At 42.2% G+C, this 72,089-nt stretch overlaps 1 protein-coding gene across 1 annotated transcript; it reads right to left on the bottom strand.

Moving 5' to 3' along the window:
- Positions 1-14,821: 14,821 nt before the first annotated feature.
- Positions 14,822-66,440, bottom strand: Tgfbr1 (transforming growth factor beta receptor 1). The gene is made up of 9 exons (XM_051161878.1): positions 66,276-66,440; positions 39,051-39,290; positions 35,601-35,843; positions 29,292-29,522; positions 23,142-23,309; positions 22,478-22,634; positions 20,205-20,329; positions 18,842-18,972; positions 14,822-15,264 (listed from the first exon to the last, which is right to left on the bottom strand). The coding sequence occupies exons 1-9, from the start codon at positions 66,358-66,360 to the stop codon at positions 15,139-15,141; spliced, it is 1,506 nt and encodes a 501-aa protein (XP_051017835.1). The 5' UTR covers positions 66,361-66,440; the 3' UTR covers positions 14,822-15,138.
- Between the last annotated feature and the right edge of the window lie 5,649 nt (positions 66,441-72,089).

Genomic DNA, 72,089 nt, shown 5'->3' with positions numbered 1-72,089 from the left:
ATACCCAAGCAGTTAGCCTGGGACAACCAGAGTGATGCTCATATGCTGGGCTAGTGTGATGAGAGTGTTTTGCAGTGGCATTGAAGCTAGCAGGCTCTGGGAAGGGAGTGTCTCTGAAGAGCAGAGTAGGTCTGGATCACCTTTGGGGCTTTGGGGCTTTGGAGCTGAGACTGCCCTGAAGATTTCCTTGTGGAGGAAGGCTTCCCTGTGGGAGTCGTTTCTGATTTCATCTTTCCTACGGGTTTCGAATTTTGAACTCCTGTCAGCCCCTTAATTGTATAAACCAATTCCTTGCAGCAGATCTCTTCGTGTTTATCTCGTACAGTTTCTGGTGGTTTTGCTTTTGTTTTTCCAGACAGGGTTTCTCTTGTAGTCCTGGCTGTCCTGCTTTATAGACCAGGCTGGCCTTGAACTCACATCGATCCTACTGCCTCTGCCTCCCCGAGTGCTGGGATTAAAGGCAGCACTGGTGTTCTAAGCCAGTCTATCAGACAGATTTACAGCCCCAAAGTCACTCAGGCTGGGAGGGCATTCTCTTTAGGCTTGGTTCTCGTGACAGCTGCTCTCACAAAGGAAATCTAGGCTGGCTGTCTCCCAGCTCTTAGGCCCACAGGTAAGAAAGTTTCCTTACCTCCCCGGGGTCCCACAGCCTCCTAAGCCCAGTTCTTGGTTTATGCCTCTGCCTTCACCGAGCCAGTTCCTTCCCTGGAGCCTCTCTCTCTGGAAGAGGTCATAAAATAATACATTTTTCTCTTGAAGACATAAATTACTGTGACAAGCCGAGATTGTAGCTATCCTTATTTTATTGTGAGAGGAAAAAAATGGATCTTTTGTCAACTCGAAACCCCCAGGTTGTGGTAGGAAATAATAAAGGCAGAGTATTAGATGCCTGTGTATATAAGGAGGAAAAAACAACACAACTGTGTTCATAAAGAAGGGGTGGGGAGTACATATGTAGTGGCTGCAGTCGGCAGTAGGGTGGGCTACAGTGAGGGTGAAAGCAAGACAGCTCAGTGAAGACATTGTGATTTTTAAAATTGCTGGTGAATTATCTATTCAAAAATATTTAAAGATCCTGGCTCTTGAAGAAGGTCCTGGGAGCCCCTGTGAGAGACTGTGGGGACAAAGAAATTATTTAGAAACTCTGTGTGTGTGTGTGTGTGTGTGTGTGTGTGTGTGTGTGTGTGTGTGTGTGAAAGAGAGAGAGAGAGAGAGAGAGAGACAGACAGACAGACAGACACAGACAGACAGACACAGAAGACAGACAGAGACAGAGACCCAGAGAGAGACAGAGAGACAGAGACAGAGAGACAGAGAGAGACAGAGAGACAGAGAGAGAGACAGACAGACAGACAGACAGACAGACAGACAGACAGACAGAGAAACAGGGGCGGGGTGGGGGGGGAGCAGGCAGGGAGTCAGCAGACACAAGAGAGACTTGCCAGCATGCAGCAGGAGGCTGGCTAGAGAAGATGCAGGCTTTGCAATGCCAGGCAGGATTGGAGAAAATCAGGGTGCTGCATGCTTGACCACACAGGACCCAGCCTGTGCACCTTCGGCTCTAAGGCTGCCGGCTCTTCTCTAAAGGCCCCCCGCCCCCCAGTAGACGGCGCTGGCATCTCTGCCCTTTTAAAAAGGGTCACTGTATGGAGGAGATACTGTCCATCCAGGATCAGCTCAGGAAGCTCAGTCAGCATGGGAATGTGGTTTGGGGGGAGGGGAGGAGAAAAACGAGGGTCTTGGAGTCCATGTGACACCTACTTTTAGGAGCTCCGTGGGCAGTGCCCAAGCTGAGTTGATAGTTAGTTCCGCCTAGAGTAGATGGTATACTGTCACTCAGAGATTCAAGGTGAGAAAATGTGAATTTACTACAACTCCAAGGAGAGGTCATCCTATGTGGTGAGAAGACAACAATCTCGTGGACAGGCTGATGAACCTCCTGCAGGCTCCCCTTCCTCCTCCCCAAGAAGTAGTTATATAACAAATGGCCCAGCAGGAAGTGGGGGGCTTTAAGGGAGTGGTACACACTTGGGAGGCTGAATTCATTTTGTCAGCAAGAACACAAGATGCAGAGGGCCTTGACCAGCCATCCTCCTCCGGACAGACTGCAACCGCATCGGTGATGTGGGAACAGAGGCAAAGCGGATGAATATCATTTTTTCAGAAGGGTTTAGGTCCACAAGATGGCTCACTAGGTAAAATGCTTGAAGACCTGAGTTTGATGCCCAGAAGTCATGTAGAGGTAGAAAAGGAAACGGATTCCACAGTTATCCTCTGACCTCCACAGGCCATGCGCCCTACCAATAAAACATTTTATTTTGTTTTGGTTTGGTTTTTGAGACAGGGTTTCTCTGTGTAGTCTTGGCTGTCCTGAACTCACTTTGTAGACCAGGCTGGCCTCAAACTCACAGAGATCCACCTGCTTCTGCCTCCCAATGATAAGAACATTTTAAAAGGGTCTATATGGGCTTGCAGTTTGAACAAAGAGGGCTCGGCATGGTGGGAAAAGCCTGGTGGCAGAAGTAAGGCAACAGGTCACACCACATCTGCAGTTGGGATGCAGAGCACGGGTGGAAAGTGAGGCCGTGCTATAGACTCTCAAGGCTCACTTCACTTCTCAAGCAAGACCCCACTTCCTGAAGGTTCCACAGCCTTTCCAAACAGCCCCGTGAGCTGGAGATCAAGGTTCAAGCACAGGAACTTACGCAGAATATTTCACATTCAAACCAGGAGACTATATGTATTCAGATCAAAGACAGTGAAGACAGTAAAGGGGATTAGAGCCAAGCTGGCCTCTCATTTGTATGTGGTGCTGGGAAGGCAAGCACTCCACCAACAGTCCTCGATCTACTCTATAGATGGGCATATCACCAGTCTCCTTTGTATACCTTTAGAGTTACATAATCAAATGAGAATGGCCCTCATAGGCTCATGTATTTGAACACTTGGTCCCAGATAGTGGATCAGGAGGTGTGGCCTTATTGGCGGAAGTGTGTCACTGGGGACTGGCTTTGAGGTTTCAAAAGCTCACACCCTTCCCAGCTAGTTCTTTCTCTCTGCCTCATGCTGGTGGATCAAGATGTAAGCGCTCAGCTACTGCTCCAGCATTATGCCTACCTGCCGCCGTGCTTAGCCTGGCAAGCGTGGGCAGGAGCCTGCTTGTGACATGGCCCCACCACTGTGGAACCTGAAGCCAGCCCTGCCCTTTGGGGAAACTGATCACACCAGCCATCCATAAGGATGGCGTCATTTATGAAAGTGCACACAGCCGTGAGAAGAGAAAAGACCATGCTGCAAAGAGCAAAATACAAAAAGAGAAGAAAGCTCAAATAATTAGTGTCTTTGGAGAGACTTGAGAGAAAGGGCAACCTCTGAAGGCAGAGCTGATTGCCATCAAAACAAGTAGTTTCTAGAAAATTTAAGTGATGGGTCTTTTTTTTCCCCCAATACAGCAAACGAATAAGAAAATGATATTGAAAATGGGTTATAAGCAGGCCAGGTATCAGGAAGTCTGAGAGCACAGGTAACAGGAAGCTGTAAAGAGATGGAAGAAGAATTGATGGACAAAAAAGGTGCAGATGTCTGTATCCACTCACTCAATAGAAATTAATACAAAGGGAAAGGGTTACAGGAAAGAGAGGGAATCAAACTGTAGGACAGACCGTTTCTGAGCTGGGAAAAAACACACTCTTCAAGTTTTACGATCCTACCAGGTGCCAAAGAGGGTAAATGGAAATAAAATGCCATGTGTGGACATTTTTTAAAGCAACTTCAGGGGCCCAATAAACAAACAAACAAAAACAAAACCCAGCAAGTCATCCAAGCTTCCAGAGAGAAAAATTTCATCCACAAAGGAATCTATCAGACTTCACATCAGAAACATGTTAGAACCAGGTCCAGTGGAAAGTGAGCCAGGGCCTAATTTATACTCCACATTAGACCAGCTACCAACTATATTTCTAGGACGTTTGTCCCTTGCACAGTCAAACTCAGAAATTACTCCAGGAAGCACGTAAGAAAAACAGAAGGGGGCCTAAGGATCCCATTTCAAAATGTAAAATCAGGGGCTAGGGGGTATAGCTCAGGGGTGGAGGTAGGGGGATGGGGGGATGGGGGGCAGGGAGGGGGCAAGGAGGGGGTGAGGGCAACGATGGAAATGGTGGTAGGAAAGGCACAGGGTTCCATCCCAGCAAGACAAAGCAACTGAAGGCAAATCAATGAAAAAGAGAGACAGCTGACAAGTGAGTAAAAAGTGTAAACAAAGCAAAGCTTTGAGCCCTGGCAAAGGTGAGCAGGCCTTGGGGTAGGTGGAGTTTCCCTTCCTTTATAGATTTACAGATCACATTCTGTAGCAATGCACATACATACATAGCCACACTGTGGTTAATGCTAGGTAGTCTTCTTGGGTTTAAGTGTTCAGAAGGTGGAGTGTGAAAAGACTTGACCGTGTTTCCGGAGCAGAACGGAAAGGTTATAAAGCCCACTAGTGAGGAGCGTGGGGTCTTACCTCCTGGCGTGGAACACGTGCTGTAGAGAAGCAACTAGAAATTGCAGAAAAGGAAGGATGGCGTGAGCCTGTGCATGCACATGAGGGTGTATTCATGACTGCTGCATTTAAAAAAATGTTTTATGTGGATACATTTGATATGTATGGCAGTACACCTGGGAATCTTATCTTTTTCTTCCCACACTTAACATGAAATTTTTAGAAGCATGTACACTTTTTCGTCTAGAACTGTAAAATAATAAAGTATTACAGATCTACTTAATTTGCAGTTGGCCTAGGGGATTTGCTACTCTTGGAAAGGCCGCCAGTGAGAGAAGTCAAACTGTGCAATAAAAAACTCATTTAAGGCCTCGGTAATTCTAAACCATACCAAAAAAAACCAACCAACCAAACAAACAAAAAACAAAACAAAACAAAACAAACAAAAAAAAAAAAACCCAGAAACAAGCAAAAAAACAACCCTCAACCAAATAAACAAAACAATGGAAGAGCAGCACTGCCCCCTTGTGGAGATGTGCTGGAGAGTTTGTAAATGAGTCTGTTGTTTGGGTCGTTTTGTTTTTGTTTTTGCATAGCATTATCTTTTGATACACAAGTTGAGAATCCGCCTAACCTCTGAAGTAAGCGTGCATAACAGTCCCTGTAAGCAGGGGGTGGGGGCTGCTTCCAGAGGGGAGCCTGGGAGGACATGGGAAAATGTTTAGGACAGGTTTTGCTTTTTGTTTTTGTTGTTGTTTGATTTTGTTTTGGAGACTGGGTCTCATTATGTCGTAGCTGGAAGTCTCTAAGTAGACAGACTGACCTCAAGCTCACAGAGACGTCCCTACCTCTGCTTTCCCAGTGGTAAGACTAAGAATGTGCAGCATCCTGGCCAGCAGGTGGCCACCTATGGGACATGGTGCCAAATCTCTAACTTGGTTTTGCTAGGGCAGAGGCCTGGTGGGGGCCCAGGAAGACACACAGGCAGAACTGACAGAGTAAGATATTTTGCTATAGTAGAAATAATTTTTAAATAAGCCTTACTTTCCATAAATAATGCTTCATGAAAACAGCAGCATCACCCTGGGGACTGAAGTTGAGCCTTCCACTCCATGTCATAGCACGGATGTTTGCATGTTGGAGGGGGTTTAGACTGCACGACCTCTGGGTACACGAATGTACCATTTCACAAGTATGTCTGGTGCCTATTCTGCTAGGCTAGTGCAAGGCCCCAAAGTCACACAGACTGGCTTTTGGAATGATTCAAACACAGTTATGACTGCAGAGAGTCCAGGAAGAATCAAAGCACTTACTTAACATGGCAAGGCTTCCTAAAGAAAGCCCAGACCACAACAAGCCCTGGGCTCTTATCACCCGTTCAACAAGCCCTTCAGGCCTGTTCTGAGCCCAACCTTGGGGTAGGGGAGAGGGTTGTGGAAATAGATTGGATATGATCCTTAGTGTTTTGTTTGTTCGTTTGTTGTTTGTTTGTTTTTGGGGGGTGTGTTCCCATCTTGTTGCAGCAAGATGTTTAGAGGGAAGCCTGGGACAGCAGAAACCAAGTGCTTTGTGGAGCTATCCAGAGACTCTTTAGAAGTAGTATTGTACCGAAAGAGCACTCCACACATGCTAAGCTCCCTGAGAATCCAAGGGCACAGCAGAGTTAGCTGTGCTGTTTTGCTAATTTTAAGATCTTCAGTAATTGTGAAAAGCACCCACTTCTTTCAGGGGCATGGAGGTGAAAGTAGAAGCCAAATGCGGTGAGAGTGGGCACCACATAGGGTACCCTCTTCCCACAGGCAGGCTGGGAAGTGTTGCGGAAGCAATGGCCTTGCAGAGGAGCCTTGGGATAATTAAAATCAGCAGAGCCGAGGGCAGGGGCAAGTGTGGCTCCAGAACCAAACTGAACAGAAACAGAACAGCAAACAGCAGCACGAACAAGGGTCATTCAAACATGGTGGTCACATAGAACAGCGCGTGCGAACAATGACAGGCTCTGGCTTTTAACTTATTTATAAGTTAAGCATCATACATTTTACCCATTGCATGTGCACAGTGAATAAGGCTGAGTACATTTACAGAGGTGCAAACTCACCAAAACGGTTTTAGAACATCTTTGTTATTTATAATCCTCTTGCTCTGCTTATTTCATTTATTATTGGGAGGGAATCCAGGGCTATCATCTCGTGATGGTTAAGTGTTGTCAACTGACAGACTCTTGAGTCACCTGTGGATTGGGCCTCTGCACATGCCTGTGGGGGACTAACTTGATCTTATTAACAGAGGTGAGAAGACATGCTCATTGTGGGTACTGCCATTCCTGGCTGGGAGCCTGGGGATATACAAGTGAAGTGGAAGGGAGGAGCTGACAGATCATGCCTTCATCACTCTCTGCTTCCTGACTGTGATGTGATGTGATCAGTGGCTGCTGTAAGTCCCTGCTGCCCTGACTTTCTTATCATGGTGGATGGTACCTGGAACTGTGGCCAAAATCAGCCCTTTCTCTATTAAGTATTTCATCTCTGCAATTGGAAAAGACACTAAGATCCACCCCAAAATATGCTAGTGCGGTATGCTAATTATATTAATTAAATAAATTTAGTAGAGGTGTGCTAAAAGCAGCTTTCCTGTCTTCCCCTTGTCTGCTTAAAGCCCAAAGCCACAAAGGAAGATGATTATGTGTAGTGAGAATTTTGTAATTTTGGTTTCTTTAAAAAAAAAAAAAAGCAGAAATATTGTAAGAATGTTTTTGTTTTAATCTCAATGGCTCCTTCACAGCAGGTGACCATGATTTGTCTTACGATCTAGCAGGGGTGTGGTTTTGCCAGCTGCAGGTAGTGTGTGGTGTTTGGAATCCTGGGGAACTTTTTAGAGGATATTTTAAATGCTAGGGTCCCAAGAAGTGGGGTGCTGTTGTGGTTGTTGGCTGGTTAGTGGTTGGATGCTGTTGGTTGCTGTTTGTCAAGTAGTTGTGCACAAACTAAGGAGAAGAAATTAGATATCCTGATGGCAAAGATCAAACTTGCCCCCAAGGAACCCGATGCCCCTAATCAGCAGGAAGTAGTCTAAAGATAATTTTGTCCCCTTTCCCCTCTATTTTTCTCTCCTATCCAGTGTTCCAGGATAATAAGGGTGGGGAAGGGTAGGAAAAAAGGAACCCACAAAGTAGCAAATGCCAGCTACAATTATCTCTAGCTCTTCCCTGAGCTTTCATGAAATTCAAATTGAAGGAAGACTGAAATCAGTTAGAGAGATGCCACCTTGCTGTACTCGATTTCAGTAGACATGAATAAACCTCTTTTGTTCCTTTGAGGTGAGAACTGATTTTTTTCATCAATAAGTGTAATAACACAGTTAGCATTTCATATTATTAATAATGCTGCTGTAGGTATCCACATGTAAGTGACTGTGTGAAGATGTTTTCACTTGCTAGATTTAGCAAGTGAAACTACAGGAATGGCCAGTTATTCAGTGTCAGACAAAAAACAACACACACTATATTCTATTCAATGTATCAGGATATTCTTACAATAAATACTTTTTAAAAATCTGGTATTCAAATTTAACTGGAAATATCTGACAGGCCTACTGCACATAAATACATGGAAATGGAATTGTTAGGTCATAAGACGGGGTTATGTTTAATTAAGAAATTCAATTTGTTTTTCCAACAGACACTTTATATCCTAGAAATGAGTGAGGGACTTTGCCAAGGAAGGTGCTAACACTTGTTGTATATTGTATATTGTCTTTTGTTTTGTTTTGCTTTTTCGGACAGGGTCTTGTTATGTAGCCCAGGCAGGCCTTGAACTTACTTTCTTTTAAAGAATTATGTATTTTATGTGCATCTGTGTTTTGCCTGCATGCATGTCTGTGTGACAGTGTTGGATCCCCTGGAACTGGAGTGCCGGGAATTGAAACAGGGTCCTCTGGAAGAACAGTCAGTGCTCTTAACTGCTTAACCATCCTTCCAGCCAGAGGCCTTGAACTTTCAATCTTCCTTTCTCAGGCACCCTAGTGCTGGGATTACAAGCATGTGTCACCACATCTTTCATCAGTAGTCTCTGTAACGAATCAATAGACATTCAGCTGTCTTCTTAGGAAAATACCTACCAAGCTCTCAGCCATTTGTAAAACTAGGTTATCTTACTGATTTTTGAGTTCTTCATACATTTAACCATGATATGCCTAAAGGGTGTTTGCTACCAACCTGACGTTGACAACTCCCCGCAAGACTACATAGTGGAAAGAACCTAATCCCCCAAGTTGCTGTATGCACTAAGATGCCCAAGTGCAGGAGCCCCCACACACAAATGTAGTCTAATATTCTTTTTTATATATCCCAAACACAAATCTTTTCAGGTATGTAAGTTCCAAATGTTTTCAGTCTGGTTTGTCTCTTAACTTTTTTTTTTTTTTTAATTAATTTATTCTTGTTACATCTCAATGGTTATCCCATCCCTTGTATCCTCCCATTCTTCCCTCCCTCCCATTTTCCCCTTACTCCCCTCCCCTATGACTGTGCCTAAGGGGGACTTCTTCCCCCTTTATATGCTCATAGGGTGTCAAGTATCTTCTTGGTAGCCTGCTATCCTTCCTCTGAGTGCCACCAGGTCTCCCCCTCCAGGGGACATGGTCAAATATGAGGCACCAGAGTTTGTGTGAAAGTCATACTCCACTCTCCACTCAACTGTGGAGAATGTCCTGTCCATTGGCTAGATCTGGGTAGGGGTTTAAAGTTTACGGCCTGTATTGTATTGGGACTCTAGATGAGAGAAGCATGGGGGAATAGCAAAGTAGAAGGATCCAGAGGGTCCTAGAAACCTACAAGAAGAACATTATGATAGGTAGATTTGGGGCCAGGGGTCCCGCTCAAACTATGGCACCGGTCTCTTTACTCTAATGGTGTTTTGTTTTCCCTAAAAGATATTTTTAATTTTGACAAAGTCCAATTTATCAGTTGTTCTCTTAGTGGGTTTTGTTGAAGTCTTTCACTTTGCTTCTCATATTTCCTTCTAGAAACTGTTTAGCAGAACCGTGAAGTCTGTAAGAGTGGGTCATTTTAGTATGCTATGGTCTAAGTGTTTATTTCTTGAACTTCTGTTTCACAGCTCTGTATCTCTACCTATATGCCAATACACCAGAAGTGGGGGGGGGTCTAATCCTTTGGAGGTAAGAGTTACAGGCAGTTGTGAGCCCCCCAGTATGGGTGTCGAGAAATGAACTCAGGTCCTGTGCAAAAGCAGTGCCCTTTTAACTGCTGGGACATCTCTCCCGCCCTGGCCCTCTCCCTTTGGCGGCACTGTGGGCCTCACACTACCTAGGTGAGCAGTCCCACTGAGCTCTGTCCCAGAACTTCCCTGTTATCATGACAGCAGCTTAGCCTGCTCCGCTCATTTCTAGTTTTACCTTAAAGCCCATTTTGATATTAACAGAGGATTCGCTATCTTTATCGTTACTATGTGTTTTCCCCCTTTCACCTTCAAACTATTTACACCTGAATCGAAAAGAGTGCCCCTGTGGGTACTTTAGTTGATAGTCTCTGACAGCTCCACCACTTAAGGCTTTTGGATTGGGTGTAGAGACAAGTGCTATGTAGCCCAGGCTGGCGTGAGGCATGCAGGCCCAGGCTCTTTCCAAACTTGGGATTGTTAGACCTCTACCTCCTGTGTGCTGAAATTATTGGTATGCAACAGCATAACCGGCTGAGTGAATGAAATCACTGGTTAGTTCATGCCTGCTATTTTGCAAATGCCTCTAAAGTCTGGAGCCCTTTTGTTTCTGTTCCATCTTTTATGTTAAATATTTTTACAGTATTATTCTTATTTTTGCCTTTACTCCAACCAAATTTGAGCGATGTTTTAGTGGTTGCTCTAGGCTGCAATAATATGCATATCAGTGATAATTTTTGGATTGAGTTTCCTGCAATTACAATAAAATGCAGGTTATTCCGCTACTGTTCCACTTCCTAATCTCTCATTTGCTGCTGTATGGGTGCTGAAAACTGAATCAGGTCTTGTGCAAAGGCAATGGGCCCTTTGAACTGTTAGGACATCTCTAGGTCTATCTAGATGATGTAGACCCAACAGTCCAACAGTACAGTGCTGTAACTATTGCTTTACACAATGTAAAATGTACTTAATGGAAAGAAAATACATACTGATTGTGGTATCTGAGTGTCTCCCACACTTGCCATCTGGTTACTGAACCCAGCATGAACCTTGGTGCTGAAGTGGAAGAAGCCCTGTGATGAAGTGGAGATTACTAACGAGGAAGAGCATCCTAATTTGCCTCAGGAAGCCCAGGAGCAAAGCAGAAGAAACAGATGCTAGGTAACAGAACAAAGGTGACAGAGGCAGAGAAGGAAGTGTGGGGAGGATCTGCAGCTGTGGCTGGCTGGGGAAATGGAAAGGGGGTACCACGAAGGAGGAGAGGGTAGCTTCTACACACACGCACTCCCAGCACCTCATCAAACAGTAGATTCTTATGACAACTTGACTGAACTTGGGAGCTTACTCAATTTTGCTTTTCAGAAAAGAATGCAGCCACTGGCACTGGTGGGAAAAAGTAGTTTATTTGCATTGCTTCCATTTTCTACTGTAGTGTTAGGATGTAACTTAAGCATCTCCCGAGATCCTATTTACAGTTCCTCTGGAATATTACTACACATACAATGTACAATTTTAAAAACTTATGGGGAAATGCAGTTTATGCTTTTCTCTCTTCTTCACAGGCTTCTCAAAATCATTCAACTTACATGAAAATTACTATGGACATCTGTACATATCTGAAAGAGCTGAGATCACACCAACAGAGTCAAAAGACTTTGCACAAATACAATAAAATACAGAAAACAAAGTATAGATGATGTTATTTGGGGTACAAATATAAACAATACAGTACCATCTGAGTAACTTAGCAACATAATACTCACACTTTATAGAAATAAAACTGCAAACCTGGAGGATGCTGACAAATATTAAACATTATATACACAATGAGGTAAATGTACCTTGGTCTCTTGAGAGGTAATTTAAGTTTAAAGCAAATGACATTTTGAAGCATCTCCTTGACATATGAAGAAATATCAAATACTCCATTCCATTGGCACAATGTGAAAAAGGGATTATCAAAACACAGTTCATGATATTCAACTCACAAATCTTATTGAGAATTAATGCAAACCCACTTTAAGTTTTAAGAAAGAAGTTGAATGTTACTGACAATATTTTTAAAATGTTTACAAGTAAGAGTGTACAACAAGGGTTGAAAACAATGTACTGACAGCCTTCAGCTTTCCTCGAGAGAGCCCACAGACGCTTTAATATCCAACATGCGAAGCTGTGCTGCATTCCAGAACTATTCTTCAGAATCTCAACATGTCAACATGTTCTGCTGGGCTGTGATAGAACAACATCTGGAATCTCCACACTGTGGAGCCAGAACATTCCCGTGACCAAGGAACAAAGAAATGATTTACAGTCATTCTCTCAGGGCATGGAGTGAAAACACCAGCTTTTGCTCAGTCTACTGGGCAGATTTTGGTGTGCATGTTAATTAGTACTTTGTTATTAGTTTCACATATCTGACAATTTGCATGGGGAAGAGTCAAATATGGATAGACGGTCAAAAGACGACGTAAGTCTGCAGTGAGAACCAAGTCTGGAATTCTTGATGGCCATGGCACCACACGGCCTCAAGGCACTTCTTGAGTACTGCTGAAGCAGCAGGACTACAGGCTCAGTGCTTCACACCTTACTGTCCTACTGGGGACACAGTTTGAGGCCAACTCCCACTGCCCCTTGGCTGTCACCTTTGCTGACTCTTTGCCCAGATCGGACTCAAAGCAGGGCTACCAGCAAGAGCACCCCCAGCCCCACATTCACAGACCACCCAGTGACTCAAGGAAGCGGGAGAATGTTGCACAGCTTCCATCAACCACTTCATTGTAGGTCTCAAAAACAGCTCTCAGGTCCAAAGGCTGGAGGTGGGGAGGGGGACAATAGTCTCTGAGCCAGGAACCAGCAGAAAGGCAGACTGGGAAAAGCAGGGCTGAGGACTTAAGGGAGCCAAGCTGTCTAAGCCTCAGTAGCCACACTTCCCTCAGTCTTGCTGAGCCAGGGTTTTGACAAGATGACATGTATTTGTCAGCAGATGTGTTTCAGCCATACTACATCTTGGAGAGGGGGAGGGGATCTTTGATAAGCAATATAAATGACAGACTGTATTACAAAATGACAAATGTATTTTTCTAATAAGATCTATCTATAGTCATAGCCACACTAACCATGACCTGTCTCAGCTTTTAAGTTATTTTCAAACTCAGTATTGGCCACCTGGGGATTATCAAACAATCCCTAGACAAAAAATTAGCTGCAAACATGTAAACTCAATTGAGAACTAAATTCCAACTTTAAAAAAGTTCCCTGATTCATCAAAAGCACATTTTATCTAGTTAGACAAGAACAGCATAATAATTCTTCAACCTCTGATGTGATGGAAAATGTTCTCAGCAAAAACCCACTTCCTTGTATGCAAGCGAGAAATGTATTACAACTTTAGCTCAGACAACTTTTGGTATGGTCTTAAAATTATATAAAAAGTTTTACTGATAAAATGCATTGGTCCCCTGGATTTCCATAAAGCATATCTCAAAGGGTTAGAAATGGAAAAAACAGAAAACAAAGGCCCCAAAATACCTGACCATAGCACTAGTGCTTATTAAGCAGGTGATACAACACAACTGCAGCAACACACCCTCACTTCTTACACTGATAACACCATGATAATTACAGGGGGAAAAAACCTCAAATTTATATTTAGAAAAACACTAAATGCTAAGCACTTTTTCCCATGATGTTTTTAAATGCACAAAACTGACACTAATGCCAAGGTAACATGTCATTCATTCTACAGTTACTTTGGTTTAAGACCAAATAGTCTTCAAATTTATGCTAGGTTTGAGATAAGACATTAACAGAGTGCAGCTGCCTCAGACCAACAGTTACAATCGCTCCTTGGCTAAACACTAATGGTTATTTTGACCTTTTTATCTGGGAATTGGTATCACTATGTTCAACATCTTGTCTCAAATGATGACAACATTTCCCATAGAATATGATCACAGTGATAAAAAGGACGTTGAAAGCCATATGAGCCCCGCAAAGACTTGACAGCACTGAAGTGAAACCCAAGGCATAACCAGCTAACTCCACTGGTGAGAAGACCCATTTTATATGACCAAGAATATGAAGAGAGCCTCTACTTAGAATGGCTGTTAGCTGCTACTTTCTCCTAGTATCAAGGGTGCACTAAACACAGCGCCACCATGTAAATAAAGCAGTTGCAAGATCTGCACATATGATTTTTTTTAAAGGCTGAATTAAAAGCTGCCTTTCTCAAAGTGTAGTGAGACCTCAAAATTCCACTAACTCTACCCTTCCCACGATAGAATCCACAAGTACTTACAGCTACATAACATGTGAAAGTCACCTATACCTGTTGTATATTCAAATTAGCTATCTCTGTCTTCCTAGAAAAAGGCCTATTACTTAACATTAACCACATTTGATTTTTAAGTGCAATTCCTTTCCAAAAAAGAAAGAACAAAACAAAACAAAAAACCAAACACTGTCTTTGATCAGAGAAAGAAAAAGAAATGGCTTACAGAAGAGCACACTTTTCACAGGGCAGTGGACCAGCCTCTCCTTTCAGAAGGACTCTATACGCCACAATGATTGAACCCACAAAGCCCTGTGCATGTCTGGAGTGCCACTTAACTTTAAAGATGATCTCAGGAAACACATCTCAACTGCAAAGCCCAATGTGGGAGGTTCCCACATGGCCAGTCACTGCTTATTTATGCTACTGCATTGCCTCAGTGGTTCAAGTACATTTAGGTAGGAGAAAGGCATAAATACTGAATGACATCTACCACAAAAACAAACTCAGACAAGGTTTAGGTTACCCAGACAAATAAACTTCTTGAATGAAAATGATACAGGACTTAACACAGATGTTAAGCAGTTCTGAAAGACACAGAAGTGGCACTTACTGGTGTAGCACACACCCACTGGGAAGGTGTGTTGTGTTCCAAGTGTGCAGGAGCAGGAGCAGTACACAAATAAACGGATCAAGTGTGCCCCCCCACGCCTACACGAGGTCATATTTTTTTAGACTATAGAGTTTTAAGTGTTAGCTTAAGATCCTGAAAACTTATAGAACAGTACATTCAAAGTGAATGAAGGAAACTCTAGTGGTTTGGAATCCTCTGAGAATGTACTACCAGGAGTGAAAATCAGAAGCGCTTCATCTAACTCAACACTCCAGCTCCTTCCCCTTACAGGTGGTCAACGGCACAGCATCTTCCTAAGGGCTGGCAGTCGTCTTTTAAAAACAAGCTTTGTCAATAGAAACAAAAGTAGACTACACAACATTCTGTAACTGTCCGGGAAGAAGCATCCATCGATAGTGCACAGAAAGGATGCCTGTGGCTGCTCTGGGCCCAGAGAGACCCGGGACACTTTCAATTGACCACATTCCACTGCGGCAAGAGGAAGTAGAGTCCACCGTTCTCAGTGAGGTAGAACAACCGACCTCCAAACACACCCAGGAGCAGATATGAAAAGAGCAGAGTTCCCACGCAGCTTCAGTTACATTTTGATTCCTTCCTGTTGGCTGAGTTGTGACAATGTTTTTTTAATTCGCAAAGCTGTCAGTCTAGCTGCTCCATTGGCATACCAGCATTCTCTCATAATTTTAGCCATCACTCTCAAGGCCTACAAGAAAATATAAGAAAAATAATTAACGCATACAGACCACTTGCTATTAATCTGGTAAACACTGACTTTTTAAATGATTTGTGCGAGGTTCCTAGTCTAGTATTGTTTGCAGTAGCAAATGAGGGCTGTAGCTTCCATCAAGATCCTGGTGCCAGATGCTGAAAGAGCTGTGGGCAGGGGCGCTTTCTCAGGAGACACCAGAAAGCTGGAGCCAGAATCAGCACCAAAAGAGAGGACCCACTATGGCACCTGGGACAGCGAGTGAGAACTTTGCTGCACTGTGAAGTACTTCAGAGCAGTGCTCAGGGTGCAAAGTAGGGAGAAGAGCTCAAAGTGCTGGGACCAGATACTGCCCACTCGAACTTTCCACAGCTAAGAACCCAGCCACCTCTTCATCCCAGCAGAAGGCCTGAGGGGCTTGTCTGAGGAGGAACACATCACTGGCTGCAGAACAGAAGGGCAGGAATCTCACACTGGAAGCATGCTGGACTCTCAGACTGGAGATCTGGGCAGCCCAAGAGATGACCAACAGTGCCTTTATAAGAAAACAACCCAGAGAGATCACCTAAAGAGGACACACATAGGCCCCACTCACATGCACAGGGATTTCATCAGCACCCAGACCCTCATTAAACGTGAGAAGGGTCTGATCATACATTTGAAAAAAGTTACTGTGAGATGGAGAAACTGAAACTAACAGAAGATCAGACAGAGAACAGGGGATCAAAGCTCTCCTGTTAGTGGGCAGGGTGTAGCTCCTTCGCACAGTATGTTCAGGCCCCAGCACCACCACCACCACCAAAACACTGGGATTCCTCATTGGTTTGTGTTTTGTTTAAGTTTACTCTCTCTGTGTAGTATTCATACTCAAAGTTACTTTACTCTCTCCCAGTGTTCCCTTCAGCCCTGTGCTTCATATTACAGCACTCCTCAAATGTCTAGTGACAGGCTAATAAAGTTCTGTGGGTGGTGAAGAGGAGGAACATTCAGAGAACAAATAATTACTTCTGGAAATTAAAAATACAAGAAAGGTAAGGTGGGGGAAAAGGGAGGGAGAATGAGAATATACATAGAAAAACTGAATTGAAACATGAAGCTTATCTTCCACTAAGTGGGAGGGCAGGCAGTGTTATAGAAGATAATCAAAGGTGAAGAAAAACAGGAAAAGGAAATGGGAGACTACGCAAGACGGCTTCAGGAGTATTTCCTAGAAAATACGCTTCTAGATTTAAAAGGCATGTGCCAGTGCATGTGCACACATTCACTTAAACAGCTATTTTTGAATGCCTACCATTTAACAAACGGTTCTGCAGGTGTGTTAGACACAGCAGTGATCAAACTTAGGAAATCCCTGTTCTCAAAGAGCTTGCACTCTAGAGATAAAGCAGCACGTTACTGTGAACTACGGACCTTTAGAGTGGCAAATGCCAAGAAGAACAATTTAGAGGAGAGGGAGAAAAGCACTACTCTCAGTAGGAAGGGAGACACCTGGCTTGAACAGAGCCCTGACAGAGGGCTAACAGACAGACAGGAAAGTGGAGGCCCAGGAAGGAAACCAGCAAACAAACAAAGCAGAAGGACATCCAGGACAACAGCCACAGGAGCCGAGAGCAACCAGTCCAGCCTGGAAACAGCAGGGGCCCTGGAAGAGACATGTATGTACTGAGCAGTTTGGGGTATGTGTGTACACCTATGCATGTTTACTGCAGACTGAACCTAGGGCCTCACACACTAGTGGGCACTTTAGTGCATAAAGCTATATGTTGAACCATTTAGCGTATTTTTCAGTTTTTACTTAGATAGTCTCACCATATTACTAACGCTGGCCCTATGCTCTGGCTATACTCTGTAGCCAGGCAGGACACAAGCTTGTGACATTCCTGCCTCAGCATTCTGAGCAGCTGGGATCACAGGCCTCTGCCAGCAAGCTTAGTCAGTTCCATACTTATGTGTTTCAACTAAGATTTTCAAACCCTAGAAAAGCAGAAACTTGAAACAGTCATAAATATACAGAAAACTAATAACCAAACTGAGAAAATATCATGGTAGCTATGGCATTAATCAACATGCCATAACAGTGGCTACAGAACGCACATGTTCTCAACGTTAACTGAGAAAATAACAATGGAGGCAATGGCATTAGTAAGCATCCCATAATAGTAACTGTGAGCTGCACATGTTTTAATGTTAACCCACAGCTTCCTGCTTAAAAGACATCTGTCTTTAAACTGCTTCAGCTATTAAATGTGTGTGTGAGTACTTCAAGTCTGTGCTCTCAAACCCAGAGACAACTTTAAATTAGCACACCCTTTGTCTCACACTCTGGGCACATAGAGTTGTCTCCTCTGGGTCTGTACATTTTGTTTGCTTAAGGTGTCATACTTTTTTTTTTTTTTTTAACTTTAACAAAATTCTTAAGAAAAACATCTTTTCTCTTTAAGTTCACTTTCCCCCATGTAATCTGTTATTAACATTCAGGTATGTGTTCCACCTGGGCTTTCTTTTTTTTTTTTTTTTTTTTAAACTAGGAATGCATGTTTGGTAATTTTCTAACAATGCACAATAGACCTTTGTAGAAATGACCATTCTACAAGAAGGACATTCCCAAAATCACAAAATACCACCTTAGAACAATTCTTTGGGGCCCCATTAAGAAATCTAACTTTGTTGTTATTTTGAGATAGGGTCTCATGTTGCCCAGGAACTCCTGAAGGTGAGTTTGAACTCTGGAGTCTCCTGCTTTTACCTTTGGAGTACTGAAACGACAGGCCTATGTACCACCACCTTTGGCTTAAAGTGGTGCTGGGGAGCAATCCCCAGCCTCTGGTGTACTAAGGCTGAAATCTACCAACTCAGCCACAGCCTGGCGGGAGAGAGCACAGCCATATCAGAGGTGACATTGAGGTGTCTAGCTCTTTCATTATTTTTGAAAGTTCATCTAAACTATGAAACTTCAAATCTGGAAGGCACACCCTGATGCACTAATATGACAGTAGCATCTGTTAATAAAATTTGTCTGATGTTTGAACTTACAGTTAAGAATGAATTCCTACAACAGTCTGTAAAAGCTGGGAGTAATATACCCAGACTCCCTCCCTTCTGAGGAGCAGCCCTAGAACACAGGTCATGTCGTGCATCTACAGCTCTCTGCAATGATCATACCCTAGCTCCTCATCTTACAAAGGGGTGCTAAGTTCCAGAGAAGTGATGCAACCTAGCCATGTCTGAGTCTGAAATGGGAGCCAAGCTGGTACTGACAGGCCTCTTCGTTCCTGCCCAGTGTCCGTCACAGCACTCTGAGTGCACTGGCTGGAGGGAGGCATTCATTTCAGTAGCAGGCACTTGACTTCATTTGGCAGATCTAATAATGTTCAGGCGTGCCAATGACCACTGCAAGTGTTTCGTGGCCCTTCCAATAATCTTAAGAAAAGCAAATTATTCTATTTTTACTTGTTAGTTTATGAAAAAGTAAAAGAATCCTAGCATTTTTCCTTACAGAAAAGTGACAACGAATTTCTGCCTACTAAGTAGAAATAGTTTAGCAAACAGCCTAGCATCAAAAAGAAACACTTACTTCACAACTCTGCCATCTGTTTGGAATATTTGGCCTTAACTTCTGTTCACAAACTACTTTTCTCATTTCTTCAACTGATGGATCAGAAGGTACAAGATCATAATAAGGCAGCTGGTAGTCTTCATGAATTCCTGTATTGGTTTAAAAAAATCCAATTTAATCGGCTCCTGCCACATCACTGGAAGGATTACTTAGAAGCTCATTACGGCCCATCATTATATCAGGTAGGTGAACAGAGCTCCCAGCTTCTGTAACTCACCCCATCTGCATCAATAACCCACTGGGCCTGAACTTCTGTGAAGGATAATGTTGTCAACTTGACAAAATCTAGAGTCACCTGGGAGACAGGCCTCTGGGCATGCCTGTGAGGGATTTTCTGATTAACAGAACTGACTTGGGAGGACTCATCTTAATAACAGGCAGGAGTATTGGTTGGGCGAGGGGTCCTGGAGGGTACAACACAGAGAAAACAAGCTGAGCCACAGCTTTCCCTTGCTGCTTCTGCTGCTTCACTGTAGATGTGATGTGACCAGCTCCCTCAGGTTCCTACCATGTGACTTCCCTGTATGTAGACTACAGCCTCAACTGTGCACCAAAATCACCCCTTCTCCCTTATACTGCCTTCTCCGAGTATCATATCACAGCAAAGAAAGACAACTTTGAGCCTAGTGTACTATGATGACCAGGCTGACATTTTACTATGACTGTGAGGCAGAATATGAGATCGAATTGTGACAGCAGTCTCTCACTGGATACGTGGGTATACTCTCATAAGGAGGTCTGAGTCCCACAGGATTAGCTTATGGTGCAAATCCCTTCTTCTGCTTGTGGCTGCTAATCATGTGTCCTGCTAATAACATTGCTGCAATAACAATCATACCCTATCCCTCAATGTCTAAAACCCTTGATGTGCTAAGTCTCAGCCCAGATTCCTAAGCATAAGAGACAGTGTTCTGAGCACACACTGGTAAGTTCTCAGTCTAATACAACACAAAAGTTATAACAAACTTATCTAAAAAGTATACAATGTTAATGCCATTATCATTATATGGATCTACACCAATCAAGTAAAAAAAAAGTTGTTTTAGGCAAGTCCATACTAGAAACAGCTTCTCAAGTGGCCTTTCAAACAACTACAATCCAAGACAACAAGAGGCTAGGTTTGACAGGGTCTGAGACTAAAAGCAGAAGCAGAAGCAACTAGACAAAGCTGTGTGTTGGCAGGATTTATCTTTTGTTCCCTCTGGCATTCTCAGTGGTCACCTGTCAGACTACTGACTGTAGAATTTCAATCAAGAGAAAAGAAAACAATTCTTGATTAACTTCTCATGACAAACTATTGGGGGGAAAAATAGTGATTTACCACCAATGGAACAGCGTCGAGCAATTTCCCAGAACACTAAGCCCATTGCATAGATGTCAGCACGTTTGAAGGATTCAAAATGTTTCATATTTATGGAATCATCTAGAACTTCAGGGGCCATGTACCTAAAAGAGAAGACAACATTTTTTGTCAACTATAAAGCATATTAGTTTTGAACTGTTTCATACACTGCTTTTCCTTCTGGGAAAAACACAGACACGGGGTCTCACTATGTAGCCTTAGCTGGCCAGAAAAGTTACTATGTAGCCTGGGCTAGCTTAGAGACCCACCTACCCCTGCCTCCTAAGTGCCTGGATTAAAGATTTACACTACCAAACCCAACAAACTTTTTCTCTTTTTATTGTAGTTCTGCATTTAAAAAAAATGATTCACACTTCCTATTTTAAAAAAAGAAAATCCAGCACCTGGGAGGCAGAGGCAGACGGATCACTGTGAGTTCGAGGCCAGCCTGGTCTACAAAGAGAGTCCAGAACAGCCAAGGCTACACAGAGAAACCCTGTCTCGAAAAACAAACAAACAAAAAATCCCACTGGGCCCATAATCCCAGCACTTGGGAAGGCAGAGGAAAGTAGATCTCTGTGAGTTGGAGGCCAGCCTGGTCTACAAATTGAGTCCAGGACAGTCAAGGCTACACAGAGAAACCCTGTCTGGAAAAACTGAAAACCAAAACCAAACAAAACAAACAATTTTCCAAGTACATTGAAGGTGAAAAAAAATCATCCCTTTACCGTGTTAACACGAGTCAGTCCTTTCAGACACCTCCCTATACACAGACATGCACATAAAATATCACATAACTAACATGATATCAGACCCAAGCAAAATATTAAGTATCTAAACTGGTTCGCAAGGTAACGATGTTGACTAAATCCCATGAAATGCTGAAATGGCAGTTTCATGCCAGCTGCCTTCTGATCATAGTTTATGAAAGACACACATTGAACAGCTGTGGCAATATTACAAACACCCTAATGTACACCACCCTCATGTACTATTTAGGGACGATATATTTTAATTTGGAAGCCTTCTCACCAAAACAGTATGAAAAGGGAAAGAGGTAAGGGACTTATTATTGGGGACAAACTAAATGATAAAAGGAATGTCAGTCATGATGATGCTACATTACCAATTAGCCAGTTCTGAATTTCCTTCCTTCCTTCCTTTCCTTCCTTCCTTCTGTTTTTAGTTTTTCAAGACAGGGCTTCTCTGTGTAGCCTTGGCTGTCCTGTTGCTCTGTAGACCGGGCTGGCTTACAGCTCTGTAGGTCTGCCTGCCTCTGCCTCCCAAGTGTTGGAAGTAAAAGCATGCACCACCACTGCCTGGCTCTGAAGTTTCTAACCCTCTGCTGTGTTAAAGGTACTGCAGACCACTACTGAGGCTCACTTTGCCAGCTGAGAGTTGTGCAAGTCCCCACAAAATCCAGAAACTGTAAGTACAATTTAGATCAACCTAAGCTGCTAGCTTTCTCCAAGTTCAAGGCCTTAGTTCTGAAGAAATGCTGTATCCTGAGTTTTAAACACAATAAGGCTTTGAGTGCAACATCTCAGCTCATCAGTCATGTGAAGTAGGTCACATTACCTTCACAAGGTGGGTTTCTCATCTGAATTAACAGTAATGACACCAATCAACAGAGGTTCTTTTGAGAATACATACATGAAACAAATATTTATGAAAGTGTATTAGGCACTTCAACAAATACCTGGAACACAAGGCTGATCTTAAGTTTCTTGCAACCCAATGTAATACAGAGATCCAGACACATCAATGGACAGTTAGAACTTGTGCAAGAACATAGTTACAGTAAGTGCCTCAAATAGCCACTTATTGTGCTATGCCAGGAACATGTAATAGTCCTGAAAGCCAGAAAATGCTTCTTGAGATATGGAGAGATATTAAGAGAACAGTATAGTATGTATGTTTTAGGACAGCATACACAAATGTTCTAAAGAAAACAACACAAAATATGGAAACAGGCTTGCTACAGTCTAGAAACTGAGGCATGCTATAGACTACTATTAGTTATTACTGTTATTACAATTAATGTAGCTAATGATAACAGTTTCTGGAAGAGCTGCCCTATTAATAGGCTCATTTTTATGTTAGGTAAGTAGGCTTCAGAGTAGAAAAAACCCTAAAAGCCTGTCAACAGTCTAATAAAGGACCAAATCTGATGAGAAGAGATACAGGTATGAAAATAGGGGGAAAAGAAGATGGCGTCAGGCACTATTAGATGCCGCTTATTCCAAGTGTACCTTTTAGTGCCTACTCTGTGGTTTGGAGCGATATCAATGGTATCTGTGGCAGAGTCGTGTCTCACAGCAAGTCCCAAGTCTGCAATACAACAGGTTCCATTCTTCTTCACCAAGATATTCTTTGATTTCAAATCTCTGTGAGCAATAGCTGGCTTTCCTAGGAACCCAAAAGTTAGACATTTAGGTCAAAAGCCTCACCTGCCCAGTGTAAAGGCCCTTGAGCTACACCACCTCTAACAACTATTCCTAACCTCCGTGACTCTCGGTGCCAGGGGAAGACATTCTGCTTAAATCTTCAGACAACACAAATCTAAGGTGAAAATGTTGGTTTGTCTGTTGCTGTCTAAGTAAACTTCCAGATCCTTTTCCTTCCCTTCCTCCCTTCCTTTCTTTTTTGGGACAGGATTTCTCTATGTAACAGCCCTGGCTGTTCTGAAGTTTGCTTTGTAGACCAGGCTTGAACTTACAGATAGCAGCCTGTCTCTACCTTCTGAGTGCCAGGATTAAAGGCATGTGCCACCACTAGCACTGGTGATTTCTATATTTTCACTAGAAAACATTCAAAATTTTAAACACTACATATCTCCAGTTAATTTCAAGTTTTGAATATATATTATATTCACAGGAACTTAAGCTTAAATAACAGCACTGCAGAAAGCGTTACCTTGGGTACCAACAATCTCCATGTGAAGATGGGCAAGACCACTTGCCGTAGACAGAGCGAGTTTGATCATCCCTTCCACAGTAACAGTGTATCTATTCAAGTAATCAAAAAGGGATCCGTGCTCATGATAATCTGACACCAACCACAGCTGAGTCCAAGTACCATTGTCTGCAAATCAGAATATACATTATTTCAGATGGGCTGCAGAACATTTACAGCTTACTTAAATTGTTACCACTTTTCACTATCAATCTTGATCTCACAACTACAACATGATGCCACCTTAAGTGTCCATTAATTTCTTATATTGTTTTTCTATACTTTTATGTGCATATAGTTCATACCCTCAGAGTGTACCCCCTATTCTTGAGATAAAGCAAGGATTAAATTACTCCATTGAAGAGAAAAGGAATCATATTCCAACAATGTTTCTTCATCCTACAGACAGCAGCAGAGCTCAGACTCCTTAGTGTCTAAAAGGTACCTGAGCCACATTAGTTAGTGCTCCATGCTGCTGTGGAGGAAGAACAGCAGCAAGAAGTGAGGATAAGAAACATCCAGGGAGCCCAGCATGGCCTTAGTGTGGATGTAATAGCATGTGAAAAAATGAGTTGAGCGTTGGAGAGAACTGACAAGCTTTAGTGACAGACTGTACAGTTCTCAAATACACCAGACAAGATGATCATAACATCACTGTTGCTACCTCAGAAAAACAAGAACAGCAATACTTCTGGTGCTGAGTCAGGAACTGATGTGTCAGAAGAGCAGGCTGAAGAGACTAGGACTCAACCTGGTTTCCCACAAGGTGATTTGGAACCTAAACAACTTGGAATGTGAGTGCTGAGAGTACCTTGGTAAGCTGATTCATGCATCTGAGACATAATAAGGATGTCAGTTAGGCTCCTAGGCTACACTCGTGTAGTAAATGCTATTTAGCTTAGAAGTAGATGGGAGAACAACAGACAACACAATCCAGTAAAAGACAGAGCCTTAAGTCAAGTACTAGCTGGATTTTATTTCAGCCTGACTCAGCTAGTTATTTAGGAAGAAGGAGCCTCAACTGAGAAAATGTCCCCATTAAATTAGCCTGTGGACATGCCTGGGGTACACTTTTTTTGACTGATGAATGATGAGGTAAGGGATACACTCACTTTAGGCAGTGCCATCCCTAAGCTGGTGGTCCTGGGTGCTAAGAGAAGTAAGCTGAGCCAGCCATGGGGTGGGGGTGGGGGGCAAGCCAGTACAAACAAACAAATACATAAATCTGTTCCTCCATGGCCTCTCCTTCAGTTCCTGTGGACAGTGATTGTGATATGCAAGCTGAAGTAAACCCTTATTTGCTTTTGGTCACAGTACTTACTTAACCACAATAATATAAAAGCCTGACGAAAACAAGTCATGTTGACTCAAGCAGGAATCCAGAGTCTGTGTACTATTGATTGCATAGAATCAGACATATTTCTTTCTTTTTAAAAATAATTATCTATTTAACTTTATTTTATGTGCATTAATATGGGGGTGTCAGATACCTTTGAACTGGAATTATAGATAGCTGTGAACCTCCAGGTGGGTGCTGGGAATTGAACCAAGGTCCTTTGAAAGAACGGATAGTGCTCTTAACCACTACGCCATCTCTCCAGCCCAGATACATTACTTAATGGGTTTATGTTTCTTCTTGTATACAACAAGAATAACAACTTAAGTTTGAGACTCTTAAGATGTAAAGACAATACAGAAGTAGATTTCTTTTTAACATAGGTAATAATATAACGGTTGCCACACTAGAACTTAAAATGTGCTGTTCTCTACTAGCTATTTACAAAAGAAAACATAAGTGAGACCTATACTTTGTAGATTGTGGTGCATGACTTTAATTTCAATACTCGGGAGCCAGAGGCAGGTAGATTTCTAAGTTGGAGGTCAGCCTGGTGTACAGTGAGTTCCAGGACAGCCAAAGAAGCCCTGTCCTGTCTTGGAAAAAACAAAAACAAGACAGGTGGGGGCAGGGTGTGGGTGTGGGGTGTGTGTGGGTGTGGGGTGTGGGGTGTGTGTGGGTGTGGGGGGGGGGGGTGGGTGGGGGTGGGGAGGCAGAAAGGGAGAAAGAGAGATGGAGAGAGACAGAAACAGGTGGGGAGATCAAGGGACTTTATAATCTGGAGGAGAGTCCTTTTTTGGTTTTTAATTTTATTTTATGTTTGAGTGTTTTGCTGCATGCATGGCTGTTTACCACTTGTGTGCCTCGTGTTCATAAAGCCCAGAAAAAGGCAATTGATCCCCTGGAACTAGAGTTACAGACAGTTGTGAGCCACCATGTGGGTGCTCAGAGTTGAACCTGGGCTCTCTAGAAGAACAGACAGTGTTCTTAACTGTTGAGTCACTCTTTAGCTCCATGCAAGTATTTCTTGTTACCTCCAAAAGAACTTAAGAGATTACTGATACTACTTTGTTTGTTTTTGTTGTTGTTTTTCCCTTTCCTTTTCTTTTTAAACTATTCTTCATGTATTCTCTAAAGTCTTTTTCTTGGTATGGATACATCACTAGCTTATGTCTGTTAACTGTAACTGTGTTCTGAAAGATTCAAAAACACAACAGATAGAGAACTCAGCAGGCAAGGGGAGACTTCCTGATGTATCTAACCAGAGAGGAAGAAGGAAGAGGAGGTACACACAAAGAGAGCTGCCCAGGGCGCTGCAGAGATCCAGCAGTTCAGAACGTGTACTGCTCTTGAGGAGAACAGAGTTCAGTTCCCAGAACCCAGATGGTGGAGATGGCTCACACTGCCTGTAACTCCAGCCCCACTCAATCACACATACCCGAACAGATACAGTCACATACATATAATTAAAAATAAGTTTTTTACTTTCTTTAGTTTAAGGCTGGCCTAGGCAAAATTAACCAGATCAAAAGGATGAAGATTAAAAAAAGAGAGAGAGAAGAAACAGGGTGGAAAGTCTAGGTTCTGCCCATTATCACCTAATGAAAAAAAAAAAGAAGGTATGGGAGAAACCCAGGAGTCAGTCAGTTCTGACTGTAACCACCAGATGACAGCATCCACTTGACTACTGCTTGAACAAATGACCCTACAGGTTTGGTGGTTTGCACTAAACTTGAGGTTTAGGCTTCAAATGCAAATGAGTCACCACCATAGTAGAATTTGAAATCACAAGTTTGGATGAGCCTTTTAAGGGAAAAACTACTATTTGAAGAATCAGAACCTTCTTACAAATCAGTCAGAAGAATAAGATTGAGAAAATAAGCAAATAGTAGGAAATAAGAGTAAGCTGGCATAGGAACACACACTATAATCTCAGCACTGGGGCACGGAGTGAGGAAGATCATGAGTTCAAAGGCAGCTGCAGCCATCTTTAAGAAAGAGATGGGCAGTGGAGGCAGAGTGAATTGCAGGACAGCAAGGGCTACACAGAGAAACCTTGTCTCAAAAAAAAGGCAGATAAACATAGATAGGTAGGCAGATAGACAGACAGACTGACAGACAGACAGACAGACAGAATACAAAAATACAATTTAAAAAAAGCATTATTTCAAGAGTTGGGAGAGGGAGCTAGACAGTATCAAAATAGAAGACAATGAGAGCCAAGAATGCAGGCAAGCTGTGATTGCTACTTTTGTTTACTTGTTTTTCAATTAGATACTGGATTGTTAGGAATCACTGTCTACCATCCATCCATTACTGGTCCCACCACAAGCACACACCATAAGCCTCCTGATATGACATCCCAAGACATTTACAAGACAGCTAGTGTGTATTTTGTGAAACCAATAAAACCCATCAGACTCAGCTTCTGTAATAGGTAGCCTGACTGTATTTTAGACAGCTTCACAGACAACCCTCCAGCTGTGTCTGTGAAGTGGACAGCACTATCTCATGGTTGTCTTCGTAGGAAGAAGGGGGGCTGCATGTGGCCCTCTACTTCCTGACTGTTAATGCAGTGTGGCCATCTGCCTCATGCTGCTGTCACCATGCCTTTCATTGTGATGGACTATATCTTCAGATCATGAGCCAAAAAGGAAGCCTTCCTTCCTAGAAGTTGTTTTGTCACAGTAATGAGATGAGTTAAGTAATACAGCCTCTAAAGCTAATGGCACCACATAAATAAACTCAAAAAACCAGAATAAAAAACAATACAAACAAAAAAGTAAAGCACCCTTATAATGTCACCTGACATAAGAGGACGGGAAAGATGGCCTACTGCAGGTCCTACCAAGACATACATGACAGTCATTGTTGATTGTTGTGGGTTTTGTTCTTTTTTTTTTTTTTAAATGATTTATTTATCTTTATTTTAAGTACACTGGTGGTGTGCCTGCATCTCTGTCTGTATGAAGGTTATCAGAACCCTTGGGGCTGGAGTTACAGACAGTGGTGAGCTACCATGTGAGTGCTAGGAATTGAACCCAGGTCCTCTAAAGAGCAGCCAGTATTCTTGGCCTCTGAACCATCTCTACAGCCCCCTGCTATTTGTTTTTTAATAAGAAAGCAGGAAGTACATTTGATTTGGGGTTAGGATGGAATTGGGTCACAATATTAAGTCCCTAACAGATGTTGGAGGAGGAATTGTGGCATAAAGGTATTAACTGAAGCCAAGAAGAAGCCACGAAAAAGGTTGCTGCTGGCAGTCACCTCTATTCTGACTCCACGGATGCAGCTTCCTTGCTTCTTGAGCATGTGCCTGGCTCCATCTCACACCTGAGCTACATTGCCTGTAGTGTTCATGTGGTGCCAGTAGCAAGGCAATATGGTTTTACCTGAGCTTCTTACAGGGCTGGGGAAGTATTTAACCCTTGCCAGGTCAGAACAGAATACACTGACAAACTATTTTTACTCTCCTCAAAAATAAGGCCATTGTGAATGGAAATGCAGCATAGTTGTAAAGCACTTGTCCAGTATGTGCAAGGAAGAGCCTGTGCTTCCAGCCACAGATGTGAGATGGGGAGGCTGATCTGACTGAGATGTCTTAGTAACCCACCACTGCGTGTGTGTGTGTGTGTGTGTGTGTGTGTGTGTGTGTGTGTGTGTGTGTGTGTGTGTGTGTGTGTGTGTTTGTGGCCTGTAATGAGATGTCCTAGTAATGCCAGTACTGGCTGGAGCAGGGGTGGGAGGTGGGGGTAACCACACTGATCTACACTGACATGTCCTACAAACCACAGCACTTGGAGGTGTGTAGGAGTGTTGGTCTATACTGAGATGTCTTACTGGTCTCACCTCAAATTCTGAACAACCAGAGTTTATAGTTTTTCCTTCTATCTTATGACTATACTCAACTAATGGCCAGGCTTAAAATAACAAAAGAAATAGTATTTTTATAGGTCTTTTCTATTTTTTAAATCAATAAAAGATTTAGAAATATACTGTCATGGGCCTGCAAGATGGCTCAGTGGTCAAAGACACTTGCTGTCAATCTAATCCTGATGACTTGAGTTCAATCCCTGGAACCCACATGGTAGAAGGAAGACTCTACAAGTTGTCCTCTGACTTCCCCATGTGCACAGTCGCACACAAAACAATATTTAAAACATACTGTCATGAAGAAAATCTTAAGAATGTCCTATTTCTAAAAGACTGTATTTGACCTCACTGATCTTACTTTTATTTCAAATATTCATTTCTCACAAATCTGATAGTTTGTAGTAGTCATCTCTGTAACAAAGCTCTCTGAGACTTTGTTATATTCCACTAAGAGTGAGGAAATGGGGCTGGGATGATGGCTCAACTGGTGGCTGGTGAACCTGTCATGCATGCATGAGGACCTAAGTTCAGATTCCCAGCATCCAGGTAAAATCCAGATGTGGTAGTGCACACCTGTAATCCCAGTGCCGGGCCGATGGATCCCTGAGGCTTCTAGCAAGTCAGTTTAGTTTAGACAAACAGATGTGTTCCAGGTTCAGTGCGACCCTATCTCAAAAATTATGTGAAGAGTGATTGTAGAAGATACACAGCCTCCTCCACATGCATGCACCCTGCACAAGTACATGCAGACACACACACACACACACAGACACACACACGCACACACAGACACACAGACAGACAGGCAGACACACGCACGCACGCGCGCACACACACACACACACACACACACACACACACACACACACACACACACACACGAGAAAGGAAACAGCACTGACCTTTGTTGTCTGCTGCTATGAAGCCCAGGATATTTTCGTGGCGTAGCATGACAGTCTGATAGATCTCTGCCTCCCGGAACCATGAGCGCTCCTCTCTAGAGGAGAATATCTTCACTGCAACTTCCTCTCCCCGCCACTTCCCTCGCCAAACTTCTCCAAAGCGGCCTTTGCCAATGCTTTCTTGTAATACAATGGTCCTAGCAATTGTTCTTTGAACAAGCAGTGGTAAACCTAAAAACAAAAATAAGTACAACATAAATCACCAACAGTCCACGTCTCACACATGGACAGCAGGCAATGGAGGCCCAGAGGGAGGTTCTGCTCCTTAACCTTTGCCTTGTAGCAAAGACAGACTACATTTGTCTCCCCAACCCCAAAAAGTGAAAAAACAAAACAAAACCCCGAAAACAATAGTAAATATAGTAAAAGAAGGCAGAGACACCTGCCCAGAGATGCAGAAAAGTAAGCTGAACTTGTCCTTTAAGGACAGGGCAAAAAGAGAAAGTATGAGGAAAGTGGTCATGGAGGTGTATTCGCCAAAAGCAGATTCAAAAAGGGAACAAGGTATCTTTTGTGTACTGGTATCACTAATGAGAAGGGCATGAATGCCAGTGAAAGAAAAGGTAAGCTGTCAGCAGAAGAAAAATGGTTCTAAAGACAAGGATCCATGATGACTAATGGGGGATGGGGGCTTGCGGGATGGTCTTGTGCACTGTGTATTCAGATGCTGATTTCTGTGCCCTGAGATCTGGTTGCAGTCAGGACGTGGGCACTGTCATTTCTATGAAGAATCTCCTGTCTCAATGTCGTGTGAAAATTGCTCTCTGTCACCTTTAATTGGTTAATAAAGAAGCTGATCAGCCTATAACTGGGCAGGGAGGACAGGAGGCGGGACTTCTACTCCAGTAAGATGGTCTCCGGTAGAGACCAGAGAGAGGAAGAAGAGTGGTGGAAGAGGAGGAGCCATGAGGAGGTTGTCATGAGGACAAAGATGGAGCAGGAGTGGCTAGGGCGGCACTAGATGGCGAGTAACAGGCATGTGGCTAGGAAATAGTTAGGCTAGCATAGACAGGCTAGAATGGATGAATATCTGCCCAGTTATAGTGCTTGAAGCTTGTTGAATAAATCTCATAGGTCTCTGTGTCAATTATTTGGGAGCTAGAATAGGTCCTAGAAAAAGCCCCTACTAATACAATTAATTCAATAGGGGACCAGAAAGAATCTGAAAACAAAGCCATGAATAGGTAACAGGACTGTAAGATCTGATTTTAGAAAGATGAATCTAGTAACTGCTTTACTTATAGGAGGAAAAAGAATATAAGCACAATAAACAGAACTAAATTCTGACCTGACTTTTATTAAATCATTTTTAAAAACACCACAGAAAATGTCAAGGCAAGCAATATACTTGCTAGAGCCTCGCTACCTACCTGAATTACTAGAATGAGATATGATATGAAGCAGTGGTTCCCAACGTTCCGATTGCTGAGACCCTTGAACACAATCCCTTATGTTATTATGAGACCAACCAAAAAGTTATTTTCATTGTTACTCCATAACTATAATTTCGTTGCTGTTATGAACTGTAATGTCCATATCTGTATTTTCTGATGGTCTTAGGTGACTGCTGTGAAAGAATTTGACTCTCAAAAGGGTCATGACCCACAGGTTGAGAACCACTGATACAAAGTAACTCTGAAAACAAGGTAGGTTGTTTTTTTTAATTAATGGATCTTGTCTTACTCTATGATTATACCTCACTTAGTGATTTACAAAGATTTAGTATTTATAACAATTAAGAGTTTCTATATTTAGGTCAATAATTTATATTCTCTCATCCACTAAGGAGTTGTCATTTTATTTTAGTTTTTACTTTGTTTCATTGTGTGTATGTACATGAGGGTGTGTATGTGTGTTTGTGTGTATATTAGATACATGTGTGCATGCATGTATGTGAAGGCCAAAGAGAAACCTCTTCAGGCACCAGCCACATTATTTTTTGAGTAATTGTCTCTCACTAAGACCTGGGGCTTACCAAACACACTAGGCTGGCTGTCCTCCCCTCTGCTGGGATCACAAGTGTTTGTGTCTCTGTGCCTGGTGTTTTACCATGGATTCTAGGGGTTGAATTGGGTCCTGATGCTTATACAGAAAGTACTTTACCAATCCCAGGAACTGTGATTATAAATTACATTGACATTAACATGTAAAATACCAATGTACATCAGGTTCTATATTAGTGCTTTATTTATGTAACTTACAGACATACAAAATATGAACTACTTGAAGAAAAAGAGCAGGGCCATAATAAAAGAGTTCATTTCAAGAAAGGAATCTGAAAGGCAAGTCATAAGCAAACAGCAAGGCAAGCGAGTCATGGTAATACAGGCCTGCAATACCAGCAGGGGGTAGGCTAGGACAGGAAGATGAGTAGCCTGAGTTACAGAGAAATCTTACCTACAAGTAGGGAGGGAGGAATTAAAAACAAGCATAAATAGGAAGTCTGAAAAAGCCTGACAGATTTAAGATACAGAGACAGTAATTAATTAAGGCTAACTAGACAAGGGAAAATTGTGTCTACTCTTTCTACATTCAAAATGAAAACACATTTAAATTCTTCATATTATCTATATTGGGCTTAACCCATATAGATAATTGAGCATTTTTTAGATATAACAATTTTCTTACAGAAATAAATAAGCCAGGCTAGCAAAATAGTTCAGTGGACAAAGGGACTTGCTACCCAGCCCAAGGACCTGAGTGCCATGCCTGGTTCTCAAATGGTAGAAGGCGAAAACTGATTTCTGACCTGTATGTTTATATCATGTCATGTGTACACATAGAAACACACATACAATAAATAAATGTAATAAAACTTAAAAAAAAAAAAAAAGCAATCCTAATTTAGATTGCTGCATTCTGTTTTCATCTTCCATACCTTTAAAATGTTTGAGAGGAAATTTCAACATGAAGCTTTACATGCAGTCAGTAATTGAAATGGGTCCTTAACAATCATATGTTAACAAGACCACACACCTGCACAGGCCCTAAGGACTCTGGCCTAAGAGACTGGCATACACTTTACTATCTATTTACAGATTAATTGTGCAAATCTGTACGACCTGTGACTAAAATTAATGCAGGAGGGAATATGTTAGCTTCAAATTTAGAGGTACTGTAACTTATGTCTTTAGTCTTCCAGTTCTCAAAATTAAATGTACCTTGCCAAGGAAGAGCTAGGACATTCTTTTCAATACACTAATACACATGGGCACTCAAAGAAAAGTGTGTTTAGTTTTATCTTTTCTTCAATAAGTGAAAGACTTTTTGGTGAATTATGAATAGACAGGACATCATTATAGGTAAGACCCTACACACAAAGTGGCGTTAAACCTTTAATAAAAATACAGGGGAAAGAGACTGACTTCCTGAGTACAGAGAGGACTCTACACACTGTAACCCATGAGAGACAAAGAGGTCTAAGCTAAGCTCTTACTTTCTTCCTTGCACAGCGCAGTAAACTGAAGCCTATGGCAGTGTTGTTTAGCATGTTTTCAGTAAGACCAATACTGTGATGCGGACATAACTCAGTTTACCAAGTCCTTTCACACACACACATCTTGTTTCACTTGAGCACTTGACAAGCACTGCTCATTGCTTTTACTTTAATGACGGAATAGCTCAAGCATGAGACATCAACTGCACAAAGTCTCAGAGCTAGCAAATGGCCGAGATAAGTTTTTACATGGAAAGGTATGAAAAGAGGAGGAAGCCCTCAGACAACAGAACAACCCCTGCTGTCCTGGGAAGCACATGGGAAGCACAAAGAAAAAGGGGAACTCCTTCTCCAATTGTTTTTTTTTTTTTTTTTTTTTTTTTTTTAAAGTGTTTCGAGACAGGGTTTCTGTGTGTAGCCTTGGCTGTCCTGGACTCACTTTGTAGACCTGGCTGGCCTCGAACTCAGTAATTCGCCTGCCTCTGCCTCCTGAGTGCTGGGATTAAAGGCGTGTGCCACCACACCCGGCTCCTTCTCCAATTTTTACAGCTACATTTCTTTTTTAATTTTTGTTTGTTTGTTTGGATGGTTTTTCGAGACAGAGTTTCTCTGCATATCCTTGGCTGTCCTGGAACTTGCTCTGTAGACCAGGGTGGCCTCGAACCTATAGAGATCCACTTGCCTCTGCCTCCCAAGTGCTAGGATTAAAGGCGTGTGCCACCACCACCACCTGGCTCCCTTACAACTACATTTCAAAGACAAATGAACAAGCCTATGCTAGAACTCAACTGTCACCTACAAGGCAGCGTCTTGAACCCTTTCAGTGGGCTGTGGGAGTATGAGCTGTTGTAATTTCTCTGCCAATAAGAGAACAGATCCAAGGGACTAATTCCAAATACTCTTTAATACTCTTGTTTTCTGTAACTTTCGGCACTATTTATCATGAACCAGAATCACTTGCATAAAGATTTGTTTTTGAGAACCATTTGCACTAACTCTCAATCAACAGAGAAACCAGGAAAGTTCTAACATACTTTTTGCTTACCTCTCCTGCCCAAAGTGTGTCATATCTCCAGTATTTGGGCTACTCTCAGTCCAGCCCTCTCATTGCCTGACTCTCATACTGGACTAACTAGGGAGTCCTTATGGCTGCCTTGGGAGGTCTGGTTCTGTGTGCAAGCTTTCATGTGTTCTAGCAGTTAGAGAAAGAACACACTACTGAGTATTTTACTAAAGGCTTCAGGTCACAGTAGAATCAGCTTCCTCGTGTACTTAATGAGAGAGCATATGTGCATATATGCCAGTGTGTATTAGTTTCCTTAGGATAAAGATGTCTATTTTACATAAATGTGTATGCACTCCTGTGTTCTGTGCTTCAGCACTACACTATTCCTCCATCCCAATTCCTGCTTTAATGTTCCTTTATTATCATTTATTTTAAAATCAGCCAGACATTTTGTTTCAAAAATTTTCATTTTGACCATAAATTTAGCCCTTATTTGAAACTAATCTATAGTTTTCAAAGGACAGTAGGCCATTCAAGACTTCAGAAAACCACTTTTAAGTATTTTTACCAAAAGTGTCTGTTCTATATTTCTATAAGGAAAAAGAAGTCCAAAGAGGAAAGATGAACTGACCCAAGTCATAAAACTTGTGTCAGAGTCTAGACTTGCTGATTGCTTGCCACACATCAAATTCTAAAATTGTTTTTCTTAAAATTTATTTATGTATTTTATGCATATGACTGTTTTTGTCTGTATGTACATCTACACAAGAAGAGGACACTGGATCCCCTTAGACTAGAGCTATAGACAGTGTGAGCCATGATGAGGGTGTTTGGCATTGAACTTAGGACCTCTGGAAGAGCAGCCAGTGTTCTTAACCACTGAGCCATCTCTCCAGACCCCAAGCTCTAAAACTGTAAAGCAGGCACATTTCTCTTAGTCTTCTTCCAAACCACAGCCAAGAAAAAATAAAAATAATTCCCTTTTGTTTAAAAGTAAAATACTATTATGCTAAAATCTATCTCAGGATGATTCTGGCAATCAGCCAGTCTATTTCGGAGTCCACAGAAATCAACAAACAAAACTGAGTAAAGCAAATATCATAGCACATTCAGGGTTCTTGATTTTAAACTTTCTTTTAAATGTAAAAAGTTACCAAAACTATAATAGTTTAATTTTAAATAATAAACTGGACTGGTCTGATGACTCAGGGGGTGAAGGTGCTTGCCACCAAGCTTGGTAATGATTTTATTCCCCTGGATTCACACAGTGGAAGGAGAGCACCGACTCCTAGAAGTTGTCCTCTGACCTCCACATGTACATTGTAGCTGGCAGGTATGTGCACAAACACACACGAACAAATTTTTTGTTAAAACAACAATTTCGTATCATACTTAAAAGGGTAATCAGCTTCTAAATGCTAGGCAAACAGTCCCAGACCTGTAGAGTGGTAGCTGCATCTGTTAATGGCAGCTCTATCGTTGTAACAATAATGTCCTACTTTCTACTTCCCAGACTCAAGAAGAGCAAATATGACTCTATAGAGGAGGTTGCTTTGAAGTCTGTCTATACAACTTTAGAAGTGACTTACTTATTTCAATGGTAAAAGCAAGCTCTAATTTATCTGCATTAAACTATGCAGTCAGATAGATACCAAGCTCAATCGTCATTAGGCAGCAGTCTGGAATAATAGTCACACTACCCCAAAGTTTTAACAAATTAAGTAAAATACTTGAACTGACTAATTAAATAAATTAGCAAAAGTGACTTACTAAGGCTTCCAAAGAAAAAAAGTAAACATAACATTACCTGATCCAGACCCTGATGTTGTCATATCATAAATTAAATCTTTTAAGGTGGTGCCCTCTGAAATGAAAGGGCGATCTAACGATGGATCCTCTTCATTTGGCACGCGGTGGTGAATAACAGTGCGGTTATGGCAGATATAGACCATCAGCATAAGGGCAATGCAGACGAAGCAGACTGGACCGGCAATGACAGCTGCCAGCTCCACAGGACCGAGGCCAGGGGGCTGCTTTGCTGAAAAAGGTCCTCAAATGAAATAAACAACAAAAACAAAAACACTGTAGGTGGCACTCACATTTTCAAACCCTCCGTATCTCCCCACTTGCTCACTGCGATCACTTCAGTCACAGAGCCCCATCACACAGGGCTCGAGGGCAGAACACACTCCCTATGCTGTCTTCTCTGGCTCCCTTTCCAGATCATTAGCTCTGGTAATACCTTCTTGCTCTTCCTGTGCATCCCACCTCATGTTCTAATTTATCACTGAGTTGATCAGCTAACCAACATCCAAGACCTAGGCCCAATTGTCACCTCAGGTAAACTAGTAAAGAAACCAATAATTTGAAACAACTTCTGGTGGCGCATGCCTGTAATCCCAGCACTCAGGAGGCAGAGGCAGATGGTTCAAAGCCAGTCTGGTCTACAAAGTGAGTCAGAACAGCCAAGGCTACACAGAAACCCTGTCTCGAAAAACCAAAACAAACAAACAAAAACTTCTAATAACTAATTTTTATAAAGCATTTTGGTTTTTTTCTTCTTATTCCAAGTCTACTACCGGCTTATAGCAGAGGAAAAATATATAAATATAGTTAATGTACTTTTTAAAAATTATTGGCTTCCTTGTGATACTTCAAAGGCTCATATTTTAGTATATACATTTCCACCACCAACTTTTTTAAAGCCAAAAAATTTACTTTGTTTGCATTTGTTTTTTATTCTAATTATTATTACTATTTTAAAAACTTTTAAATCTCTCCTCTCTTTTTGTGAGACCGGGTTTTACCACGTAGTTCATTCTGGCTGGCCTCGGACTTGGGGTTCCCCAACTTCTGCATTCCAGCACTGGGATTAGAAACCCTTGTTTTTAAAACAGTTGTGTATGCGCATTCTTTCTACACTATTTTGCCGACTGTAGTTTTAATTGTATACATTTTATTATCTCTTAACAAATTAATACTTGCTTATTTCAAAAACACATTGATGCTCACACACACACACACACACACACACACACAAATTCGGTGGCACATGTGCACCCACACACATACATAAAAACAAACAAGTAAATAAATACATGTTAATAATAATTTTTAAAAACTGTTAAGTGAAAAAACAATCTACTGTTAAAACACAGTGGTGCCTACACCTCTCTCATCTACAACTATGTACAGTTCCTGTACCAGCTAAGAGAGAAGACATGGTAGGAGGATGAAAAAGCTTAGCCCAACAGTAGCAACTGGCAGGGCTTGAGAATTGCCTTCAGAAGGGCTGGCTGGGCAGTCTGGTCTTCCGTGCAGTGTGTGGGAGTCAGCTCTACATAGTCTTCCCATCCATACCTACACAGTGTTGTATACACAGCAAGTACAGACTCATGCATGCACACATACTTTTAAAAAATTGTATGTATTTCATTAGTCTTGGTTAATACTCTTTTTCATAGGCTCTCCTGTCATTTTCTGGATTTCTAATAAGAATTTTGAATTAACTATCTTCAACCACTAAACAAATCTATGTGTACGGCAACTGGTTCTCTAAAAGTAATATTTTCTTGCTTGTTTTGTTTTTCAATACACAGTTACTCTGTGCAGCCCTGGCTGTCCTGAAACTCACTCTGTAGACCAGTCTCTTGAACTCAGAGAGGGGCTTTCTGAGTGTTGGGACTAAAGGTGTGTGCTACCACTGTGCAGGTAAAAGTAATCTTTAATAATGGTTTAGCATTCCCATTTTGTAGTCAACAATAGAAAATGCAACTAACAAAGTGGTAGCCTACAGCACAGGAGGATATCTACTCGATCTTTATCCATCCAGGCTACATCTTTAGAAGCACTGACTCTTTTTCTTTGCTATGTTTTTTGCTATTTGCTAACTGGAACCGGAAATGAGGTGAGTTCTCCATAAGGCTCTATAAAATCTCACTTAAGTATTTCAAGTTCAAACAACAATTACCATTTTCTTTACCATATTACAACTATAGACGCCTATATAAATGTCACAAAGAAATTACAGGGTGGCAGAATCCCAGAGTCTAACTACAGAACTTCATTAGCTTGCTAAAACTAAGAGGATGGCTGCTTTCTTCTGTGCCTGGCAGGCCTGGTCTCTCTCCTGAGCTACGATGGGTGTGCTTCCTACTTCAGTCAACATGAGCTCTGAGAAATGGACCAGTTAAATGTGAACAGTAGGGTCTACCCTGAGTACTGGAACTAGCGCTTCAGAATGGAGAATCTAACATTTGCTCCCGTAGTGGCAATTCATCCCCTGAAGGCACAAACAGGATTTTTACTAGTCTGGTGCCATGTACACACACACACACACAGACACACACACAGACACACACACACACACACACACACAGCAGAAGTTACTTACAGCTTTGGCATGTGAGCAGTATTCACTCTTCCATTTAATTCTGACAGCACTAATATAAGTTTTCCCCATTTTATATTCCTTTGCTACTAAAATAAGAACCCAGGACTTGAAGAAAGTAGCAAATTTCCATTTAACTCATAACCTTAAACTTTAAATTACTGACTGGCTCTACCAGGACCATTTGCTGTTATTTTATGTGTATGGGTGTTTTGTCTATATGTGCTTGTGCACCACATGCACTGCTGCTTGAAAAGGTCAGAAGTGGGCATCAGATCCCCTGATCTGGAGTCACAGATAGTTGTGAGTCACCACACGGCTGCTGGAAATTGAGCCTGGATCCTCTGGAAGAGTACCAACACTTTTTAACTGCTAAGCTATCTTTCTAGCCCTCCCAGAACCTTTTAAAAAAGTATTAAATAGTATCACTAAACATCATACACAATTAATTTACACATACACATCATAAATAAGGTAAGATATCATGAAATGAAAACATGTTAAGTGCACTTGATTTCTTCCCATTAAAGGCTATTGACTGGATTGCCTTGAGATATAGGTACCCCATACAAGAAATGAGATGTCCACTCTGAGGACAAGGTAGGGAAAACTCCAGGGACATGCCCTTTGAGATTCTAGAGTGTCTTTTGCAGAGGCTACCCTCTCAGGCCTAGCAGATCTCACGCAGAGTCTCCTGGATACCCATAATTCTGTAATTGTGGACAGGTCACTTTCTGTCTCTACCTTCAACAAGCCAGGCTCGTTGGTATCTATGAATACTTGCAGTTCTAAGTTTGTAGGTAGTCTAGAAGCTTGTCTTTTAGCATCTTGGAGAGAAGACAGGAGGGTGTTAATACAACAACTTACCTGTAGTTGGGAGTTCTATTTTATTGCAGTGGTCCTGATTGCAGCAATATGTAACAGCCCCAGTTTTAGAAGATGGTGCACAAACAAATGGCCTGTCTCGAGGAATTAGGTCGATTTCAGCTATGCACATACTGTTGTGTATAACTTTGTCTGTGGTCTCAGTGACTGAGACAAAACAAAGACCATCCGTCTCACAGGTAAAATTGTCTTTTGTACAGAGGTGGCAAAAACACTGTAATGCTGGAAAAGAGAACAAAATTTTATTAGGGAAGAGTCCTAAGGTTAAGTTTAAAAGCTCCACATTTACATTATTCATTATTAATATATTTTGGTCTATTATAATTTATGCACTGCTCAAATGACAACTTTATTACTCTTAGAATGTCCAAGAATCATATGTACATGAAATCCAAGGTAGTTTAGTGAAATTTCAACCTAGGCTTCCCCTTCCCTGCAAAATTGTTTCCTAGAAAAAAATTACACAAAATTTCATCTAGATAAGGCAAACATTTGCCCTCCCATTTGAAACAGTTACACTTGTTCCTAGCACTAAATTATACAATCATATATATATCCTCTCAAGTGACTGGGGAGCAATGTGTGAAAATACTGCCATAAACTCACTATAGGCTGGAAACACCATTTCAGTAGATTCATGATAGTGAAGTAATAAAAACAGATTTACTTTGAGCCACAGGACTTCTAGTCACTCTTGTGTAAGCCCTAAAATATGTATCTTCCGGCTAGTATAGAGCAGATTATTCTAGCAACAATTTATATATTCTAACCACATGGGCACCCTAGCCACATGCCACTGTACCTACTCCATCTTTGTGGTTCAACTCTAGGAATGACCTCTTTATGGAAGGATCTGTTGTCACCAACATCTTCCCACAGACACACCCATATCCTCTAATGGGGTTAAATGCTTCCCCAAAGTATACACAGCTTACTAGAAATGCAAATTTTATTATTTCCTCCCCTAAGAAAATATAAGTTGAGTCCAGAGACCCACATCCATCCTGATAATCCACCATACAGTCCTATGCCTGACAGCAGCATTCAAAACTGCTTGCTGAATGAACAACACAACAGCACAGGTGATCCATCAATTACTCACAGACAAGGGAAAGCCCAGTTAGGGAGAATGCCAACAATGCTGAGACCTAGAAGGTTCATTAAATATAGAAAAGGGATAGCGAGGCAGACAGCAGGCCAGAAGAAAGCTATCTTCCTCAATGGCTAGTGTGCTGTGGAGGGAAGTTTACTTAGCAGGCCTGAGTTAAACACCCAGCATATTCCCAAGAATAGCAAGTCTTCAGATTTGTCCTTGACTGGATATGAGTGCTGAGCCTCTGGGACATGCTCTCTGATAAGAATGTTTCTGTATGTGTAAAGCTTTGGGTCACACAGTACCAATTTGACCAGATAGATTTCCTAACAATGTGATTCACAGAAAAGACCTATTTTTGTTTGTTGGGATGGAGGCTGTTAGGTCCTTACTTAGCTCAGCTGTAATACATACTCTACGCCTATGGACTGTGATAGTTAATCTAGACCATCAACTAGACTGGGCTGAGCACTGCCTACGAGACTTGTAAAGCATAGCTCTTAGGGAATTTCCAGGGAGGTTTTGGGTGGAGGTGGGGGGGACATGCCCTGAATGAGGGTGATACCACCCTAGACGCTGAAGACCTGGATAGAGTAAAATGAGAAAAGAGGGGGAGAGGAGAGAGAAGGAGAGAATTCCCTTCTCTAAGTGGAGGTGTAAGGTGGTTTCTTTAGATTTAGGGACGTGGCCTAAGTAAGCATAGTTTATTATCTGGAGCATCTTGCTTGAGATAACTGTAGGAAGGAAAATACTCTCTGCAATATCACCTGTGCTTCTGACTTATTTCACTTCCCACATCCTTGTCATTTTGTTTGTTTGTTTATTTATTTGTTTATTTTGTCTTTCTATCTTGTTCCACTACCAAATCATCATACCTGAGGCTGTAGTACTCAATGACACTTTTTGTTCTTACTTCCAACAATAACTGGTTTAGAAAAACATTTAGTAAAGACTTCAATAATAGCATAAGCCAAGCCCTATCTTCCAGTAAACAAAACATCTCATTAAAAATGGTATTTGAGGAATGCTTGCTAGCAAGTGTTTTGGTTAGGTATGAGACCTCATTATCCTCAACTTACCAACAAGCCCTGAGGTCATTAATACTATCATGAACATTACTGATGAGAGCAGCCACTTGCAGCATTAATTATCACTGCAGTTAGAACAGTGAAACAGATATAGAGAGTCAGACCTAAGGCCATTTTATTTCTACAATGAAACAGAAACATCAATTGTCATGCCAAATAATTATATAAATTTGCATTTTGTTATTTGTGGCTGTCTTTGTATTTAATTTACAGATTTAATCTATAATCATAAATGAGCCTCAAACATTACATTTTATATATATTAGTTTCATGTTTACAATTTAAGGAATAGCATGAAAAATACATTTTGCACTTTTCCTTTCAAAGAGGTCAGTATATGATGAAAATTTTAAAACAGCCAATGCTGAAGGCAAGGGCTTCTCTTTTGAGGAAAATTTAAAATTCCATTTTCTAGTTTAAGTCAGATCATTGAATACAGGATTGCTATTATATGATGTACTGATTGGTTTTGTCTGTCAACTTGACACAAGCTCAAGTCAGCACAGAGAAAGGAGCCTCAGTTGAGGAAATGGCCCCATGAGATCCAGCTATAGGGCATTTGGGGGAGGGCCCAACCCACTGTGGGTGGTGCCATCACTGTGCTGGTAGTCATGGTTCTATAAGAAGGCAGGCTGAGCAAGCCATGAGGAGCAAGCCAGTAAGCAGCCATCCCTCCATGGCCTCTCCATCAGCTCCTGCCTCCAGGTTCCAACCCTGCTTGAGTTCCTATCCTGACTTCCACCAATGAGGGACCATGACCTGGAAGTGTAAGCCAAATAAATAAACCCTTTCCTCCCCAGCTTGCTTTTTGGTTATGGTGTTCCGTTGCAGTAACAGAAACCTTGACTAAGACATATGACATAGTAAAATAGTTTATGAAAAATTACAACCAAGATTCTCATGAACATATATCTTAATTTTCATTTCTTACAAGTTGAACTCTACAAGCTAAGAGTGGTAGTGCACACTTGTTATTCTAGTGCTTAGGAGGCAGTGGCAAGAGGATCCCAAATCCCAAAACAACCTGAGCTACATGTAGCTATGTATGCATAGCAAGATTGCTTCAAAAATATGAGTATGTATATGTATGTATGTATGTATGTATGTATGTATGTATGTATGTTTATATGTATTAAGGACTAGGGATATAGTAAAGCAATTGCCTAGCATGTGCAAGGTCTTATGTTCTTTACCCAGCACCTTACATCTCCCTAAAATTATAAATGACTTTATTATTAGATATTAATTTTATTTTTTTTCTTCAAGTGTATGTGTAAGTGCCTTGTGAGTATATGGCATGTGTATCTGGGTGCCCAGAAAGGCCAGAAGGGGTGTTATAGATTGTTATGCTGGGAACAGAACTTAGGTCCTCTAGAGAAATAGCATGTGTTCTTAACCACTGAGCCATCTCTCCAGCCTCTACCTCTTTCCTCTTTTATTAAGTAGGTCTTTGGGATGGCAACTCCCAAAAGTTGTCCTTTGACCTCTACTCACACACAGTGATGATGCACATGTACTCATACCCACATATACCCCTACACACAAATAAAGCCACTGACAAAATGGCTCAGTGGCTAAAGGCATTTCCCACGAACCCTGGGGACCTGTGTTTGACCCTCAGAACCCACATGGTAGAAGGAGAAAATGGGCTCTTTAGTTGCCATCTGACTTACACACGTGTCACATTACACGCACTATACCCCAAATAAAATGTAACTAAACTATTTTTAATTAAACTAGGTCTTAGTTTCAACTTTTAAGTATTTTAAGTTAGTATACAAAGCATTCTGTTGTATTACAGTTCTCCCCATGTCCTCTCCTCATGACCTTCCCCTTTGCAAACAATCTCTTTTTATGCCATATGTATTCCATTACCTTCTTCTCACTTAAGATCCTTCGCATCCTCACAGTACCTGTTCTAGATCCATCACACACACACTCAACTCCAGGTCTCACATGAGAGAAAACAGTATCTGTCATTCTGTTTCTGGCTTATTGCATTAACATGACTTACCATTCTATTCATTTTCCTATATGGATACCGCTGAACAGAATTTCACTGTACACATGGACTGTTTTTGTGCATTCGTCTGCTGATAGACATCTAAAGGGGGGGGGGGGATTTAACATACTCTGGCTATTATGAACAGTGCAGCCACAAGCATGAATGTGCAAGTATCTCTGTTGTCCTGGCTACTTTTATGTCAACGTGACACAAGCTGAAGTCAAGGGAAGAGAGAACCTCAACGGAGAAAATGCCTTCCTAAGATCAGTGATTGATGTGGGAAGGCTCGACCCATTGTGGGTGGGGCCACCCACAGGTTGGTGGTTCTGTCTTAAGAAAGCAGGCTGAGCAAGCCATGTGGAACAAGTCAATAAGCAGCACTCCTCCGCGGCCTCTGCGTTGGCTCCTGCCTCCAGATTCTTTCCCTGACTTCCTGGAAAAATGAATAGTGATGTGAAAACATAAAACTCTTTCCTCCCCATTTTATCACAGCAATAGTAACCCTAAGACAAAGACTGGTACCAGGAGTGGGGTCCAGAGGAACAGAAGCCTAAGGACGACTAGTTTAAGCATCTGGAATAGGCTTTCCAATTTGCCAACACAGCTACTGAGGCTTTCCTGGGAGCTCAGAGAGTACTGAAAGCTCTATTTTACAAACAGCAACAACAACAAAACTATTTTCAAGCCTAGGGAGACAAAAGCATTTGGTGACTCTATATATAAAACTTTCGACAAATTGTGGAAAAATTATGATGCTGAATAGTTGATCCTGGGATCTCTTGATTTAACTGACAAAAGAAAACAATGAACACGATAGAATTAACCAACTTCTAGCATCACAGAATACAGAGTAAGACGACAATGGACTCTGATTTAAAAAAAAAAAAAAAAAAAATCAACCTGTTACAGGTTGCTTTCTATAGTTTTGGCTGCTTGCTCTGTACTTCCTGTTTTTTCAGGAAATATTTATCCTTCTCAGGTCTCTGATGGGGTTAAAGACTAGATAGTTGTAGTCTTACAGTTTTCCTTATTCAGATTAAAGACATAAAAGCTTAAATTGTTTAGGATCTAAGACAATGTTTTAGGGTCTATAATGATTTTTCCAGTTGATAAATGCAAGTTATGACAAGTGAGTGATTTAGGTTCAGAACTTTGGACTCAATAGGATAGGACAGATAGTGGGATACTTTCTCCAAGGTTGCCAAATACAAATGGACTGGACATTGCGTATGTAAAATTCTTACCTGATAGTTCTCATAATTGTTCTTATTACGTATAGTTTATTAATGTTAGAGAAAAGGCTGCCTTTTTGGTGTAAAGGGGGAAATAGTGAGCATTTTGGTGTCTTAAAAAATCCAGTTATGTTATGTAAACATGTTTTTGTTTTAATCCCAGGTGTCGGGCTGCTTCAGACTGTCCACAGCAGCTAACTACTACTGCCTCATACACTAGATAGTTTATGTTTGGAATTCTGGGGACTCCTGAGAGTATAAATATGAGAGCCCCAAGAGGGGGGGGTGTTCCTGCTCAGCTGTTCCACCTGCTGGTTCCTGCTGATGTTGCTGGTTTGTCAAGTAGTCGTGAGAAAAGAGCCAAAAAGAAGAAATAGGAGATATCCTGACAAGACAGAAGATTGGACTTGCCCCAAGGAACTCAACACCCCTTATTAGCAGGAAGTAGTCTAAAAACGACTCTTGAGATTCCATCTTACACCCATCAGAATGACTAAGATCAAAAACTCAAGTGACAGCACATGCTAGAAATGATGTGGAGAAATGGGAACACTCCTCCATTGCTGGTGGGAATGAAGACTTGTACAACCACTTTGGAATCAATCTGGCTGTTTCTCAGGAAAGTGGAAATAGTTCTACTTCAAGATCCAGCCATGCCACTCCTCGGCATATACCTGAAAGATGCTCTATCACACAACAAGGACATTTGCTCAACTATGTTCATAGCAGCTTTATTCATAATTGCCAGATTCTGGAAACAACCTAGATGTCCCTCTCAATCGAGGAACAGATAAAGAAACTGTGGCACATTTACACAATGGAATACCATTCAGCTTTTAAAAACAAGGATATCTTGAAATTTGCAGTCAAATGGATAGAACTAGAAACAACCATCCTGAGTGAGGTAGCCCAGATCCAGAAAGACATGCATGATATATACTCACTTATAAGTGGGTATTAGCCCCACATAGATGTCCTCTGAGAGACTCCACCCAGTGGGGGATCAGGACAGATACTAGGACTCACAGCCAGACTCTGGGTGAAGGATGCAAGTTGTATGGAAGAGTTGGGGGATGGAAGGACGAGATGGGGGTAGAGGCTATCAAGGCAAGGAGGGGGAGAGAGGCGGCAGATCTGGACCCAGAGGGGCTTGCACAAACTGATGCACCAACCAAGGACAATGCAAGCAGAAAACCTAGACACCGCCCCCCTCCATCAGATTTAGTAGATGGACAGCTCTTTCTCCACATGAAGAAGGGGGCGGATAGTGGGGGACTGCTTCTGACGTGAATTCTGGTGCCCACAATTTGATCACTGCCTCTTGCTGGAGAGGCCCTGTGGGAACACAGAGGAAGGGGATGCAGGCTATCCAGATGAGACATGATAGGCTGTGGTCAGACGGTGGGGAAGTAGGACCCCACCTGTCAGAGGTCTAGAGGCAGGGGAATAGGGCAGAAGATGGAGGAACAGGAAGCTAAGAGCAAGGGGATTACAATTGGGATGTACTGTGAATATATTATAGTTTAAAAAAAAAAAAAAAAGAATCTCAATGGCCCCTCTCTCTCACTAACCTTGTCTCTCCTGCCTGGTGCTGTGTTGGAAGGGCTCAGGGTGGAGAAGGGAGATAGTTATAAGAACCCAAATAAAATAGCTCAAAAAGGACGCCTACCTAAGATAAAAAATTCAAGCGACACCACATGCTGGCCAGGATGTGGAGAGAGAGGAACACTCTTTCATTGCTGGTGGGAATGCAAACTTGTACAACCACTTTGGAAATCTATCTGGCGCAATCTCAGAAAACTGGGAATAAGGCTTCCTCAAGACCCAGCTATTCCACTCCTTGGAATATACCCAGAAGATGCTCCAGCCCACAACAAGAACATTTGCTCAACCATGTTCATAGCAGCCTTATTCATAATAGCCAGATTATGGAAACAGCCTAAGTGTCCCTCAGTAGAAGAATGGATAAAGAAACTGTGGTACATTTACACTATGGAATACTACTCAGCTATTAAAAACAAGGAATTCCTGAAATGTGTGGACAAATGGATTAAACTAGAAATCATCATAATGAGTGAGCTAACCCAGAAGCATGGTGCTAAGTATAGCAACAAGTAACAAACACATATGCATTTAAATAGTTCCCTAGAATGGATAAGACATTAAACACAATTAAAACCCATAGTTCCAAGTAAAATAACCAAAGTATTTCAACACTTTGAAGTAGAAAAGAAAGGAACAAAAGTTTCACAAGGTATGCAAATCAGAACTTGGAGAATATGTATAATGTATTATGTGAGTAAAGATGAGAACGGTACACTGATGGGGTTTTCCTTGGTGGCAAGATTTCATCTTTAATTGTTAGAATACTAAATTCTCTAAGATAATAAAATTCAAATAATGGTTCAAGACTAACCACAATGATTTAATTTAACAACAAAATGAACATAATCTTTTTCCCAACTTAGCTTATCTCAATGAGATTGAGTTAGACACTGTAGGGCAAACACATTTTTAAAAACAATTAAATAAACATAGAGATATATATGGTTTTAAAAATACATTTAGAGCAACTCCATTTATTGATACAAAATAATACCTTTTCAAAATGTGCTTAAAATTATACTGAAGAATCCTAGACTTCTACAACGATATAGAACACACACACACACACACACACACACACCCCTCTAGGACACAAAGGTAAGATAGGATATTCCAACTTGAGTCCCCCAAAATGACTGTGCCACTGACAATATTATGAATGACAACTCAGGCTGGACTGAGACTGGGTAAACCGAAGAACTGCTAGAAGATGTACAAAAATCAGAATTCCTCAGCAACTTGTGAAGCAGGTTTCTGTTTGTCAGGAAGAGCCATTACTTCCCTTATGTGGCCCCCATGGCCTACATCATCTGGCAATGAGCATCCAGTTCCCTATGAACACATAGGAAAGTCCCTAGGGTTGCTCCCATGCTCTTCAAACATCCCTACAACTCTTACTTTCAGGCCCACAGAGAGATGCCCATAAAAGCTTTGAATTCCACACCCCCACCGCCCTGAATAAACCTTTCTCTCTACCCATAGAGTGGTCCAGTTCATTGTTTTCATTGCACCCTTGCTTACAAGGATGACCACAGATAGTACTTGCACTAATTGCTTTCCTGCAACTCAGTCTTAAATTTTTTATGGGTATTAAAATGTCTGTACATAGATTTCACTTAAATTCCACACTAAATGAAAATACTACTTTCACAGAAAAAAAACAAGACAAAAAACAACAACAAGATACTCAGCCTGGTACTAGGAATTACTACCAGTGATGTTTTCAAATATTCCAAAATCAGTCAGATTTTTCAAGGTTTACAGACCTTGATATGATGAGAAAGACTATCAGTTACCAAATACCTAACATGTCAAATGCAGTTGTAGAGAAAGTTTAACCCATCAACATGGCTAATTGGGCAAGGGACCACATCCAAAGGCCTAGTTCTATATGATCTGGCTGGAATACAGGCATGCCCTTAGCATCTTCTGACTCCCAAGGACTGGGATTAAAGCACTCACCATCACACCTAACTTTTGGGTTGTTCTTGAAGGCCCTCAATCTTCTAGCTAGTCAGGGAACAAGCCAACTATATGGCCTAAGTTCTTTGTGAATATATTTTGGGTCTGAGTCATTATTCTGGGAGCTTGGAGCCGGGAGGAAAAACATGTGCCCTATTACAGTTTTTCCATTAAGACTTTTATTTTCTTCAAGACTCCACAAAATTAGCTAACATAGTATTAGCAGGTAACAGAGAAAGGGGCACTAAGAATAGGGTATCCAATGACAAGAGGAGACAACAGAAGAGAGTAATACAAAGGCTTTCTTTTAAGTTCAAAATGAGATAAATTATAGAAGTACCAGAGAGAAATGTACTTAACAGGTTTGGGTAATCTGACAATTGCTCTCAAAGAAATGAACAGTATTATTAAATGACTACGTACTAGTAAGTGTCATTTGAACATAAACTCTCAAAGGACCAAAAATTAAAGTAGGAACAGAAAGTTACCCCGGCCATGCAGACACCTTTCTAGCAGTGGCATACATCTCACACACACACACACACACACACACACACACACACACACACACACACACACACACACCACCCGATTACAATAATAATAAATAAATAAAGTTAAAGAAGAAATAACATCAGCTTCCAAGGGAAGGACTGGGTACCTAGAGGATAACTAGGTACCACACATACATTTTGAAAGATGTGAGAACTTCCAGAAAGATGAGTGTATTATTCCTCCCTGAGGACACTGGAAAAAAATAGTTAAGATGCTTTGCTATGTTCCATCCTTTCTCTCTACACTTCCTTCACAACTCTACATCCCCACATTCATTCTAGGTAGCAGTTACTTCAAGCCAATTTCAAAATTTTGTTCATGCTGGGAAATAATCTGCACACACACACACAGCATTTGAAAAGCTATCTTTTAATCAATTTATTCTAAGGAAATGAGAACAAAAATGTAAATACATAAATGCCCATCAGTAGTTGACTGAAAAACCTGTGCAAATGACAGTGCAATGAGAACCTTAACTATGACACAATCAGATACAGAAAACTGATTTTACCAGTATGTTTAAAGACAGGAAATGATGATGTTATTAACTGCAGGAAGTAAAGCTCCATGAGGCATAGTTACAGTTCTGCCAAGTTCTTCTTGGTTCTGTTCTACACTCCCAAGTCTGGGTGGTGTACTTAAAGCAGCATTGCACTACACCCTAAGAAGAAACAAGAAACTTCTGACAGTGAATAATGAAACAGTATCTAATTTCTTATTTTCCCCTAAACACTTTACTTGGCAGATTTCAATTTGATTAGTTGGTATTATAATAACATAATCATTGAGCATACAGAATTCAGAAACAAGAGACTTACACTGAACTGAATTCCAACTCTACCAGACAACTACAATGTAAATCTGAAAAAGTCACTCATTTATTTGAGCCTAAATTTCTTGATTTATGCTCTGTAACAGTACTAATTACAGAAGATCTGAGAGTTAAATGTAGATATGGGGGTTAAATATCAGCACAGCACCCAGAGCACTTAATAATCCAAATTTATTATGCACTCATTCAACAAATATTTCTTTAGACCATCCACATGCTGCTATCCATTTTAGAAGCTATACAAATAATCAGAGCTAATCTTTAGACAGCTCTAGGAGTCAATACCGACACAGAGCACAACATAAACTATAGGCACAAAAACAGTGGGCATTCACAAAAGCTATTATTTCTCCATTTGTGGAATTTTTTTTAGTAACATTTGAACCAGGCTGACAAAAGAATGTTACTGTAGAAGCACAGAAAGTATCAACAGGAAATACATCTTCAGTACAACTTTCCTATGCAACACTCCTGACTAGCTAAGTTCATATCAAAACTTGTTAGCCATGAAATGATGCTAGTCCATTATTTGACAGGTGATGAAACAGGAAAGTCCTAAGTGCTACACCAATAAATTTGTATTTATTTTGGAGAAGAAAAAAAAAAGAATGAAAAGAATGAGAAAACCTATGGCGTTCTCACTGCAGTAGAATAAGATGAAGGATTCAATGTTTTTTCTCTGGAAAGCAAGCTTACTGTAGGGGACAGTGTACCTTGGCTGTGTAGGATGTGGTAGATTGTCCTGGACTAAGAGCCTGAGGTATGAGATATAACTGAGGTAGAAGTAATGACCCCCCTCCAGAGATGCCTTTAACTGAGGGTACAGGAAATGACACCTGGGCCAGAAAACAGCTAAGGACCTATGAGGCCCATTGCTGAAGAAATGAGCTAGTACTGTCATGTGCTTAGTAGCTTTCCCCCTAGAGAACAGCATGTGTAACCCACTCAGCAAGAAAAACCACCCTTCAGAGGATGTGGAGGGTAAGACTCTTTGCCATTTAGTTCACCACATGGAGAACAAAACACACCACTGGTGAATATCATGCAAGATGCAGCAAGAGTATGGAAAAGTAAAAGCTCTCCAGAAAAAATGATGTCCACACTAAACTTAAAGAAGTTAATGAGAGGAAAACCACCATGTGGTTGCTGGGAATTGAACTCAGGACCTCTGGAAGAGCAGTCTATGCTCTTAACCTCTGAGCCATCTCTCCTGGACCCATTATGCCCTCCTTATAGGAGTTATTTCACCATGATGGTGGCTCATAACCATCTATAATGTGATCTGATACACTCTTCTGGTCTGCAGATGTATATGCAGACCAAGCACTGTATACATAATAAATAAAGAAATCTTTTAAAAAATTAAAAAATAAAATTTATCAAATATCTTCCTTAATGACGGTTAACAAAAAAACTATTCAGTAGTTTATTATCAAATCTATTTTTTCCTGCATTTCTATTTTCTTTGTATTTACCAAAATGGTCTTCAACCTTCTTGCCTTCAAATTTTCCTTTGGGCATTACTTTAACAGAACTACCAGTTTTGATATGTAGGGTACATATTCATTTCTAGACGTCTGTAACTAAATTTTCCTTAACCAAAAGGATTATTAAAATATATATAATTTCCCAGAAAATATATTTCCTTTTTATTTATTTGTTGTTGTTAATTTCTAATCTGAGTGTTCTTTGTGGACATATGGTAAGCTTTCCAAAAAATCCAGAAATATTCTGAAAACATGCTATTTATGATTAAAAAACTAGAATTCATTACATCCTTATTTTGTAATTTGAATCTTGCTTTTACTCATCTATAGTGGTTTTATAAAAGTCTTCTTATAGTTTAACAGTTTTAGTCATATATATATATATTTCACTAGCAACATAAAGATTAATAACACACCTTAGGGAATGGTATCTCTTAGCGCAAAACCTCTTAAGCCTCTGCTGCTTGACTGTTGACTTGTCTGGCACTAATATTATAGCTACCTTTTCTTGTTACTAGATCGACTTTTTTTCTTGGGGTGCAGGAAGCAGGTAGACTTACAGTCTACCTACAATTTAACAAAAATGTCAAAACAATATAATAACGTAACCTTTCAGATTTACTAAGTACTCATGGGCTTAATATTCGCCCTGTATCTTCTTCCTCTTCCTCTCTCTTGCCGTCTCTGTCCGTCTCTCTCTGGGGCATCCCTCCCCCTCTCCTAATCTCCCATTCTTCTATAATAAACTTCTACATATAAAAAATTAGCCCTGCAATTAGATTTTTAAAGCTACTTATGAACAGTTTATGGTGTTAAGTAATTCTCCAAGACTTTTAATATAAAAAAAAAAACAGCACTTCCTGCATCCCCTGCTCTACTGAAACAAATTCATTCTACCCTCGATTGATTCTCTCTGTATTTTAGCTTTATTTAACTCTCATTTATTTGCAGAGTGAGAAATTTATTAAACCTAGCAAAAATAGACGGTAGGCACAATTGGAAAGCTGTCTTCTCTCAAATGAAATGTTCATCTCCCTCGGCAAACAGAGTGTGAAGCAAGCAGCTACAGTCCCTCCTACAGGAAGAGCATACCTGAATTAAACCATGCAAGTTGATTTCTTAAGCCAGCAAAAGTAAATCTTCTGTAACAACTCTGCAACATGTCTATACTATTTCAAGCACTGAATCATGGACCCTCTTGGGGTGAAGAAGCAACCACCTCACAGAAACTGAACTCTTTTTGGGGAGCACACTTGCCCCTTAGCCCTAAACAATGTGTACAGGAAAGTCTGTGATGAGAGTAAGTTGTCAGACCCAGAAACTTACGTGTCAAGACACTTGGCAGTAGGAATGAGATGGGCTTCCAACTGGCGCTAACCAGTGGTTACTGCAGAAAGCCTGCAGTGTTGAGAGAAACATAAAGACCTGCTAGGGCAGAGGAATGAAAGCCTTGATACGGCTTGCAGAGGTGACGATACAGCACAGAGGACTCTTCTTACAGAATTATGACAGTTACATACGAGTCAACAATTACTAAGCTGTAGCTTTGCTTTAGGATAGATATATCATAGGTGATTACAGCCATCTCTTCTGTGGGACTTGTTTTCCCAGTTCCAGGGACTGCAAGCTAAATTAGCTTAGGGAGACTATTTCCTCAGGGCACACTACCTAATTCTGACATTTCTGCCTGATGCCTACTCCCTCCTTACCAACCTCCTTTCTTCTTCCCATTTCCCATCATAAAATAAAGGCAAGCTGGATGTGACTCAATCTCAGCACTCAAGAGGCAAAGTCAGGTGGATCTCTGTTAATTTAAGGCCTGATTGGTCTACTAATGAGTTCCAGACTGACTGGAGCTAAAAAAAAAAAAAAAAAAGAAAAAAGAAAAAGAAAAAGAAAAGAAAGAAAGAAAAAGTAGAGCAATTGCAATGCATCAATAAAATGGGTAAATTTTCCGACTGTGGGGGAAAAAAAGAAAAAGAAAGAGAAAAAAGAAAAAGAAAAAGTTAAATGATAGATTGGGAGACACAATTGAATGTGAGAGCAAAATAGAGAAGATAGGGACAAGAATGAAGTCAACAAAAACAAAATCCACCAAGGGAAGCAAAATAATAGAAGGGGGTGGGAGGAACAAGTATTTGTTCATAAGAAAGTAATCCATAAGCCAGGCCTAGTGGCTTTAGGTTCCAGCTACTTGATAGGTGGAGACAGTAGGAGAACAAGTTCAAAGCCAGGCTGGGCAATTGAGTAAGACCCTGTCTTTACAAACAAACAGGTTAGGGGGCTAGGAGGCGAGATATCTCAGCTGAGAACAGATGAAGCTCAGTGGTCGAGCACCTGCCTATAATGAGTGAGGCCCTAGGTTCAATTCACAATACAGAGAGAATAAAGAAATACATCACACTGTGCTGTCTTTAGTTATTTGTCAGTACCAGGACCTGCTTTGCAAAGCTGTGTGCAACTTGCAATCAGAGTATCTTTCCAAACTGGCCCCTGGTTTGTAATTTTTTTTCCAAATATAAAATTAGATAAAATAACCAAAACTACTTTAACTTGTTTATTTTGGTAAAAATAATTACATATAATTACTGTTGAAGGAAATCTACAATAGATCATCTTGATGTTTTATTTAAATCTGTTGCACACTGAATAACAAAATTAAGATGTCAGTCTCTCAATTGGAGAATACTCAAATCAACAGCCATGTGCTAAACAAAGAGACTCAATTAGAGCACATTACAGTTCAATTTGGAAATGAATAAATCAACCCCCCAAAAAATACATACATGTATGCACACACACACAAATGAGAAGCCACAGTTGGCACCCTTTTGTCTCTGTACTCTGGGTATTCCTGGCTATTCTCCATGTTTAGTGCTCTCAACTATGTCCGTAAGTCCTAGCTTCTAGTAGAAAAGCTTTTCATTTTGTCACAGGATCTATTTGAATTTCAATGCATATTTAAGGATCTTATATTGTGGAAATGTAACAGGATGCCCGCACAAGGTGTCCTAGAACTATAAATACACACTATTATGCAACCAACGAGGTCCACACCTAAGAAATCTAGATGGGACAGTTATCCTGAAGCAAGTAATCGAAAATAAGGTTAGTTTTAGGTTTGTCCTATTTGTGAAATCAAGGAAATTCTGAGAGGACCTAAAGTAGTCCACAACTACAATAAATAGAGTAGACAGATAATAGATGGACAGATGATATGATAGACAGACAGACAGATAATAGATGGACAGATGATATGATAGACAGACAGACAGATAATAGATGGACAGATGATATGATAGACAGACAGAGAGATAATAGATGGACAGATGATATGATAGACAGATAATAGATGGACAGAGGATATAATAGAAAGATGGTAGCTGTAGATAGATAGATAGATAGATAGATAGAAAAATTTAAGAGGGAAAGATATCTTTATAAGTTATGAAGAATAACAAACACAAATCATTCATTTCCCAGGGTGCTTACATAAAGGTGGATTAACAGGGAACATACTCTGGGTACATGTGATCTTTTGCTAAAGTAACCACTTTTAATGCCCACCACCCAGAAATAACTTTTCAAACTGGAAACCCAAAGCAAGAACACTTCCACTGTTAGAAGAAGACTATGTCTGGTTCTGTTCATCTTTGCTGACCATTCTTTGACGGACAAAGGCCAATTTAAGAACATTAGGAAAACGTCTTTATAAGCTTGCTCAAATAGTTTCGTGCTGTTCTCTATCCATTATCCTCTAGCCTCTAGCAAAGCTTAATTCAGATGGCCCAGCTTTACATCAGCTGTTCCACTGGTACTAGGGATTCATTTGTCCATGCCTGGATCAGAGCCTTACATAAGGAAAGACAGTGGCAGCAGGTAGTAAACTGAACCCAGGAAATGTGTCGAAGAGTGAGCCTCAGAACAAGGAATCAGAAATGCCAAGTCCAGCACTAACTTTATCCCTTGGAGATTCACTGAGTACTGCGATCCTGCTGCTTGGGGTGGGGTGGGTAGTTGTCCATGAATTCTTAGTAATAGGCAATGAGATCGTCAGCTTCCTCATTTGCCCTTGCTGCTAAAAAATTGAGAGCTAAGCGTCATGCTCAGATGCAAAGCCTTCCTCAGCTACAGTGTGGACAACAATCTTGTGTGTGCTTCCTCCTTTCAGGTACTAACTAGTCCCTATCTTTCCCAGTCGTTACTGCTGGTCTCATTTTTATTTCAAGATAAATACCTTTTTGAAAAATGGCTAGAGTACAGGGCAACTATTAAGTAAAATAATCTTGTACAATAAAGAAGTTACAAGAAGATAGAGCTCAAAAAAGATGTGTGTGTGTGTGTAGGTTTGTGTATGTATGTCTGTATGTGGGTACCTGCATGTGAGTACAGGTGCCTGGGAGGCCAGAAGAGGGGGTGAGATCCCCTAAAACTAGAGTTCAGATGGTTGTGAGCCACTTGATATGGGTGGTAGGAACCAAACTCTGGTCCTCTGGAAATGTAGCAAGCACTCTTAGCTGCTAAGCCATCTTTCTAGCCTCATGAAGATAATGCTCAACCTGAAACTGTGACCCCTAGTGGGACTTAGCTTGCACATAAGCTGAAAACAGTAAGCAAGGAAGCTTGGGTTACACCTAAACATACAGAATTCTCCAGGAGAAACAGCTTAAACATAATCAAGTCCAACCTTCCTCTGCCTGCATATTTGCAGAGACAGGTATTTTGTGACAGTTACTATTAAGACAGTTCTTCCTTATCTTGAGCTGAAATTTGCTTCAGTGTATCAAACAATTCTGCTTCTCCACTTACTTAAATATGTAGTAATCCCCATTTATTGAACAGCTACTATGTCAGGCTTGTTACGATACTGCTGTATACTATCTTCACAACGGCCAGCCAGCCAGCATTTAACCTATGAAAGTGTTCCCCAGTGAAACACCCATTAGAAGATAAGTACAGGCAAGTACGCCAGGTGTTGTCTATCTACTCTCCACTCACCTCCCCATGCCCCCACCAGGGTTTCTCTGTGTAGACTTGGGTGTCCTGGACCTGCTTTGTAGACCAGGCTGGTCTCAAGCTCAGAGATCCACCTGCCTCTGCCTCCCCAAGTGCTGGGATTACAGGCATGCACAATGGCGTTGGGCTTGTTTATCTATTCTTAAAAACAAAGATATTACTAATTTTCTGTGAACTTGCCTTCAGAATTGGAAGGAATATACATCAGTTAGAGCAATTCAAATAGAAAATGAAACAGTCTAGAGATACACAGCACTGGTGTTTGATTTATGGAGCAGAATAGTAATAGGAAAAAAAGAATTAACAGGACAGGGATCAGGAAACTCCAGGAAAGATACCTATAACATCAGCGACTATGGACTTGAGACCAGTGGTGTAAACTAAGCTCCAAACAGGAGGCTTCCTGTCTTATAGCTCAGCCAGGAATTGACTGAACATTTTATTTAGTTCAATATAACCAAAAAGATCACATTCTGAATGTGTCACATTCTTTTGTGTCAGGCATGTGGGAAAATATACAAAATAAGGCCCTGCACCTCAGGAGTGAGCAGCATTCTAGTGAGCGGAGCAGGATCCAGATGCAAGCTAAGACTTCAGGATTAAAACATTCCTCTTCAGGTAGCTTTTCAGGCTACCAGAAGCCAACAAAATAAAACAAAGAGCAGGGTGAAAGGAAAGTGATGGTAAGGTAAGGCCTTTCTTTGCTTATGGTCTGATCTCTTCACTCCCAACTTAACAACTGCTCTTGGCTACCTTTACCTCCGATTCAAACTGCTCAAGTCCGAATTCATTTCTCTTTAATATTTCTCTTTCCAGCTCCCTTAGAAAAGACATTTTCCAGGTGCCCAGGCTTTAGTCAATGTTTATTCATGGAGTCCTTCTTGATCGCTACATACTACTTTTTGCTGCTAAGACATGCTGCCACCTAATTATTTACCATGCATTTTCTATGCATTTAAGATACACCAAACAACAAAAAGGTACCTGCTTTCTTTAAGTTTACATTCTAGTAGGAAAGAGGAGAAAGAAACATAGACAGTATGTATGGTATTTACATAGGTAAATAAAACGTGGGAAGGAAGTATTCCAGAAAAGAAAAAGTAGACTATAACAACTTATGAAATGGATCAGAACAAGCTTCCATGAGAAAAGCGACAGCAGAGCAACTTCCAAGAGGTCAGGGAGGAGGCCATTCAGGAACCAGAGAGCAAAATAATTCTGATTTGGTTGAAATGTCACAGGGCCCCTCTTCCACTCCATTTCCAGTATCATTAAACCAATTCCAGAGTCTCCCTCGGCAGCTGTCCTGCTCTACTTCCTCGGTGGTACAGTTAAACACTCTTTTCCACAATAAAACTGCCAGGCCAATTTTCACAATTCTCACCCTCAATATGACAAACTGTTATTCCTTTACTTAAAATTCTTAAAACTTTATCATGGCCCTTTTCCCCAATCCAGGAATGCCTCTCTTTCAGTCCTCTAATCCCTAGCACCCTGTAAGGCGGAGTGCTCTACTCGCTCTGCAAAGTAGCCTTTGTGGTTGCTGTATCTGAGTATCGCTGTTTCTTAGCACTGTAATTTCTAAATGAAAGCCTGTCGCTGAGGTTTTCTACAGTTCCCATCTTATTGATCACTCCAAATATTTCTTAGGAAAATTTCTTCTTCAAGCTGAAACTTCACCAACATAAAGCACTTTTATTAGCACTGATAAACTTCTAAAAACAATGGTTAAAGAACATTTTCAGGACATGGGGGATGGCTCAGTTGGTGAAAATGTTGCTTGTGCCAGCAGGGCAAGGTGAACTAAGAACCCAGCACCTTGTAGAAAGTTAAGAATAGCTGTTCACATCTGTAATCCCAGCACTTGGTGGAGGGTTGGGGGAGGCAGGGACAAGTGGATCCTCCCTGAATTTTCACTAACCAGCCTAGCAGAAACAGCAACTCCAGGTTCTGTCAGAGGTCCTGTTTCAAAAAGGTAACATCTGACATCTGCAATGGAAGATATAGAGGCACGTGCACACACACAAAAAAATAACTGAAAAAATGAGGTTTCCCCATTCTCCCATGATCCAGAGTGTTCTAGAAATCTATAAGAAGAACATTATGATGGACAGATCTGGCCCAGGGGTCCTGCTCAAACTATGGCACCAGCCAAGGACAATACATGTAGAAAACTTTGAACCCCTATGCAGATCTAGCCAATGGACAGGACATTCTCCACAGCTGAGTGGAGAGTGGGGTCTGACTTTCACATGAACTCTGGTGCCCCATATTTGACCATGTCCCCTGGATGGTGAGGCCTGGTGGCACTCAGAGGAAGGATAGCAGGCTACCAAGAAGAGACTTGATACCCTATGAGCATACACAGGGAGAGGAGGTCCCCCTCAGTCACAGTCATAGGGGAGGGGAGTAACGGAGGGAGGGAGGAATGGGAGGATAGAAGGGATGGGATAACAACTGAGATGTAATATGAATAAATTAATAAAACATTAAAAAATAAAGAAGATACAGTAAAGGACAAGAATATTTATGATATTATGATAAATAATGTCAAAATTGCATTTGGCTCAAGTTTGAAAATCATTAAAGAAAATATTTTTATATAAAAAAGAAAAAAGGAAGTTTTTTTTTTTTAATGTTCAGGGATGCAAAAAGCATCCATTTTAATGATGGCTGACAATTTTGTTTTTCTTTTCTCTGCTGTACTTACTTTTAAAAGCAAGAGTTTGCTATGGGCTATATAAATCAATACAAATAAAGTGATCAACTATCACTGAGCTTATAAATGATACTCAAATTACCTAAAAATAAAACTTTAAGGACAGATTAAACACTGAGTCAACTGCACTTGCAGAACCAAACTGCAATTAAAGCAAGCTGAAGCAGCAAAGCATGGTTGTACGTGCCTGTTATCCTAGCACACATAGCTAAGGCAAAAAGATAGCCTCAAGCCCTGGGAAAGCCTGGAACGACACAGTGGCAAGCATAGGCTCTACAGTAGGACTAAGTCTCAAAACTATTTTTAAAAAGTGTGTATGTGGGGGCGGGGACGGAGATGACTCAGGAGTTATGCTAACTTGATACAAAATCATGATGAGCAGAGATCAGATCTCAGCACCAATGTAGCAAGTTGAGGTTCCTTCAAATGCCTATAACCCCAGCTCTGAGGGACACAGAGATAGATGGGCCTTACTGGCTTCCAGCCTAGTTGAGAAAAGGTGAGCCCCAGGTTCAGAGATAGAGTCTGCCTCAAAGGAATAAGTGAGAATTAAAAAAAGGACATCTGATGAACCCTTCTAGCCTCTGCATACACAGGCATACAATTTACACTCACACTGATATAAAGTAGAAAAATAAAAAGGAGAAGTCTGATTCATATTCTTATAGAAGTTAAGACTTCCTGCTGATGTCCCCTAATAATATACTCACTGCATATAAAAGCAGCATAAGACACAGGGAGGAGAACTTACACCAGAGTGCTTAAATGTAAACGTCACCGTTTACTAACAACATAACTTTAGTCTCCTTCACTGTCAAACGGAAACCAGAACTCATGCATACAAACTACATCCCAATCTAAGCAAACTCCTGTCAGCTGTCTACCCAGACACAGGGTGATGGCAACACACCACTGTCTGCCCAGACACAGGGGCAATGGTAACACACCACTGTCTACCCAGACACAGGGGCGATGGTAACACACCACTGTCTACCCAGACACAGGGTGATGGTAACACACCACTGTCTACCCAGACACAGGGTGATGGTAACACACCACTGTCTACCCAGACACAGGGGCGATGGTAACACACCACTGTCTACCCAGACACAGGGGCGATGGTAACACACCACTGTCTACCCAGACACAGGGTGATGGTAACACACCACTGTCTACCCAGACACAGGGTGATGGTAACACACCACTGTCTACCCAGACACAGGGTGATGGTAACACACCACTGTCTGCCCAGACACAGGGTGATGGTAACACACCACTGTCTACCCAGACACAGAGTGATGGTAACACACCACTGTCTACCCAGACACAGGGGCGATGGTAACACAGCACTGTCTGCCCAGACACAGGGCGATGGTAACACACCACTGTCTGCCCAGACACAGGGCGATGGTAACACACCACTGTCTACCCAGACACAGGGCGATGGTAACACAGCACTGTCTGCCCAGACACAGGGTGATGGTAACACACCACTGTCTGCCCAGACACAGGGGCGATGGTAACACACCACTGTCTGCCCAGACACAGGGGCGATGGTAACACACCACTGTCTGCCCAGACACAGGGTGATGGTAACACACCACTGTCTACCCAGACACAGGGTGATGGTAACACACCACTGTCTGCCCAGACACAGGGCGATGGTAACACACCACTGTCTACCCAGACACAGAGGTGATGGTAACACAGCACTGTTGCGAGTCCTGCTGCTGTAAAAGCCTCTATTACTAAAAAGGCAAACACAAGCTCTTTGATCGATGTTAAAGAGTGTTTAAAAAAAAGATCCAAGTCATCAAAATCCACAGCTCTCTTCTGAGCACTGGCTGCCCAGACTTGGAACAAATGGAGCCATGTTGTGGGCTCAGGGATGTAGCTTGCCCAGCATGCTCGAGGTCCTGGGTTTAATCAACATGTAAACAAGAAGCTATCCATTTTGTGTGTTACTATCTAACGAGCCCAGGGTTGGCTACTCGGTTAAATGAGACAAGCTTGCCTGGTGCCCTCTTGTAATATCGTCCTCTAATGAATGTTAATGCAGCCTATGTGTATAGCCTGGAGGTTGTAACTGTCACATAGGCTAGAAATTATTTTTGCATGTCTTGATTTCAGATTGCCAAATGAGGGAGCAAGCTTCATTTAAAAAAAAAATCAATAAAATTGGATCCATATAATCATTCCACTGGTGTTTAAAAACAAAACTAAAAAAATTGATAAGTCAACCAATTACAAGTTCACAATGAAGTAGTCACTAGACCAAGCTATAGTGTTAAAAACTTGGTCTAGTTCAGCAAAATATACTAATTCTTGTGGAACATGTTTGGATATGCCAATAAGAAAACTCAGTTCAGAGAGGCATTCGGTGCTAAGGATGTAGTTCAGTTGGTCAAGCACTTAGTATGTTTATGATCAGAAGTTGAAGGTCATTTTAGCTACCAGCAAGTCTGAGGCTAGCTTGGCTACATAAGACCTTTTCTTAAAAAAAGGATGGGGGGGTGGGGCTTCAATGTTGCCCTAAACAATGTAGTTAGGCTGGATCAAACTAACTATACATTTGAGAATACTCCAAAAATTTCTAGAGCCTGTTTTATGAGGAAAAGCAAAAACATCCCTGAGAAACATGCCAGCATCTGCCCTTAATTCCAGAAGCAGGAAGTAAAAATGTGTCCCAATCACATGATATTAAACCACAGTCCATCTGTTCAGAAAACATTGCATTATGTAAGCCATGACAAGAAACAGCACAGTTTGCTGCTACAGTTTGCAACCCGCCCCACCTAGTTACACCTAATCCAACTACATCTTACTTAACCAAGACAAATCCAAAACTACTGCAGCCCAGCCCACTGTTCTCTATCAGTAAGTACTATACCAAATCACTTAAATGGCAGTTTAAAAAATAGTGACTTTTCCCTGGAAGACTTCACCCATAAGCATCTTCCCTCCCTCCCTCCCTCCCTCCCTCCCTCCCTCCTACAAAACTCACTAACCATTATGTTAGTCTCCTTTACTCCACCCACTGACATTAGCATTCTGTCTCATTTCTAGCCACATATTACAGAGTTTAGAACTGGGGAAAAGATCATACAAGTTAATACATCCAAACACATAGCATAGACTAAGGCAAAGAATCATTTGGTTTGATTCTTACCCTGAAGTAATTGGCAACATAAAGAACCTCAAAAATCATCAAATCCATTGGGTGTGATGGCGCACGCCTTCAATCCCAGTACTCTGGAGCAGAAGCAGGCAGATCTCTATGAGTTCACAGCCAGCCTGGTCTACAAATCGAGTCCAGGACAGCCAAGGTTACACAGAGAAACCCTGTCTCAAAAAACAAGCAAACAAACAAACAAACAAAAAGTCAGCAAATCCTCCTCTCTGCTGAATTCTAGAGACCCTTCAAAGTCATTTTTAATCAGAACATGTCCAGGAAGCCCTCTCCAGAGACTTCACCCTGTACTACCAAGTCCCCATCAAATATTAATATCTCTCTACAAAAGGTGATATTGAAAACATTTAACAGTGGGCACTACTACAAAGGCACTAGTCAATCAGAAAAGATATCTAACCAATTAAAACACAAGCAGTGGTTATATACAAATCCTATGATTGCTTTAAAAAACAAAAACAACTACACAGAGAGACCCTCTCTCGAAAAACAAAAAACAAAACCAAAAAAGCCCAACAACTTCAAATTTAAATACATATACTTTTCTCATCTAATTTCTAGAATCTCATAAGTTATATAAGCAAATATCACAAAATAAATAGCCGTTTTGTTTATACCACACAGCTTTATCCAAGTATATATATATGCATAAATTAGTATAACATAATCTGTAGTTACATAAATAGGACTGCTCAGTCAAATAGAATCACTTAATGCACACGTATGTCAAACAGCATATAAGCACAAATCACGCCTGGATACTCAATACACACTCAAATACAGTTAGTTAACAATGCAGGATGGCAGCAATGGGTAACACAAGCTTTCAATGCTGTACAGTTCCAAGAGATGGAGTTCAGATAGAGCTAAATGAGGCCTACAAAAGAGATACAATGAAGTCTGCAGCGAAGACTCGAGTTGGAAACTGGAGGGAAAGAGAGCAGTTACCACCAGAACTGAAAGTTAGCATCTCTCGAGTGGGACAGCCCTAATCACAAGCTTCCCACAGGAAACCTTCAAAGCTCACTGGACAGCCCAGGATAGTTTGGTATTAGTTCATACAAAATCCTCCATAACAGAAACACTAAAACAAACAAACAAACAAACAAACAAAAAAGTAGAGTTGGGGAGAGGGTAGCTGGCAGCACTGAGCTGGTGGCTGCTCAGCAGGGGGGGGGGGGGGGGGAGAGAAGGATGTTAGGCATCTTTTCAAAGAAAGTCATGAAATGGCAGCAGCAAACCACATTGTAACATGTCATGCAGTATAAACACAGTAAATACTATGTAACAGGGACAAGGAATCAATTTCCCTACAATAATCTATATTGGACAACAGAAGCTGGCAAAGAAACATAAATAATGCTCAGGCAGTAAAGAGCAACTCTACTGTTTTGAGAGAAGCTAAGACATGTGAGTTCTAAGAAGGCTACACTGAGTCATCCACCTAACTCAGTGAGAGCAAGTAGACAAGGTGAACTTATCTAGGCACATAGCATCTTTTTTGGGGGAAGGGGAGTGAAGAAAAGGTCTCTATATTATGTAGCCCTGGCTGTCCCTGAACTCACTATGTAGCTCAGGCTGGCCTTGAACTCATAGAAATCTGCCTGCATCTACCTCTTGAGTGCTGAAATTAAAGGTAAGTGGCACTATGCCTGGCTGGCCACAGCTTCTTGATCTGAGTCATAACTCCACATTGAGGTGCTGGGGGAGGGTCACACAACAATCTAGCAACAGTAAAGGGCTTCTGAATGTACAACACCCAAAAATTAATTCAAAATCAAATGAGTAGTGAATGTGAGGTGTTTCTGGCAGCACATGCTTGTGTTGCATGATGCGATTTCACTACAGCTTTGGTTTTAAACATACACAGTGCCAACAGAGTCTAGACTATTACTTTATGAGTTTTACTGTACACACAAATTTCCTACTCTTCCAGAAACATATGGTTAACTACAGAAGGACTTTCACTCTTCACGTGTATCAAAGTGGTGTATCCTTCATTGCATTGTGTTAGAATGTCTGATTTTAAAAACTGATATTTAAACTGGACACGGTGGCACATGCCTGTAATCCCAGCACTTGGGGAAGCAGCTGCAGTTGGATCTCTGTGAGTTCAAGGCCAGCCTGGTCTATGAAGCAAGTCTGAGACAACCAGGGCTATTACACAGAGAAACCCTGTCTCAAAAAAACAAAAAGCAACTGACATTTAAACTGGGCGTGGTGGCACACACCTGTAATCCCAGCACTCAGGAGGCAGAGGCAGGTGGATCTCTATGAGTTAGAGGCCAGCCTGATCTACAAATAGAATCCAGGACAGCCAAGGCTATACAGAGAAACCCTGTCTGGAAAACCAAAACCAACCAACCAAACAAGCAAGCAAAAAACAACAACAAAAGACCCGATGTTTAAGTTGATGACTTAAGTTTCATGTTTAAAACTGTTAAATGAATTTCATCTTGTAATTAAACGGAATTTCCAACAATTTCTGAAATGGCCCTAAATGTATGTAATTATGTGAAGTGGCACTGGATGACTTAGTTCTTTATGTAAGCATAAACTCACCCATCTCATTACTATGAAGATTTGCTTTAATCTCTAATAAAACTGTATGTACTGGTGAATTATTTTAAGACAAGTTTACGTATAAGCTATTATCAGTATGTTTGATTTATACACTGGCTTTCTTCCTCTATATACTCAAGGTCACATACAATTTCTTGAGAAAAGGGGGTGGCAAATAGGAAAAGTTCATGACGTGCTAGTCTAGGCTTTGAGTAATAAAAGCATCTAGGCTAGTTCTGTATCACACAATAGCCTAAGTAGGCTACAAAGTCCTCCAGGGCATGGACCAACTTTCTCGCATCTCAATCAATACTGCTAAATACAGCAATGTGTCCTGCTTTATCTTAGGTAGGAAAAAAGGAATTACTTTATTCAGATAACTAGAATAATGGCCACTTGTATTTGATGTATAATTATAACAATTCTCCCACTTTGCCCACAGTTATTTTCTTCCTAAGCCAATGTTAAAAACCCACTGTATCTTCTAATGCAGACATGTGAAAGGAATGGTCAAGCAGATTAAGAAGCAGATACCTAAGTTTTAAGTATAAAATACCAACTGATCTTTAGGTGAGTTGGCTATGCTACTTTGGTGTATCAGGTGCAGCGATTTTGAACTCTGAAAAGCCTAAGTGCAAATCCTAACTTTTTCACTTACTAAGAACTTAATCTTCTGTACCTCAGTTTTCATGTCAATATACAGAAGAAATACTGGTAGCCCTGAGGGTTCAGTTATGGGGGTCATATATTGTACTATGGTATCCCTTTGCATCTGCATTATAATCAACTTCTAAAAACAGGAACTTTTAAGTTAATAGCTGACATCTACAGTCTGGAGAGACTTTTTTGGTTTTTGTTTTTTGTTTTGGCCTGTTTTGCTTTTCTACATTTTGTTATCCAATTTCAGCAACAGAAATCTATTTTCACTGTATTTTAGTTGCTAATGCTGAGCCTCAGAATTTTCCTTTCTCCTCTTTTAACTCTGTTACTGACAAACTTTTTTTCACTCTTCCGTCCACAGGGTGACAACCGGTAGCACGACCGGCTTGAATATTTTGGAAAACCACACAATATTCTCCTTCAAAGCTCTGCTGCACACGAGGTCTGATTCTCAAACTACCTCCGCTTAAGGAAATGACATATCCAAAGCAACGATCCCTTTAAGAAAATGAACAATTTGATGAATTGTACAGAATCATTCCCATTCAAACGTTCCCAAACCTGCAGAGTGAGCAAACGTTCAAGTTTCTACTAGCAAGACAACCCGCAGCCTACTGGTTACTGGACTCCCAACTCTTCCAGGCGCACGAAGGGAGAACATTCCACGCATCTTCGCGCCTGCTTCTCACACAAAGCCCCAGTTGAAAGAGAGTCGCCCTTGGCGGGCGCCAACACTCAAAGACAGCGTGACCCACCCGGGGGTCTCTGCCCACCGCGCCCCTTAAGTCCCTCCGGGGAGCCCTCCACGCTCGAGCCCCGGAGCGCCTCCACGCCGGTGCCGGCCCACGCCCCAACAGCCACAGGCCGGGGTGCACTTAGCAGAGACTCAGGGGCCACAGTCCCGGTCGGCCTCGCGTCCCGGAGGGCAGCCCCCGACCTCTGCAGGCTCGCCCGCCGCTGCCCCCGGGAGCTCAAGAAGGCCGGCCACCGCTCGGCGCTCGGCCACCGGAGCCCGACACCGCCCCCGCCCCGCCCCTCCTCCCCGCCCCGGCTCGCGTGGCGCCTGCCGGGTCAGGAAAGCCCGGCCGGCCGGGCGCCGCCACCTGCGCCCCCGGCCCCGCGCCATGTTTGAGAAAGAGCAGAAGCTAGCCAGAGGCCCGGGCCGGCCCGCGCGCCCCTCAGCCGCCAGCCCGCCGCTCACCCTTAGCCCCCGGGAGCAGCATCGTCGCCGCCACTAGCACGATGAGAAGCAGCGGGCGACGCGGAGCAGCAGCCGCCGCCTCCATGGTCCCGCCGCCACCGCCTGTAGCCTGGCCGGGCCCCGGCCGCAGCTTCTCTCCAGCAAGCCTCGCCTCGCCTCGCCCCACCTCCCCGCCGCCGCCGCGGCCTCGCTCCGGCCCTTTGTAACTGCTCGAGGGACGCGCTCCCATTGGCTGACCGGCTCGCGCCGACCCCGCCCCTCCTGCCGCCCGCGAGCGCCCTAGAGGGACCCAGCCGAGAGCCCCGCCCGCGGGGCCTCTAGTCGGCCAATGAGCAGGCGCGGCCTTCTGCCTCTAACCACGCCCACTCACTGCTGGGCTCTGGCCACGCCCCCCGCACCGCTGGGCGCCCCAACTCGAGCCGCTGCCGGGTGGCTCGCGCTCTACCAGCGGGTGGGGGCAGGGTCTAGCCAGCGCGCCCGACAGAGCCTGCAGTCTGGAGTAAGCGCAGGGTGTGCCCGTGCGAGTTGTTTAGGGAAAGACTGCAACCGTTGCACGCTCTTTTCTTCTGCCCTAACCCCACCCTGACTTTTCCCCAGTTCAACCCTGCACCGGCTAAGCCCAACTCCTGCCACTCAGACCCTCAGCACTGCCTGCGGTTCTACTTCCCCTCCTTAGATCCGCGCTTCAACTTCCAGCCTCCCGGCTAGACAACCCGATTTCTTCTTGCTCTCCGCGTCCGACACGGACCTCGTCGACGCCTTCCCACATTCCAGTCCCAAAGTCGGATCCCAGAGTCGGATTCCCGAGGTGGAGCTCAGACACGCCCCCGAGTGGCCTCTGCCTCTCAGCAGTGTAAACAGACCCAGATTGGGGATCCCCGCCGCCCTCCCTCCCATCCTTCCTGACCCGGCGTGGAAGAGGAGAGTCCCTTGCGTTTCGAGGGAGGGGGATTGCCCTACCAAGCATCCCGCCCCGGGGCGAAGCGGCAGCAGTCATAGGTTCTTGGAGCTGTCTCCCACAGGCCTGTGTAATAATTTCGAGGTGTCACTAAAAACCCAAATAAACTCAGCTCCGCTTTCATTCTGAATTCCTAATTTACTGTGAGACGCTCCACCCACCTTCCCTCTGGGACGCCAAAATGAGCTCCAGATTTGTAATTCTTCCTGTCAGACTAGTCCTTTCTTCAGACACAAACACAGCCACGGAGGCGGCCGCATGGCACCAACAGCATTTTTCCGCAGAACCTTTTAAGGAGAAAATTTCATTTTCTGTGTGATTTGAACTTGGAGTTAAATAAAGCTCGGTAGACGGAATCAGCCGGCCTCTAGTATCGATTGGTAAATTGATTTACAGCCACTCTACAAGAGTTTCATCGTGCTGTGAAGGGGAGCCGCGGGAGTTAGAACTAGGGTCTGAGACTGCTCCTGGGCTCCCGCAAGAACATGCTTGAGAAAGTCCCCAACCTGCAGGAGCCTCAAGAGGCTCTAGGAGCTCCAGAACATTCAGCTCCCGGCTCCCCTGGATCAAGTGCACCGAGGCTGCAGAAACTAAATTTGGCTAGCTTCAAATACAACCGCTCTGGGAGATTTAGAGAGCCTGTCACACCTGACGTCTCTGGTGCCTGATCCACATCACCCTCAAAAGCACTGTACTTCTTAGGCAAGTACTCTGGGAAGAAGCTACATGCGCAGCCCTTGGTTTTTTGTTTTTGTTTTTTTAAGATTTATGTGTATGCCTGCGTGTATGTGTGCCACGTGCATGCAGTGCTCGTGGAGTCCAGAAGAGGGCGTCCAATCCCTTGGAACTGGATTTACAGGTGGTTGTGAGCTACCTGAGGAAGGTGCTAAGAACAGAACCATTCCCTCTTCAAGAGCAAGAGCAACAAAGCTCTTAACCAGTCACCTGTCTCTCTAGCCCTCAGGATCTCACTATGCAAACTAGGCTAGACTGGAACTTGGAATCCTCCTGCCTCAGTGCCCCCTTCCCAGGGCCTGGGCTTACAGCCGTGCGCCAAGATGCCCCTCCCCTCTAGTTTTTTTTTCCTGGTGTAGTCTGTGTCTTGCATAAGATCTCAAGAGATTTTTTTTATTCTATGCATGAATAATTAATCTCATAGGATTTCTCTCTGGTTCTTTTTAGTGGGTAGCAAGGAATAAAAACACCTATCCCACTTATAAATGAAAGGGACTGAGTCACAAGTCCAGGGTGCCATAGTGACATAATGTGTCTGGAGCAGTGTCTGGGACATAGTAAATATTTAGTTAATATCATGTCCTTTGCCCATTTCCTCTGCATGATCTTAACCTTGACTCTAGCCCACGCCTTTGCCTTATGAAGCCTGCACTAATCAATGTTAGGATTTCTTCTGTGACACACTTCCAGGTCCAGGACATTTTCCACAGAACTAAGTGTGTTCACTAGGAAACCGAGGAACAGGAAGGAGAAATGGGCTATTTTTAAATTGTATCTTCCTGTTATTAGGAGGAAATTTCCATGGGCTACAGATCTGAAAATAAGCTATGTTCGAATGGGACAAATAAATTGTCAGTTTCAAATTGGGACTCCCTCTGTGGTTTTTCTGATGCAGAAGCCTGGGTCTGGGCCCTGGACCGCCTGCTTGAGCTCCTCTGGAGAAGACCCAAGGATTTGCATTGCCAATCGACTTCTCAGAAGGTTCTTCTGCACAGGGCACCTGGCCGCTTCAGAAGACATTGACTTTACTTAAACACAGTAAAAATGGATGAACCCACGTGCGTTTTGAGAAAGGTTGGGGCACGAGAAGAATCCGCCAGCCTGGAGACTTAGACATTTTCTAGCTTTGGGCTTATGACCTGCCTGATTTCTATTCATTTTCTAACACCGACTCCTGCCCTGCAGATCCCCTTCCCTCCCCCTCAGCCACTCATCACACACACACACACACACACACACACACACACACACACACACACACACACATCCCACACCTCCCACCCACCCTCCCTAGAACAAAGGAAGAATGATGTTACCTACACACAGCCTTGTGAAGTGTAGACGGGTGGTCGCACACACTGGGAATCAATCACAAATGTTCATTCCCACCTTAGTGGTCACCGGCTCTCAAAAGGCCTTCCAGTCTGTTCACGCTAATGTCTCAATTTAAAAGGGAAAGAGAAGGTGGATTATGCCTCTGGAAGGAGGCAGCTGTGAGGCTCCATCTGGGAGAATCGCTCCAGAGCTTTGCCCTCTACACAGTAAAACTTCTCAGTCTCTACACCGAGTGCATTGGATGTTTTTCCCTCTGGGTGATTCTCTTAAGTGAGATGCTTTATCCAAAATAGAAAGCAAACGGTGCTTGCTAGTTGCCTCATCTGTATCCATTCCTAGACTTGCTTGGTAACAGAATCCTAACTTCTTTAGGGAAAGCAACTCACTGAAAGGAAAGGGGTAGGAAGAAAGTGTGTGTGTGTGTGTGTGTGTGTGTGTGTGTGTGTGTGTATGTGTGTATGTGTGTATTGGTTCAGCTCCACACTTAGGTGAACAGCTCAGTCCAGCAAAACACGAACAGAAAATCTATTTCCTTCCCAGTTGAGTTTGTTCCCTTTTATCTGTGATGATAACCTTGGCTCTCAACCTGACTGGATTTGGAATAAGCTACTAGCCACTCCTGTCGGGGTCGGGAGGGGGGGGGGGGGAGCTTTCTTGTGCAGGCCATTTGAAGTGGGAAGGCTTGCCCTAAATGGTGGTCTGGAAGCTTCATTTTTTCTTTTTCTTTTTCTTTTTTTCCTCCCCCTTCTTGCTCTCACTTTCACCAGCAAGTCCACAAATCCCATTGATGTAACATTCCTTCAGGAACCTTAGAAACAGCTTCTTGGGGCATCAGATGCAGTCTGGAGACCAGCGGTCCTCCAGGAATCCAGACCGGAGCTGCTGAGCCGTCCAGCCTCATGGGCAGAGAAACTCCTAGATTCTCTCTCCAGTGTGATGGAGTCAATGTTGGACTACCAAAACCACAGCCTGTAAGATATATCCTCTAATAAAGCCACACAGATCTAGCCTACCACTTCTGTTCTTTAAGTGAACCCTGACTAACACACCATTTAAAGAAGGGGCAAACACGTCACATTCTCACTCTTCCTGGAGCTGAGTTGCAACCTCTGTAGACACAGCGGCTTTTGTGAGCATAATGGTGATGGCTCATATTAGGTTGAATGAGAAGGAAAATGGGTCCCCAGTAAATTCGGTAATCAACTACATCAGCTCTAAAGTACTTACTTATTTCCTATTACATGAGGAAGAATGACTCTCTGTTGCAAACCTTAGAACACTTTATTTCTGCTTGCGCGTTTATTCTGTTATAGCGTTTTCTATCTTCTTTTCTAACCTGAAGAACATTATTGATTTCTGCCCTTGTTAGGTGTTGCCAACTCTTTGTGCTCCTACCTGAATAATAATGTACCTCACAACTTAGTGGCTGGGAATCATAGCCACCTTGTTATTGTCCACGAGACTGAGTGTGGGGTAGGCATAGTGGCTTCTCTGGTCTAGGCCAGTGTAAGCTGGTCTCGGCTAAGCTCTGCCATAAGCATGCTGTCAGGGCCAGTCAGATCCTCTTTGGTGGTTTTTCCTCCTCTGGCAGGCTAGCCTGGACTTGCTACCATAGCAGTGTTGAGATCCAAGATAATGACAGAAAGTGTGTAAGCTTGCTCAGCTCCTAGGTTTAGAGTTAGCATATTATTAGGCTCACTTCTGCCCCACCACACTGGTTTGGGCAGGAACTGATTGTAGAGGTGAAATTATGACACACACACACACACACACACACACACACACACCATAGTTCCCACTCTCTTTTCATCCCCAAGGTAAACAGAAACAGCAACTAGAATTTCTCTTCCCTGAAGCTGGTCATAGAAATTACCACACACCTCACCCCCCAACACACACACCTTTCTATCTTGGAAGCACTGGACATAAAATCCATCCTGTTTGACATAATATTCTAGACTCTCCAGGGATGCCACAGAATCAGACTGATGGGCCTGCTAAGCTGCTGGACCCAGGCCAAGCACTCTAGAACATACCCTCTTGTCCAGTCATGTTTTACATGGCTATCTGCGCTTCAACCATGCCTGTGCAAGGAAGTCTCCAGAAAAGCCCAACAGGGCTGGGCTAGGAGCAATTCTGGGTAGCTGAGCACACGGAGGCTCCTGGAAGGTGATGCTCCTTCCAAGGCATGGATGTTCTGTGCTCCTCCCCCGCAGCCGAGCCTACACATCTCCTCACTCACAGCTTTTGGAATATCCTGCACAAGCAGCTAGAAAGCCTGGGTGTTTTCTTGAGGTCTGTGAGCTGTTCTAGCAATCTATTGGTCAGAGGCATAAGCATAAACAAGCCAAGACTTGAGACTAGCATCAGAAGGGTGTGGTTTAACTCATTTAAGGCCTGAAGGAAATTTTACAAACATTGACCCCAGGCCCACATATTTGAGAACAGAGTTGAATTGACAACAGAGTTGAATTGACATGACAGGCTGGATTTGAATCTACTCAGTTTTCAAATTGAAGTATTTATGGTCAAATCTCACGCTAATTTTTATCTTGTAAATTTCTATGTCATGCTAGTTTTTTCAACCTTAAGTTATTTGCTTCTCACATTCAGCAATTTTATCATATACGTACATACGTACATACATACGTACATACATACGTACATACGTACATACATACGTACATACATACGTACATACATACGTACATACGTACATACATACGTACATACATACATATATGCATATATATCATATATCATATATATACTACCTTGCAGGGTTA

The sequence above is a fragment of the Acomys russatus genome, chromosome 2 (assembly GCF_903995435.1).
Source record: "Acomys russatus chromosome 2, mAcoRus1.1, whole genome shotgun sequence".
NCBI lineage: Eukaryota > Metazoa > Chordata > Mammalia > Rodentia > Muridae > Acomys > Acomys russatus.
This window is presented reverse-complemented; position numbering and strand designations above follow the sequence as displayed.

Coding starts and splice junctions, on each gene's coding strand:
- Tgfbr1 (XM_051161878.1), bottom strand. CDS start 66,360: ATGGAGGCGGCGGCTGCTGCTCCGCGTCGCCCGCTGCTTCTCATCGTG. Junction 29,523..35,600: donor AACATCAGGGTCTGGATCAG/GTAATGTTATGT, acceptor TTTTGTTTTTAG/GTTTACCACTGCTTGTTCAA. Junction 20,330..22,477: donor CACAGAGTAGGCACTAAAAG/GTACACTTGGAA, acceptor CTTCTCTTTTAG/GTACATGGCCCCTGAAGTTC.